This window comes from Cavia porcellus, unplaced genomic scaffold, assembly GCF_034190915.1.
Source record: "Cavia porcellus strain 051 isolate PalLab524CR breed Dunkin Hartley unplaced genomic scaffold, mCavPor4.1 scaffold_18, whole genome shotgun sequence".
In the NCBI taxonomy this organism is placed as follows: Eukaryota; Metazoa; Chordata; class Mammalia; order Rodentia; family Caviidae; genus Cavia; species Cavia porcellus.
In genome coordinates, this window is record NW_026947501.1 from 53,710,357 (window position 1) to 53,761,711 (window position 51,355).

At 54.6% G+C, this 51,355-nt stretch overlaps 3 protein-coding genes across 9 annotated transcripts; all 3 read left to right on the forward strand.

The window, feature by feature from the left end:
* The first annotated feature begins 840 nt into the window (after positions 1-840).
* On the forward strand, positions 841-3,057 carry Dusp2 (dual specificity phosphatase 2). Its single transcript, XM_003471517.5, has 4 exons — positions 841-1,326; positions 1,416-1,537; positions 1,867-2,086; positions 2,195-3,057. The coding sequence occupies exons 1-4, from the start codon at positions 936-938 to the stop codon at positions 2,407-2,409; spliced, it is 948 nt and encodes a 315-aa protein (XP_003471565.1). The 5' UTR covers positions 841-935; the 3' UTR covers positions 2,410-3,057.
* A 1,098-nt stretch (positions 3,058-4,155) lies between these two features.
* On the forward strand, positions 4,156-20,210 carry Astl (astacin like metalloendopeptidase). Of its 2 annotated transcripts, none has more exons than XM_063229951.1 (9): positions 4,156-4,743; positions 7,697-7,822; positions 9,319-9,380; positions 10,388-10,481; positions 10,825-10,942; positions 11,454-11,635; positions 14,298-14,379; positions 14,487-14,632; positions 19,258-20,210. In XM_063229951.1, exons 1-9 carry the CDS (start codon positions 4,632-4,634, stop codon positions 19,689-19,691), a joined length of 1,356 nt encoding a protein of 451 aa, XP_063086021.1. In that variant the 5' UTR covers positions 4,156-4,631; the 3' UTR covers positions 19,692-20,210. The 2 variants fall into 2 exon arrangements, with proteins under 2 accessions (XP_063086021.1, XP_003471753.2); XM_003471705.2 differs by lacking the exon at positions 4,156-4,743 and adding an exon at positions 6,974-7,079.
* Positions 20,211-23,387: 3,177 nt separating this feature from the next.
* On the forward strand, positions 23,388-38,768 carry Adra2b (adrenoceptor alpha 2B). Of its 6 annotated transcripts, none has more exons than XM_063229953.1 (3): positions 23,388-25,876; positions 31,851-31,927; positions 33,076-38,768. In XM_063229953.1, exons 1-2 carry the CDS (start codon positions 24,531-24,533, stop codon positions 31,900-31,902), a joined length of 1,398 nt encoding a protein of 465 aa, XP_063086023.1. In that variant the 5' UTR covers positions 23,388-24,530; the 3' UTR covers positions 31,903-31,927; positions 33,076-38,768. The 6 variants fall into 6 exon arrangements, with proteins under 6 accessions (XP_063086023.1, XP_063086024.1, XP_063086022.1 ...); XM_063229954.1 differs by having other exon boundaries at positions 37,000-38,768; XM_063229952.1 differs by having other exon boundaries at positions 31,851-38,768.
* The last annotated feature ends 12,587 nt before the right edge of the window (positions 38,769-51,355 follow it).

Below are 51,355 nucleotides of genomic sequence, written 5' to 3' on the forward strand. Positions count from 1 at the left end.
TCGCAGTTGGCCTGACAGGGGAAACGCTTCTCCCCAGGCCCCTGGGGGTTTCCCTGGGCCCTGGGAGAAGAAGCTTTGCCGGCTCCTAACTGGAAACTCGTCACAGGCCTCTGCTCCCCACCACCAAAGCCCCCTAGACCGTCCCGGACCCCTCTAGGCCAAAGACCAGGGGCCTGGTTGGGTCCAGGGAACCAGGGTCTGGCTTCACAGAGCCACCAATCTATGGTGAACCCTGATGATGGTTTCAGGGTGGGGTGATTCCTAAGGGTCTGTAAGTAAGAGGAAAGGGACTCTACTTGGGGGCACCCCATCCTTTGGAGAATCATCTGCAGCAGCTGGCATCTGTCAGGTTTTTTTCTTGGTGGGGTGGGGGGTGGGGATGAGACAGGGTCTCCCTCTGTAGCACAGATTAGTTTCGAACTCCCAGCGATCCTTTTGCCTCAGCCTCCAGAGCGCTGGGATTGCGGGAGTGCCCCACCTCACTAGGGATTTCTATTGTCACAAACTTCTAGGAGGAAGACCCTGGTCAAGGAAGGGAATCCGAAAAGGGTGTAGGGAGCCCCACAAGCCCCGAGGTCCGTGGATGGAGCTGCGTGGCTGCGAAGTCCAGTTCCCAAGCACAGACTGGCCAGGAGCGTTCTCGCTGGCTGGGGTGCAAAGATCCGGGAAGGGCGCCCAAGTCTCGCAAGCACCTTCCCCCACAAGCCGCTCCCCGCTTCCCTCCCTGGCCGCCAGGCCCGCGCGCCACGTGAGCGCGGGGGCGGGGCAGCGCCTTCCTGCTGTGCCCTTGTATGGTGCCCCGGAGGCCGGCCTGCGAGTACTTAAGCCCAGGCGCCGCCGACGGCGCCCAGAGACGACAAGTGGCTCGGAACGCGCAAGAGCCCGGCACTAGAGCGAGAGGGAGGCGAGGCGGAGGCTCGGGGAGCGCGATCGCCATGGGACTGGAGACTGCACGCGAGGTGGAGAGCGCGGCGCTGGGCGCGCTGCTGCGGGAGCCGCGGGAGGCCGAGCGCACGCTGCTGCTCGACTGCCGCCCGTTCCTGGCCTTCTGCCGGGGCCACGTGCGGGGCGCGCGGCCGGTGCCCTGGAACGCGCTGCTGCGGCGCCGAGCGCGCGGACCCCCCGCCGCTGCCCTTGCCTGCTTGCTGCCCGACCGCGCGCTCCGGGCGCGTCTGACCCGCGGGGAGCTGGCGCGCGCGGTGGTGCTGGACGAAGGCAGCAGCGCCTCGGTGGCCGAGCTGCGGCCTGACGGCCCGGCGCACGTGCTGCTCGCCGCGCTGCTGCACGAGACCCGCGCGGGACCCACCGCCGTGTGCTTCCTGCGAGGTGAGCGCCCCTGCCCCGTGCGCCGCCCCGCACCGCTGCCCGCCTCCGTGCCGAACCCTCTCCGCTAACTGCTCTTCCCCTTCCCGCAGGAGGCTTCGATGGCTTCCAGGCCTGCTGTCCTGATCTGTGCTCCGAAGGTCCCGCCCCGGTGCTGCCCCCTGCAGGGACCGAGAGCAGTAACACTGACCTCAGGGTTCCCGTTTATGACCAGGTGAGTTGTGATCTGGCCCCCTTGTCACTGTCCCCTACTTATCCCCATGCTAAATAGGCGTATCTAGGGAAAGAGGGAGAAGTCTCTGCACATTCACCTTTGTGTGCGTGAGCGTGCTTGTGTGTGTGTGTGCGTGTGGAGAGGGCCTCAGTGAGTCTGCATCAGCCCCAGTGTGTTTGGGTCACGTGGAGCACGTGGAGCTGAGTGTCCTCCGAGTTGTGCCCTTGCTCAGAGGCCCTGGGCCAGCCGCGATGTGTCCCGGGGATGGTACTCAGTCTGCCAGGCCAGGGCTGAAAAGGTCTCATCATCGCTCTGACCTTCTCCTCTAGGGAGGCCCCGTGGAAATTTTGCCCTTCCTGTACCTGGGCAGCTGCAGCCACTCCTCGGACCTGCAGGGCCTGCGGGCCTGCGGGATCACCGCGGTCCTCAATGTGTCCGCCAGTTGCCCCAACCACTTCGAGGGCCTGCTTCGCTACAAGAGTATCCCGGTGGAGGACAACCAGATGGTGGAGATCAGCGCTTGGTTCCAGGAGGCCATAGGCTTCATCGGTAAGGGGGACTTAAGTCCAGAGCCTGGGAAGGTGGTGCCACCGGAGGGGAGGCTGGGGACACCCATCTCCTGGCTGGTCCCTGACTCCTACCCTGTCTCTCTTAAAGACTCAGTGAAGAACAGCGGAGGCCGGGTGCTTGTCCACTGCCAAGCAGGCATCTCGCGCTCTGCCACCATCTGCCTGGCCTACCTGATCCAGAGCCGCCGGGTGCGTCTAGACGAGGCCTTCGATTTCGTGAAGCAGCGCAGGGGGGTCATCTCCCCCAACTTCAGCTTCATGGGGCAGCTGCTGCAGTTTGAGACGCAGGTGCTGTGTCACTGAGGCAGGGCCATCTTACAGCCCATTGCCACTGCACCCTCCAACAGCACACGTGTGGGGGCCCTGTGACTAAGTGCGTCCCTCACGGTGGTGGGGGGCTGCTGCCTCCTTGAGTCTGAAGAGCCCCCTGGTGGGGCTGCAAGGAATGCAGCAATGCTGACCTCTGTGACCAGGTGCTCTTCTGCTGGGGATTTAAGGGCTGGCCCTGACTCAGGGGACAAGGACCCAGGGCTTGTCTGCTCTCTCCGGCCTGTCCTCCTCAGCAGAAATTAACTGGACTCTACACCCTGGACTCTCTGGTCCCATCGCCACGTTGAAGCCAGGGAGCCCCAGGGAACAAAGCTGTGACAACCAGGAGCCCCGTGGTGGGGAGGGGTCCTGGAGCCAGAACCTGAGCCCTGTGCTCCTGGAGGAGCCGGGAACGCGGAAGTGACGCGTGTGTCACGTAAAGGACCCCTGGCTCGCGTGTTAGTCTGCGCCAGCGTTTCTCGCCTGTGTTGGCGCCGGAAAGTTATTTGTGTCCAACTGACATTTAACACTCCTTCCCCCACTTCCTCCCAGCCTGTGGGCGGGGGCTGGAAACTTAGCACTTTATATTTATACAGAACACGGGGGGGGGGGGTCAATAAAATATTTGTTTTATTTAGAAAACTCCCCAGTGTCTGGTCTTCCCTCCCTGCCCAGGAAGGGTCCCGAGCTGTTTTCTGATTGGGTTGCACCGCCCCTCCCCCGACAAAGGTCTTGGCCCATGATCACAGCGATTGGGGTGCGTGTGGGAGAGTGCGTGTGTCCCCCAGGAGCCTGTGTTCCCCGTGTGTGACTTCCGGTGTGTGTGTGCGTGTGTGAGGCTTTTCCTTCCTCGCAAGAGGGCAGCCCGGGCTGTCACCTCTACCTGAGTCCCAGGCTGGGCCCGAGGCCTCAGCCTGCCTGGCCCTGCTGGGGTGCATGGTGGCCCCTGTTTCTGAGCCTCTCCTTGTCCCCAGGAAGTGTGTGACCCAGCGTCTGGGGAGACGATGCGGCACTAGGGATTAGTGGCTCTCACAGTGGCCCAGCCAGCTTCTTCCTGCTGGACACTGGAGGGGCGCCCTGCCCAGCGCTCACCGGCAACTTGGCCCTTGTGCGGGAGTGGAGGGCAGCACTGTGGCTGGCTGGGGTGGTGTGGGGGAGCTGGCCTGGACGCCTCCGAGTCATCCGGGACTCCTTTTGGTCCTGAAAGTGTGTGCCTGGAGGGTGTTCCGGGTGTCAGATGAGAGAGCCAGGTTGTTTTGTGTTTGTTTCCCCCAACACTGTGGATTGAACCCAAGGCTTTCCCACTTGAACTTTTTAATTTAAATTGAATTGAATTTTTTATAAATTTTATTTAAAAGAGAAAAAAATGACGAAACTCCAAAGTAAGATAATAGGAGAGTAACAATGGTTAATACTTGGCATATTGTTATCTTTAAATTAGTTACTTAGAATCAAGATAAAGGCATTTGGTTGTCCAAACAATATTAGCACAAACTTTTCAATGAACTGAGAGAAATTAGCAGGATAACTATCCTATCTTTTAATATATATTTTCCCTCTTCATTCCCCCATTCCAGTTTCTCTTTCCTTTTGAACAGTTTCTTCTCATTTTACAATGTTGTACATTGTCAATGTTATTTACTCTCCCAGCTTCTCACACCAGGGAGACAGCACGATATTGACACACATGAATCTGATTTCTTTCACTTGAGTATGGTTTCAAGTGGCATCCATTTACCTATGAAAGTCTCCAGTTTATCCTTGGCTAGTTTATCGGCTGCACCAGTCTGCACTTCCACCAGCAGTGGAGAAGTTTCCTTTTTTCCCAAGGACTCTCCAGTACTTGTTACTGTTTAATTTCTTAATTAGTAGCCATTTTTTTTTCCAGGGTGAGGTGGAATCCCAGTGTTGTTTGAATTTGTATCTCTCGAATGACCAGTGCTCATGGACATTTCTTTTGCTGCCCATGTTTTTATTTTTTATTTTGAAATAGGGTCTTGCTAAGTTTCTCAGGCTGGGCTTGAACTTCCAGTCCTGCTTTGGCCTCCCGAGGTGCTTGGGGTACCAGTTTTGCTTACCTTCTCTGTATCGCTTCTTCTGCTGCAAAGTGGTCTCATCGCTGCCCCTGGCTTGTGGGCTGTAGATGTGGCCAAGGTGCCCTGTCAGATGGCTGAGGACCCTGGGGGCCGTCCTGGCTGGTGTTTGTACACGTCCCCATGGACAAGCACTCATTCCCTGAAGCCCAGTGGTCCCCACTGCCCTCTGGAGGAAGGCGGAGCACTCTGGGGAGGACTCAGCTGCCTGCCTGCTCTCCCCCAGCTTCCCTGGGTAAGTGGTCCCACCTGCATCCCACCTGGGCGCCCAGCTCATACACTGCAGGGCTGGCGGCTGGGGCCTTGTGCTGTACCCATTCCCCTCCCCTTCCCGGTGTTTTTGATAGTTTGTCTTCCAAAAAAATGAAACTTCTTCTTCTCTATTTATTTTAAAATGCAGCTAGGCATGGTGGTACATCCCTGTAATCCCAGCATAGGGGAGGCTGAGGCAGGAGGAGTGGTTTCCAGGCCAGCCTGGAATACATAGCGAGACCCTGTTCAAAAAACCAATAAAATAAACTAACAAAATAAAACTTTAACTACCTGTTCTAGTAAAAAAATACACTATACAAAATGGATCACTTTTACTGTTTTAAGGGTTCAGTAGTTTTATGTAGGCCCTCAGGCTGGACAAGCCAGCTGGGGTTTCTGTCTTGCGAAACAGAAACTGCCTGCCCATTTACTCCCACTGTGCTGGCCTCTGTCCGAGCTCCCACACAGGAATGTGACCACACGAGGGACCTCGAGAATTGGGCTCAGACCACATCAGTCATCTTGAGCATCGAGCCCGGCTTTGTTCCCTAGAGGAATCTCTTCAAGACTGACTTTGTGAGTCCCTTTTCTACTCGAGCTCGGTGATAATTATCATCATTTTAATTTCTTTTTTTTTTTTTTCTGTCTTTTTTGAGACGGGATCTGGCTATGCAGTTCAGGCTGGACTTGAGCTCACTTTGTAGCCCAGGCTGGTCTTGAACTCCCAATGATCCTCCCACTTCAGCCTCCCGAGTGCTGGGATTACAGGCGTGAGTCACCACGCTCAGCTCATCATTTTAATTTCTATTTTCAGCACTTCTTTCTCCCTTGGCACTGAGGGTGGAACCAGGGAGCTCCCCCACTTTGCTGTGTCCTTATCCCTTTTTATTTTGAGGCAGAGTCTTGCTAAGTTGTCCAGGCTGGCCTTGAATTTTCGATTTTCTGCCTCCGTCTCCCTGGTAGCTGGGCTTGCAAGTGTGCACTCTATGTGTGGCTTCACTGAGGATGGGCAGCCCGGTGTGTCCTTCTTTATGGGTCCTATTTTGTGTCCCAGCATTGCTGAGGTGTAACCGACAGATGTAGTCATGTATGTTTAAGGTGTACCTCAGGACACCTTAGGTTTGTGTGTTCACAGTGCAATGACCATAGAGCAAGCCAAGTAGCAGGTCCAGGGTGTGCGTGCGACATGCCTCAGCACTCTACCCAGGCCTCAGGGCACCTGCCTTCACCTCTCATCTCCTCGGGCTTCTGATTTCTGTCTCGAGAAGTGCTGGACTCCAGGCCCACAGGGACATGGAGATGGGACAATGGATGCTGTCCTTAGCTGTCCCTTCCTTCCCTGGGCACTGGCGGTGGAGTCGTTGCTTCCAAATTCTGCCAGGTGCCCACAAGCTCACCTCCAGGATATCAATATCACTGGGTCCCTGGGGTGGCCAGGCTGGTGACAGATAGAAAGACGGGTAAGGAGTGACTGTCTGAGTCTGCAGGCTGGGGATGCACACAGGCTGCCCACGCAGGCTGCAGGAGGTGTGACAGGGCTCATGGGTGTGGCGGGGCTGAGTGCCCCATGTTCCATCCTCCCTGCATGGGTGCTGGTGACAAGGGGCATTTGGATGTGAAATATCAGGGAGCCCTGCACTTGTGACCGTGAATAGATCTCTCCCTTTCTTTCTTCCTGGCTTCCTGGCTTTCTCCCATCTCAGGCTCCAGAATGCTGGAATTATAGGTGTGTGCCTCATGTTCTATTTGCGATCCTTTGCTTTTCTATACGGATAGGAAAATAAAAGGTATAGTGACATTTCCTCTGTCCGAATATCCTGGGGGGCCTCGGGGGCTCGAGCAGCTTTTCCCATGTCTCTGTGTGCAATGAGGGCACAGTACCCCCCCCCCCCCCCCCGCAGGATGAGGGAGCCTAGCCCGCAGCCCCTCGAGGCCCAGAGCACCCTCCTACAATGCGGCTCTGCCCTCTGGTGGCCGGAGGGGACCTTAGCCGAGCCACAGGCTCAACAAAGAGGGCCTGGCAGGTGGGATGGTTTGGAAGGCCCCGGCCTGGGCTGGGGGCCACGGGTGGGTGGGGAGGGTGACAGCTGGGGGTGGTTGGGGGCACAGGTGGAGGTGGTCGTCTGGGTGGAGGTGGTTGGGGGCTGCAGGTGGGAGCTAGAGAAGCAGCTATTTAAGGCGGGGGGAGGTGATCAGGATGTGGTGGTGGTGCTGAGCCGGCAATCTGGTTGCCTTATCCTGCTGGGGGCTGGTGGGGGCCCACTATGGGGTGCAAGGGGGGCTTGTGGCTCCGGGTGCTGGGTCTGCTCTCTTTGCCAGGTAAGCAGAGAGGCCAGGAAGGGGAGCAGGGGCTTCTTTGAGGTTCCTGGCTCTTGAGAGACTGGGGCAGCAGAGCGCAGGAGTCTCATCCAGCCTGCCTTCTTTTGGGGCGGGGTTTCCACGCTGGCCCGGCTGGGGTGAGGGGCAAGTCCCCCAGGCTGAGCTCATTTCCCAAAACCCCAGGCTGAGAAAGGGAGTCATGGGGCAGGGTCTGAGCCTGGCCCTTGTTCCCAGGCTTTAAAAATGTTTTTGGTGGCACTGGGGATCGAACCCAGTGTCTTTGTATTCAGTTTTGTCCTTGAGTCCCTTCTAAAATTTGTATTCTGAGACAGGACTTCTCTAAACTTGATAAGTTCCCAAACTTGCCATTCTCCTGCCTCAGCCTCCCCGAGTGCAGGGATTACAGTCCTTACTACCAGCCCAGGGTTAGGCCCTTGAGGGGCCTCCTTCCTTGAAGTTGGCCCCCTGGCACTTGTTGAGCTGAGCTGGGCCAAGCAGGCCACCTCTGGAACCAGCTGGCCATCCTCCCTCAGGGGCCCGGTCTGCACCCACCCCATATCCTGCTGTTGTGTTTCCGCTGGGGGGGGCACCCATGCATCTGCACTGTGTCTGGGCAGAGGTGATCCTCGGAGTGTCCCCGGCTTCTCAGTGTGCAGGAGACTGCAGCGACAGTTTCTCAGAAGAACTCATTCCTGAGGGCACCCAGGCGTCTTGGGACAAGGACATCCCAGCTATTAACCAAGGTGAGGGCACTGTGCCTCCTCGTGGCCTGGAGGGAATGACACTGTCCTGTGGATGTGAAACCTGCACTCGTATTTAGAGGTGCAGGAAAAGCTGGGAGGAAATGGACCAGCAGGAAGAGTCCTACGGGCCAATGCTTAAATCTGTTTTTTTGCAGCTTTTCTGGTGGATTGCTGTCTTTTTTTGGGGGGGGGGAAGGGTTCTAGTAATTTAGGGCCTTCTCAGTGAGCTATATCATCAGCTCTTTTTTGTTTTGAGACACTGTTGATAAGTTACTAGGTAGTGATCCTCCTGCCTCAGCCTCCCAGAGTGTTGGGAGTACAGAGGTGCACCACTTCGCCCAGCTAAGACTGAAGGTCTTAAAGTGACTTGGCAAGAGTATAAGGCACTGGCTCAGCCTGGAAGCAAGCTAAACCATCAGCAGATGTTTGAGGTGTGAGCTACCCTGGGAGGGACCATCTGCAGGTATGACCCAGCCTGCAGCCAGAGGCTTCCCTCTCTGGGGAGGGGGAAGTCTCATCCGAATGGAGCTGGGTGTAGAGATGAGGGCCCCAGTGTGGTAAAGCCAGGGTGACTGTGCCCTCTGATGGACCCTAAGGGAATGCAGTGGCGGTCATGTGATCATGCCCCTTTTTTTCTGGGCTGGGCCTTTAGGGGACCCCAGTCCCCTCTCTGGTCACCGTGGAAGGTCTGAAAAGAGCCTCTCCCGGCACTGACTTTCAGATGCCATGGGGAAATCCCATCCTAGTGACCTCACACTCTCCGGGAGCCCCTGCAGTGACCAACAGCCCCTATACCCTGCCCAGTGGCCCTGCCTGAGAAGCTGGGTGTCCCAGCTGCTTACTGCTAATGGCTCCCAGCTGGGCCGGATCCCAGCACAGGCCCCTGGGAGACCGCCCATTGTTGCCGGTGTGGCCCATGGTGGCTCGGAGGAGTGTGTGCCTGGCTTCGCCCTCGCGGGGGCAGGCATGTACACTCTGAGCCCGTGTCCTCCAGGTCCCTCCTGAGCCAAGGCTTTTTCCTGCGGAAGTCGCTTGCAGGAGCAGCGGAGAAGCCTGGCCGAGCCTTGCCGGCAGGGGGCGCGCGAGAGCCAGACTCACCGCTTCCCCTGGCGGTGCAGGGGTGGCGGTAGCACCTCGAGGGTGCTGGATGTGACCACGAGTAGGGGGTGCTGGGGACCCTGAAGTGGGGAGCGGCCCGGGTTCTGAGGAGCGCAGCTTGGGATGGGGCTTGAGGACCCAATAGGGAGAAGCCATTTCCTAACCACTGGAGCCCCGGGCAGCCAAAGCTGAGTTTGTGCAGCAGAAGGGGCGATCAGATGGGGGGTGGGCGAGGCAGGCTGTGCAGCCACCTGAGGCCACCCAGCCCCAGTACTCAGGGGAGCTCTCGCTCCAAAGTAGAGCGATGCATAGGGAAGCTTCGGACCTCGCACTGAAGCCATGCCGGGCCTGTCCCTGCAGCCCATGGCCTGACACAGGTCCCTGTCTTCTTCCTCCAGGGCTCATCCCGGAGGAAAGCCCAGATGGCAGCTTCCTTGTGGAAGGGGACATCATCCGGCCAGTGAGTGTGCACTCCAGGGCCCTCTGAGCTGACCCAGGAGGGGCCCGTCTCACAGCTGGGTGGACACCCCTTCCTGCCAAGGTCAGGGTAGCTGTTCTAGAGGAAAGGCAGCGTGGGCACTAAGGGAGGGTGGCTGCTGAGGTGGCACCACTTCAGCCCAGGAGGGCTTCCTGGAGGAGGAGGTGGTGGAGGAGGTGGGAGCCTTCATGATCCTGCCTGGGACCCAGCCAAGGGCAGGTGCTCAGGAACAGCAGGATGAACATGGGCTGCAAGGAGTCGCCTGGTGGGTGGGGAGATGTGGGTGGTCGTGATGATGGGGCAAGAAGCGCCAGGAGGAATGTAGGGACCACCTGGGCAGTCAGAGGGAAGAGGCCATGGGACTGGAGTGGCCAGCCGGCGAGGAGGGAGCAGCACTGTCCAGCGTAGTGATGTTAGAAGGAGAGAGAGAGAGAGAGGATGAATGAGAGAGAATTTTAGAAGATAGAGTGGCAGATGCTTCTGACTTAGGCCGGTGGCGGGGACAGCACCTGTCCAGCTGGGTTGGGGGTGCCTCTGTAGGAGGGATGTGAGAGCCAAGGTGAAGCCCGCAGGCTGTGTCCCAGGTTATCCTGTGAGGCCTGGGGAGGAGGACACTGCTGTGAGAGCAGGGTGGAGCCCATCTTGGGCTGCTGGCGAGCCGGGCCACTGAGAGCCGACCCCGGCGTTCTGTTTGGGGCAGTGATGGAGAAAGGCCATTACCCTGGCAGGGCCCCATCCTCATCTTTCCCTCTTTAGGGTGGCCCTGCTTTGCCAAGGTGCTAGGTCCTCTGGCTGAACTCCTCCACCCGAGAGTTCTGTTCTCTTAGACCAGGCCTGTGTCTTGGCCATCAGGATGCCCATGCGGGCTCTTAGCCTCCCACATTCCCGCCCTCCACTTCCTCTCACATCCATAGTGGCCTGGGGCGTGGTGCCCTTGGGGACATGGAGCCTTGGTGTTCTGTGTCCCCTGAGCTGCCCTCTCTCCTCAGAGTCCTTTCCAGCTGTTGTCGGTGACCAACAATAAGTGGCCTAAAAGCGCTGATGGTGTTGTGGAGGTCCCCTTCCTGCTGTCCAGCAAGTATGGTAGGCATGCGTGGTATGGGCCTGCCCACCCCACAGCTCTTTCCTGCCCGGGGTCTTCTCCCCCTTTCCCCGTGTGGCCACTTCTTCTCCCCACCCACAGAGCTCTTCCCTGGGGGCTGAGAAGGGGGACATATGGGGCCTCTCTGGTCCCCTCAAGTCACATTAGATTCTCACAGGGGCGTGACACATCCTACCGTGACCTTTGCACTCGAGGCATGCAGATCTGTGGAAAAATTGTCTTCCACAAAACCCATCTCTGGTTCCAAAACTGCTAGGAACCTCTGGCCTCAAGGGCTGGAGTCCTGTTCGTGGCAGGGGCTCAGCCAGGGGGTGTCATCCACAGATGAGCCCAGCCGCCGGGTCATCCTGGAGGCCTTTGCAGAGTTTGAACGCTTTACGTGCATCCGGTTTGTCACCTACCAGGGCCAGAGAGACTTCATCTCCATCATCCCCATGGCTGGGTGAGCTGGGAGGCACAGGCAGAGCTGGAGGGCGCCAAGCTAGGTCTGGCCCAACTGGGATCCCCACTGCCCCACCCGCCCCTAACGTATGCCCCGTCCCCAGGCCAGGACCCTGGTCCATAGAGCCCTGTCTCCCAGAGGGAGAGGCTCTGGGTGGGGCCTACAAGTCACTTAAGTCTAGGGGAGTTCCCTAGGAACTCCCTTTTCCCTTCTCTCCAGGGTGGGGGGTGGTGGTACCTGGGATGAGGGCCCTGGGGGTATGGGCTGGGGTTATGTTGTGGGCCCACCCAATGAACCGGGTGTCATCCCTGAGAATGTCACTTCCCACCTCCTCTTGGCAAACCAGGCCAGCAACCAGGCTGCACTGGCCCATTTCCCCCAGGGCCAGGCTGTCAAGGCCAGGACCCATCTGGTGCCCACCCATCTCAGGACCTGGCAAGAAGGGACGGGACCCACTTGCTCGGTGCCTTGCCTGGGTGGCACCCAGCTGGCTCCTTCTGGTGTCTTGCAGGTGCTTCTCTGGTGTGGGCCGTAGTGGAGGGATGCAGGTGGTGTCCCTGGCACCCCCCTGTCTCCGCAGAGGCCGGGGTATCGTCCTGCATGAGCTCATGCATGTGCTGGGCTTCTGGCATGAGCATGCACGTGCTGATCGCGACCGATACATCCGTGTCAATTGGCATGAGATCCTGCCGGGTAAGATAGGGATCCAGGCAGGATGGGGTGCCCCTTGCTCCCTGAGTAACTCAAGCTGCAATGATACTAGATGTTCTGCTCAGTGGGGAGTGAGGGCAGAGTCTGCCTGCCAGCCAGGGACACTAAGCCGGAACAAAAGCCTGGCAGGTAACAGGCAAGGGGTGCAGGACAGCTCTGCAGGGCTGGAGTGTGAGAGACAGGCACTGAGGGGTACATGGAACCGAGGCAGCCTGGCAGGCTGAGCCGGCAGGAGGAGGAGCCCCTGCCCAGCAGCCTGTGAGCAGCAGCCGCGTGCAGGGATCAGATCCCGAAGTGCTAGAGGCCTGGTCCAGAGGAAGGGAGAAGACAGACAGATGGCAGCCTGTGCAGGTGGGTGTGGAGGAGGGCTGTGAGTGCTGGGGACAGGGCATGTGGGGAGTCGCAGGGCTTCTGCAAGCATTAGCCCCTAGGGTGGGGCCTTTTCTGATGCTGAGGTGTCAACCCAGGGGAACCCCGAGGGCCAAAGAGCAGTGTTTGTGGATTTCCCAGAGCCTGGGTACTCAGGGCCACACCCAGCTGGAGAAGTGTGCATGGGTATGTGTGATGGGGGATGCAGAGTCTCTCGTGGGCCCCTGCGAGCATTTGCTGTGACAGTGTGACAAACTCGCCACTTTAAAACAGCAGACTGAAGACAGACATTCTGATCAGGAGGTAGAGTTGAATCTGATAACAACCCACCCTGCTAGTCTCCCTCAGAAGTTAAAATGAAAAATAACAAGCCTTTCTTTTAGCTCTGAAGTTCAAGAAACCACACGGGTTCTTTTTTTTTTTTTTTTTTTTTTTTTTGGTGTCAGGAGTCCAACTCAAAAGAGGTGCCTTGCCACGGAGTGAAATCCCCAGCCTGATCACTGGGATTCTTAATGTGAATCATGAGATGCTGCCTTAAAACCTCTGCCTCCCAGCCAAGGCAGCGTGGGGACAATGTGTAGGGATAGAGAGTCGAGGCCGTTCAGATAGAAAACAAATGAACCGAACGCCCCAATTTAAACGAAGAAAAATAAATGAAAGAGGGAGGGGATGATGAGTCGTTTTGACAGGCATTAAGGAAGGTGAGAGGGGTTTCCCTAACAGCACAATAAGCTGAATGCCAGCCTCACTGGGCTGGGGACAGAGCTCAGTGGAGGAGCGCTTGCCTGGCATGGGTGGCGCCTTGGGTGCCATCCCCAGAAACACCAAAACCCACTAGTGACCTACGAGGGGAAAATGTGGCTTCTGCTAATACAGAAAAGTGAGATCACCTTTGGTTTTTAGTTCTTGTGTACAGAGTGAAGGAATTAGCTATGCTGGGGTAGGGAGGGAGGATCTCAGGGCAAGGGGGATGAAGTAGGAACCTTGGACTAAAAATCTTTAATGATTCATTTTTGATTTAATGCATATATTGCCTGTGTTTTTTTGTTTGTTTTGTCTTCTTGAGACAGGGTCTCACCATGCAGTTTAAGCTGGCTTTGAGCTCACTTTGTGGTCCAGGCTGGTCTTGAACTTGCAACAATCCTCCTGCCTCATCCTCCTGAGTGCTAGGATTACAGACATGTGCCTCAAGGCCTGGCTGCAAATATTGCCTATTAAAAATTGTGTTTAAAAATAAAAGGGCCTGGGCGTAGTGGCATAAACCTGTAATTCTAGCTATTCAGCAGGCTGAGGCAGGAGGACCACAAGTTTGAGTCCAGTCTGACCAACTTCTGTTCTTTTGCTTTGAGACCAGGTCTTGTGCACTGTGTGGTGCAGGCTGACCTTGAACTGCTTACATAGCCCAGGCTCTTGAGTGCTGAGATTACAGGATTACCACGCCCAGTCTGAGCAATTTATTGGGCCCCTGTCTCAAAATAGGAAGGGCTGGGAACCGAGTTTAGCACTCCCTGTGTTTCCCCCCAGTACTACAGAAGCTAAGAAGTCTGGGGTGTGCTATTTCAGGCAGGCAGAGGTGCTGGAATGCTGAGCTGCTTAGTGCTAAGGTGGCTGGTGAGGACCCTGGGGAGGAGGAGTGTATGGATGTCACCGAAGCTGGGTCTGGGGTGGGGGAGTGGGCAAGGATGGAGGGCACAGCACCCTTTCAGGAGCTCACTCCGAGGGGGCAGGAGGTAAGCCGGCCCCTCCCAGGCCTGAAGAACCTCACGATAGGGGGATATAGAAGTTGCAAAGCATAAATATGTTTTTTAAATAGAGAAGTGGGCACTGGCCAGCCAAGGTGGCAGCAGGATTGTGGGGCACTTGAGGGCTGAAGCCAGATGGTCAGGTGCTCTGGGATGAGGCAGTGAGACCCAGGCTGGGGTGGGGAGGTGGGGGAAGCAGATCTGTAAGTTGGGTGTCGGGCTGGTGAACTTCCAAGCCGTGCTGCCAGCCGGTGGCATCTGGGAAGCTGGGGGGTCTGTGAACCCAGGCAGAGACTGGAAAGGAAGAGCTGGCTGCAAGGTCCCTGTGCCTCTGTCTCCCCTGGGGCAGGGCTGGATCCCTCCCAGGGCTTGAGGAGAGCAGGGGACAAGGACAGGTGTGCAGGACTCACACTAGGCCGTGGTCCCAGACTTCTCTTGCGAGTTATGAGCCCCCAGCAGTCTCCCCGCTTCCCTTGCCCGCCCGCTTGCGCTCCATTTGTCTCCAAGCTGCTTTTGTTGCTGATTTGTTTAAGGCTTTGAAATCAACTTCGTCAAGTCCCGGAGCAGCAACATGCTGGCGCCCTACGACTACTCCTCCGTGATGCACTATGGGAGGTGAGCTGTTCCGTCCCTCCCCTCCCCTCCCCTCCCCTCCTTCCCCCTTCCCTCCCATCCCCTGCCATTGTCAGTCCTGACACAGGCAGGTCACCCCTGGTTTCCAGGCTTGCCTTCAGCCGGCGCGGGGAGCCCACCATCACCCCGCTCTGGGCCCCCAGCGTCCACATGGGCCAGCGGTGGAACCTGAGCGCCTCGGACATCACCCGGGTCCGCAGGCTATATGACTGCAGCCCTGACTCCCACAGGAGAGGTGAGGGGCCAGGAGGGGCCGGCGAGGGAGGTGGATGAGGCTGCAGAAGGGCTGGTGGGGGGATCACTGGACACTCAGTGGATCCATGATGTAGAAGCATTAGGAGTTCACATTGCCTACGGTTACAGCTTCTTAGCGAATACAAAAAGTCATTTCTTTAGCCTAGAAAGTGGATATTTGCCAAAAACCTAGGGCAAATATTTTTAAGGGGGAAATATTAAAATATTAAGACAAGTTTTCCTATTGTCCACTCAAAACCAGTGGAGATCCTGACCATCCAGGTAAGAAAAGAAAGAGGAAGTGAAGGACAGAGGACAGAGGACAGATGTCACTAGTCAGAGCCAGTGTGCTGAGAGCGGTGGCATCTATAAACAGATTTCTAGAACTGAGATAACTTCAGGCTAAAGGTACAATGTATAAGAATCAAAGCCAGGGCGGTAGCTCAATGGGGTGCTGGCCTTCCATGGGCAAAGCCCAGGACTCAATCCCCATTGCTACACACAGCCCCTAAATGAATGAATCGTATTTCTGTGTAGCCTCAGAGATAAAAATAAAATCCCAAGGAAGAAAAGTGACAGAGCTGTATAAAATTTCTCTATGTAAAAAACATATATTTATGCTTTGCAAATTCTATATCCATCCCTTTTTCCCAAATCAAATTCAAGGGAAAATAAGAACAAAATCCATTTAAAAAATGCTAAATAGGTCTGGGTGTAGTGGTGCATGCCTGTAATGCCCAGCACTTGAGAGGCTGAGGCAGGAGGACTGCCTTGAGTTTGAGGCCAGCCCAGACTACACAGTGAATTCAAGGCCAGTCTGAACTACATAGTGAGTCCTTGTCTCCAAAAAATATTTGAATACATGCATTATAGTCAATGACAGGAAGACAAAGTATTGATAGTTGAAATCTTTCTCTCAATTTGGAGAGATTTTGAGAAATTCCCACTCAAAACTTCAATATGAGCTGGGCGTGGTGGCTCATGCCTGTAATCCCAGTACTCGGGAGGCTGAGGCAGGAGGATCGTTGTGAGCTCAAGGCCAGCCTGAACTGCATAGAAAGACTTTGTCTCAAAACAAAAACAAAAACCCCCAATAATGTTGATGGGAGAGTGTAATTCTATGTTTTTTTTTTTTTTTTTGGTACCTGGAATTAAACTTGGGATCCTATGCTTGCCAGGCAGGCACTTATGCTGCTGAGCTAAATCCCCAGCCCTAAATTAGTATTTTTTTGTATAATTCTAAAATTTATATGAAAACCCAATAATGGCCAAGCACAGGGACTGACCCCAGCACATGTCATCACAGTTTTATAGCAGGTCTTTATGTAAATGTAAGATACACAAACTGTTAGTGTAAAGATGTCCTTAGCATCTGTAGCATCATATGGTATCTGTAGCATGGGTTCACAGATAGGGAGCAGGGTGTCAAGTCTGCAGTGGACTGCACTCCAGAATGGAAGCTCCCTAATAAGAGGGCATTGCTGGTCTCTCAGGAGAGTCTGGGTTAGTGTCCAGAGGGTTCTGAGACAACCCGGTGTCTGCTTAGGGAAGTCAACTCCTAACTTGTCTTATGCATAGATAAATTCCACATGCAGAAATGACTTACATGTGCACGGAAAAACTTTACAACATTTAGACGAAACTGCAGCAAGATGTCTTCGTAGCTTTGGGGTATGGACAGATTTCTTTAATCAGCCAGCCAACCATATGCCTAAAACTAGAAGGATAATCCCTAAATTCAGCAATATTAACCATGATGACCTTTAGGAGGTACCATAGTCAAAAATACAAGTTATACCCTGGGAGTCTTGACAGCCTCTAACTGGTTGTACACAGAATGCGACTTTTTTGGGGGGAGGCCTTTTTTTTTGTTTTTGAGACGGGGTCTCCCTATGCAGTTTAGGCTGGCCTTGAGCTCACTTTGTAGCCCAGGCTGGTCTCGAACTAGCAGTGATCCTCCTGCCTCAGCCTCCTGAGTGATGGGATCACAGGGGTGCGCCACCAGGGCCAGTTTACATAGAAAGAATTTAGTAAGCGAGACAAATCATCAAATGGAAAAGTGGGCAGGATAGTGAGCAGGGCTCTCGGGAGAAAGCCAATGTGCCACAAACCCCTAAGGCTGGCAGCCTCGTTGGTAACTGAGGAAATGGAGTAAAGACCACGTACCACTTCCGGTCCCTGGATTGGCAGAAGCTTAAAATCCTGATAGCACTAAGCACCAGGAAGGGTGTGGAGCAGCAGGCACTGTTCACGGCTCTCACATGGGGGTGTGAGTTGCTGCAACCCTTTGGGAAAATGCTTTGACGCTGTGAGGCTGGGGTGTAGCAGCGTTGCCTAGATTCCTCTTTGTGGGCATTTCACATGTGATGTTCCCTCTCCTTCCTCCTCAGCCTAGGCTAATCACTAATCTTTTCTGTATTTATGGGTCTTTCATACAGTTATGTAATATGTAGCTTTTAATTAGTTTATTCCAAGCTGGCTGTAGTGGTGCTCACCTGTAATCCTGGCACCCAGGAGGCTGAGGCAGGAGGATCGATGTGAGTTAAGGCCAGCCTGGGCTACACAGAAAGACCCTGTCTCTTTTCCCCTGCATACTCACCCTCTTGTCCCTGTGCAGCTTTCATCAGTTGATGTACATTTGGGTGCTTTCTACCTTTTGGCTATTATGAATGCTACTATTATGGACATAAAAGATTCTGGGTCATTCTGCGTCTTTGTGGTAGAAACCTGGGTGCCCTGTTGGGCCCTGTGTAACCCCATCCTCACTGCCTCTCAGTTGCCAAACCTTTGCCGAGGTGGCTGTGCTGTGCTTTTCTTCCCGCCGGCAGGGAGGAGGGCACCCATTTCCTCGAATCTGGTCATGCCTGTAATCTATCCTTTGAGTGTCACTGCCTGCGTGGGTGAGAAAGGGTCTCACTGTCCCGTGATTTGTGTTTTTCTAATAATTAATGACGCTGAGTGGGCTGCTGGCCACCTGTGTGTCTCTGGAGGAGTTTACATACAGACCCTTTCCCTGGTTTTCAGCCGGGTGGTCTTTCCCCTGCTGAGTCATAAGAAGTCTTTACATATTCCTTACCCGTTATGTCCTTTGGAAGTATTTTAATATTCTGTGGATTTTTCTTCCCTTTCGAGATGAACATGGGCACATTTTAATTCTGAAGCCCAGACTTTTTATCACTGTACATTTGGTCTGCACCAAAAAGGTCCTGCCTGCCCAAGGTTGTGAAGCTTTGTGCCTGTGCATCCTCCTGCTAAGGAGGTCTGTGAGCCGCTCAGTGACGTTGGGAATGCTCTGAGTGGTAGGAGTCGGGCGTCTGTCTTTTATTGTTTGCATATAGCTGTGTGGTTGTCTCAGATTCATTTCTTAAAGATTTTTTATTTCTATTTTTTTTAGGAGACCTTGATGCATTTTGTAGTCCAGGCTGGCCTCGAACTCATGGCATCCTTCTAGCTTAGCCTGCTGAATGCTGGGTCACAGGGGTTTCACATGCCCAGCTTTCTTAAAGATGTTTTTTTGCTATATTCACATATCTTACTATATTGGATATCATATATTTTTTTTAAATTAAAGGGCATAGGCTGGGCAGTGTGCTAATCCTAGCACTCGGGAGGCTGAGGCAGGAGGACTGCTTCAAGTTGAGCCAGTCTGGACCACAAAATGAGTTCAAGGTCAGCCTGAATTGTGTAAGGAAAATCTGTCTCAAAAAGACAGAAAGAAAAAATCAAAGGGGATAATGTGAGAACTTTGTAGTCGATTCTAGAGGTGTGGCTATGGTAAGGAGCAGAAAGTTGGGAGGTGGCCGGAGGGGACTCATCAGGGGAAGGTTCTGTGGAGACAGCAGACACCGCTGATATGTTTGAGTGTGGAATGATTGGCTGGGAAAGAGAAGGTGCGGTGGCTACAGGAGCGGGATGGAAGATCATCGGGGTGAGGGTGGGGCTGTCCCTGTGGAGCCCAGGCACTTCCTCCGACCTCACAGGAAGAGGCCGGGCATAGACCTGAGTCTGCAGGTGGACCTGGAGATGCTGATCGCAGCCTCGGTCGGTCCTACAGTGAGTGAGGGGGCTGCTCTGTCCTCTGGGACAGGCTGAGGGGGGCAGCCCAGGGTGTCCCCGAGGATGGGATGTGCGGAGACCCATGATGTGTGGATGGCCCAGGCAGGGAGTGAGGGACGAGCTAGCTGCAGAGGGGTCCACTTGTGGGGTACCAGGCCTGGGGGTGGAGGGTCCACGAGATGGTTCTGGGTGCCGTTTCAGACGAGGGCAAGACTGGGGCATCACGGTGCTGGAGGAAGGTCCTGAAGGTAAAGGCTGAAGACCTGGATTGACATCAGGAGTCCAGGCCATGGAGGGGAGGTCACAGAAAGCCTGAGCCATGGGATCTCAGGTGGTGCCCTCAGGGGCCCCATGTGAGGAATGGGGTGGCTGTGCCGTCTTGCTCCTGGTGGGACTGCAGGAGTCTGGGTCTGAATGGTTCAGGCAGCAGCTTAGGAGGGACCCATTGGTTATCACCTGTGAGCTGGGCTCCGTGACGCCTGGAATAAGCCAAAGCCAGCCTGGGCTCCTTGCAGAGGTGACATGTCTTTTCTTCTGCTTCTGGGACCTCACTCCTGTCTCCTGCTCCAGGGTTCCAGGCCCACAGCCATGGAGGGAGTCCCACATCTGCGTCCAGACCTTACCTGCAGAGACTCCTGGAGGCGCTGCCGGGGGAATCCAGGAGCCCTGAGTCCAGTGATCCTGAAGCTGGCATTCAGCGTGTTGCTGCAGGACCCAGAGAGAGCCCTCAGGGGTGGGAGCCCCCTGCCTGGAGAAAGTTCAGTGCAGAGGCCTTAGGAAGACCACCTCAGACCCTGGATTCCTCCCCAAGGTCAAGGCCTCGAGCACTGGCACCGGGCATGGCTCTGGAGCCGTCCTGGCTGGCCCAAGTGCCCACAGAATCTCCAGCCCTATTTTCAGAAGCCAGAGAGCAGCTGACACCTGTCCAGGCCACTGTGGAGAGCCCAGGTCTTCCAGAAGGCTGGGAACCTGGAAGTCGCTTCAGGCGGATGCCCAGAGCTTGAGTGGGTGGCTTCTGTCTCCAAAGACAGCATGTTCTGTCTGAGCAGCTCAGTCATCTGACCCTTGAGCCCCTTAGGCAGCACCCCTGTCTGTTAGCCCCAGCCAGTGTCTCTCAGTGGCCTGAGCTGTCCCCTGTGGCCCTTCCCCAAGGGCTCCTAGGGACAGAGAGGGGCCCTCTGGGTCTGTCTGGAAGGCTGGTCTGATCTGCTTGCTCTTGTTTTTGCCCAGCCCTTGAGGCTGCAGCAAATGGCAAGAACATAACCCAAATAGAGGACTAGAAGTTCTCTCCACCTCCGGTCCCTGTTTCTAAAAGCTCTGGCCTGAGGGGACATGACAGGGTCACCCCACTTGGCCTTCCCTCCCCAATCCCCTGTATGACCCTGTATGGTTCCAGGAGCAAAGCCACTCTCTGGGTGCACCCCAATCCCCAAGGGTACCATGCTGGGGACCTGCAGATCGAGGGGTGAGAGGGCCTGGGGCCTTGGCTGTGGGGGGAAGCAGAAATAAAGTTGGATGCATGCTGTGTGCGCTATGCTGAGCTGACTCCCACACAGGTGAGCACATGGGTGGCCCCTGGGGTTGCGCCCTCTTCCAGGGGTCAGACAGACTTCGGGAGGTAAGTGGACCTGCTCTAGGAACCACAACTAGGGAGCAGGGTTGGGGACTGAAGTTGGTCTTGAAGTTCCAGCAACAATGTGACCTTTGCTGGCTTCTGCGGGGTCACGTGTCACTGCATCCCTTATCACTGAGAAAAGACAAAGGAAGAGACAGACATAGGTCTGGCCTTGGGGGCCATGGTGACTTCTGGGGGTTATGGAGAGGGTAGAAGCCATCAGTGACAGGGCACAGAAGGGGGCAGCAGTGGTCCCAGGAGTGGGAGGCAGGCACTGGGCAGGAGGGGTTTCTGGGGGAGCGGAGTCCTGGGTGAGGTGGCCAGGGCTGGCCTGCAGGAGGAGGACTTGTCCTTGGAATCCATGCAGTGGGCACAGAGGTGGGGGTAAGGTCAGTAGTACTGCCTGGTGGCTTCCAGAGGACCAGGAAAGTCACAATGGGGAGCTGGAGGGGGCTGGGAGGGAGGAATGCAGAGCTGGGCAGCGAAGGTGAGGGTGCTAGAAATTGGGAGACTTGTAGTGAATTTATTTTGGCACTGGGGATTGAACTCATGACCTCGTGCCTGCCAGGCAGGCGCTTATGCCACTGAGCTAAATCCCCAGCCCCCTTACAGTGAGTCAGTCAGCCGGGCGTGGTGGCTCATTTCTATAATCCCAGCACTTGGGAGGCTGAGGCAGGAGGATCGTGGTGAGTTTTTGAGACCAGCCTGGGCTACAAAGTGAGCTCAAGGCCAGCCTGAACTGCATAGTGAGACCCTGCCTCAAAAAGACCAAAAAAAAAAAAAAAAAAAAAGCTAAGCCAGTCAATGCAGGGAGGCCACAGGACGCCTTTGCCACCACTTACTTTGGGGCCTGGGGAAAGAGGACCCAGGGCTTTTGGCTAAGTTGTCACATTTCCTGTTAGGGCCTCACATCCAGGTTGAGGACCACAGGTCACCTTTCCCCTGTGGCTCCTCTTTCCAGGGACATTTGGGCAATGCCTGACAGGGCTCTGCTGTGTGTCACATACATGAAGGAGCAGAGCCCTGGGCCAGGGGACAGGAGCTGCCCTGCTGTCCTCACCATCCGACAACCTCAGCAGACCTGGGACGGGGCAGGAGTCGCTGGGAAGGAAGGGGACAGCACAGTGAACCCTTCACACCCCACCTAGGCACAGTGTGCCGAGTATGGAAGTGGGGAATGTACTTGGTGTTAGGGTCCTTAGGGAAGAGGACCTTCCTGGGGCTGGGGATTTAGCTCTGGCACAAGCACCTGCCTGGCAAGTGTGAGTTTGATCCCCAGTACAAGAAAAAAGAGGCCCTTGTTTCGCCTGGGACAGGGACAGGTGGTGACCGTAAAGAATAGCTCCCTCCCCCAGACAGAAGGCAGGGTGAAGAGGGTGCCCACTGCATGGATTCCAAGGACAAGTCCTCCTCCTGCAGGCCAGCCCTGGCCACCTCACCCAGGACTCTGCTCCCCCAGAAACCCCTCCTGCCCAGTGTCTGCCTCCCACTCCTGGGACCACCGCTGTCCCTTCTGTGCCCAGGAAAGAGCATGTGCAGGTGACACTAGTTCAGTGGGGCAGGGACAGAGGGATGGGCCCTACCACATGCTCCTACAGGGTGACAGTGGGAAGATCCCAAGCTTCACGCCAAAGTGCAGGTGCCTATGGGGGAGGGGGCGCGAGTACAGCGAAGCGGTCATTTATGCAACTGCACCACGCCAACACCGTGGGGGAGCAGGCAGCACCCAGCACGCACTCACAGAGCGTCTGGGAGGAGGTGGCCTCCGCGGCTGCTGAAGAGACTACAAATCAGGGACGTGTGTGGCTCCCGGTCTGCAGTCCGCAGCCTGCCCCCGGCTGTGTCCACCTGGGCTCTTGGCCGACTGGGCCGGTAGAGGGCGCCCAGCACAGCCTGGTGCTCCGCGGGCCTGGGAAAGCTTCCTGGGGAAGGCCCAGGGGGTCTTCTGGATGGGGAGGGCAGCAGTGGGCAGCCCTGGCTGGGTTTCTGCAGTATGGAAGGGGCTGGGCACTGTAAGAAAGACAGAACAGAGGACAAGCCCGCGGCCACTGGTCACGGTGTCTGGGACAATCCTCCCTGGGCTCAGCCTGAGGGTGGAGATGGGGGCAAGGCTGCCCTTCCTTCCCTTTCCTCTCTAATCTCCAGGGTGCAAGACTCTGCAGGCTCCGGGGCAAAGGGTGACAGCCACATGAAGGAACTTGCCTAAGTGGCCACTTCCCAGGCCCTTCTCAGTCCTTCTGTTCCGGGACTGAGGATTCGAGATCACTGGTCACCATGGATGGGCTCAAGGCCTGCCCACACCAGAGCGTGGGAAGGACACATCCTTAAAACCTGTCTCTGGAGGGGTCTTCTCTGGCCGAGGGCTGGGGAGGGGACACGAGGAAAACTGGCTGGCCTCTGCAAACCTGGTCCGGGCAGCACCCACGCCATCTGGCTGTGACAGTCCGGAAGGAACCGCAAGAGGATGGAGGATGAACACGCTCGGGGACCCTACGTGGCTGGGTGGTGCTCTAGGGCCTGGCCTCTCTGGGCCTGGAGAGGGTAAGACTAGTCTGTGAGCACACAGAGGTTGCGCGCCCTGCTCCCATGGAGGCAGCCAGGCTGGCGCAAGGTGAGAGCCCTGGGTTCAGAGAGGGATGGATGCTTATTTACACAGGGCATGGTCTGCAGCACTGGGGTCTGTGAACACTAGGCTGGCTCTCTGCTGGGCCAGGTCTCCCTGATGGCTGCCCTGGTTGGCACCGGTGACCGTAGGTAGTGGTTAGGGAGGGTCATGGAGCGAGAGTCGCCTTTCAGTAGCTCTCAGAGGGCATAAGGCGGTGGGGGGGGGGGTAGCGGCTCACTGTGACTTTCTTACCCCAGTCCTCTTTCCAAGGCCACTCCAAGAGGGCTTTGGGCGGAGGGCACCGGGGATCACCCCACCACCCTCTTCGGTTCAGACCAGTCAGCGCTCCCGCCAGGCGCAGAACTGTTTGCTGGTCCCCCACCCCCTGCCGCGCCCATGGCCGTCCTCCTTCCATTGGTCAAGAGGCTGGTGCCCGCCACGCCCCCTTTCGGACTTGGGACAGAGTCGCGGGTGCTGATTCCAGTAGAAACCAGTTTCCCCCTTACCTCCGCTTTAGTCTTTCACGGGGGAAGTGAGGCTGCAATAGGAAGGCCGCAGTCACAAGTCCCAGGCCCAAAAGTCGCCGGCGTTGGTGGGACGCGGGGCTCCGGTGGCTGCGGACTGTCCGAGTCCGCGGGCGGCGGCAGAGGGCGCTCGCATCCCGAAGCCGCGCGCCGCCTCGGGCTCCGCAGGTCCCACGGAGTCGAGGCTGGGTCAGTACAGCAGGGGCCAAGGGATCGGGAGCCCCACCCACCTGATGTGTGTGTTCACTGCTGGGGTGCTGCCCGGGTGTGTGGCTTATTATGCTTCAGCGCCCTAATCCTCCGGTCCCCTCTCCTTGGGGCTTCTGAGCAGCAGGAGGGGAGAGCAGCTCTTCCCACCGCCCTGCACCCGGTATTACAGCCCGCTGGAGAGTGGCCCCTTCTCGGTGGACGCGTCGGCTCCGCGACTCTGCCCTCGGCGCGCACCGACCCTTCCTATTCTGTCTGTGTCCTTCCCAGAGCGGCCCCACCCAGGACCCCAGACGCTGGGCTCCTCCGGCCTCGCGGGGTTTGGGGTGGAAGGGAAGGGGTGGGGGCGCAGGGCGCAGGCTGGGGCGCGCAGAGGCTGCACACTGCATCGCCCGCCCGTGCCGCTCCCGGCTCCGCCTCCTCGCGCGCTCCCCGCCCCACTCCCCTGCAGCGCGGGCTGCCTGCAGGCGCGGCTACGGGTGAACGCCGGCGAGGGAGCCGGCGGCTCAGCTCGCGCCTCCTCGGGACCTGCGGCGCCGCACCTTCGAGGGCCCGCCGGCCGGCACCCAGCCGTGCGCGCTGCCGCCGTGTAGTGCGACGCCGCCGGCCGCCGCTTTCCTCGGGTCCCGGGCCGGATCCGGACGGTAGAGGACAACTTGAAAAACTTATCTCGGGCGGACGCCAAGAACGTTGGGTGCCAGTGGAAGAGGATGTAAGAGGGCGGTGGCCGGCCCCAGGTGTCCCCGGACCTCGTAGGCCCCGTTGGGCCAGGCCATGGGGCTCCAGCGCCTGCAGCGCCGCCCCGGGGCGGCACCCTAGAGTAGCCGAGCCGGGTGGTGCGCCGTCCCGCGGTGCGCGCTTGGCGAGCTGTGCGCTCTCTCTGGCCCCCGTCATGGACCACCAGGAGCCCTACTCCGTGCAGGCCACCGCTGCCATCGCGGCGGTCATCACCTTCCTCATCCTCTTCACCATCTTCGGCAACGCGCTGGTCATCCTGGCTGTGCTAACCAGCCGCTCCCTGCGCGCACCGCAGAACCTGTTCCTGGTGTCGCTGGCCGCCGCTGACATCTTGGTGGCCACGCTCATTATCCCCTTCTCGCTAGCCAACGAGCTGCTGGGTTACTGGTACTTCTGGCGCACGTGGTGTGAGGTGTACCTCGCACTCGACGTGCTCTTCTGTACCTCGTCAATCGTGCACCTGTGCGCCATCAGCCTGGATCGCTACTGGGCCGTGAGCCGCGCGCTGGAGTACAACTCCAAGCGCACCCCGCGCCGCATCAAATGCATCATCCTCACCGTGTGGCTCATAGCAGCCGTCATCTCGCTGCCGCCTCTCATCTACAAGGGCGACCAGGGCCCCCAGCCCCGCGGGCTCCCCCAGTGCAAGATCAACCAAGAGGCGTGGTACATCTTGGCCTCCAGCATCGGAAGTTTCTTTGCCCCCTGCCTCATCATGATCCTGGTGTACCTGCGCATTTACCTGATTGCCAAGCGCAGCCACCGCAGGGGTCCCAGGGCCAAAGGCGGCCCAGGGGAGGGGCAGTCAAAGGAGTCTCGTCCTAGCCCCGGAGGGGCTCCAGCCTCTGCCAAGGTGCCACCCCTGGCCTCACCTCTGTCTTCTACTGGAGAGGCCAATGGACACCCCAAGCCTACTGGGGAGAAGGAGGAGGGGGAGACCTCTGAAGACCCTGGGGCCAGGACTCTGCCACCCAGCTGGGCTGCACTGCCCACCTCAGGCCAGGGCCAGAAGAAGGCTGTGGTCCTGGCACCTGCAGAGGAGGAAGCTGAGGAAGAGGAGGAGGAGGAAGGGGATGAGTGTGAGCCTCAGGCAGCGCCAGGCTTGCCTGCCTCTATGTGCAGCCCATCCCTGCAGCAGCCACAGGGGTCCCGGGTGCTCGCCACCCTGCGTGGTCAGGTGCTGCTGGGCAGGGGCGTGGGTGCTGTGGATGGGCAGTGGTGGCGTCGGCGGACCCAGATGACCCGGGAGAAGCGGTTCACCTTCGTGCTGGCTGTGGTCATTGGTGTCTTTGTGCTGTGCTGGTTCCCCTTCTTCTTCACCTACAGCCTGGGTGCCATCTGTCCCCAGCACTGCAAGGTGCCCCATGGCCTCTTCCAGTTCTTCTTCTGGATTGGCTACTGCAACAGCTCCTTGAACCCTGTCATCTATACCATCTTCAACCAGGACTTTCGCCGTGCCTTCCGAAGGATCTTGTGCCGCCAGTGGACCCAGACAGCCTGGTGAGCCCGCCTGCCCACACTGCCTGAGTGGGGTACATTCCAGGCCACCCTGTCTCCTACTCTGCCTTGGGGGGCTGTCTCCCTAGGAGCTTTCTGGTCCCTGCTCAGTTCTTGCAGGCCTCAGCCTGGGAGCTCCTAGGAGGAGTGGGGGCAGAAATGCCATTCCAGGGGTCCGTGGATACCTCCCTTTGCTGGCTCTGTGCTGGGGGGACCTCTTCTGCACCCTCTTCTTGAGCACAGGCAGCTTGGTTTGCGCTGAAAGAACTCAGGCCTTCCCGAATGTTCCGCAGTAGGGCACCCCCTGTCAATCCCCCATGGGGCCCATGGGTGGGCTTCTATTTCTTGAGGACCTTGTGTCCCTTGACAGGTCACTTGCTTGTGGTGTTTTTCTTTCTTTATATCTCCCCGGTCCCCCAAGAGCAGGACGCCAGTGTCCCCACTTCCCAGAAGGGCCTGCTGCTGCTGAGAAGGAGGAAGAATGAAGACCGTCTACCCTGTTGGGCACTGTGGGCCCCTCTGGGCGCCGGGAGGGGCTTACAGGACGGGCCTGGTTCTGGACCTTCTGTCTCCCTTCTGCTCTGGGATCTGAGGCTCCTTTAAAGGACGGAACCATGGATCAGTTTTCTCACCTGGCCCCCTCTGGGAGGCGGGTGGACATGTGGATGCCTCGATAGGAGCTCCCTGATCGCTGGCATTCACCCCCCAAAAAAATCAGGGCGACAATAGCTCGACGCCTACTTGCCACAGGGAGATGAAAGGCTTTGCAGAAAGCTTTGAGCTCCATGGGGGACGCACTGGAGAACCGGCAGATGTGATTATCCGGTGATATAAAAATCCCTTTTTCTGTGTGTTTACCGCCACCCGCCTGCCTGGAGACTCTTGTTCTGCTTCTGGGGTGTGTGAATTCCTGCCCCAGCTTGGAAGTAGGGAATGGCACACAGAATCGCTATTTTGAGTTACAGAAATTCTTCCAGGATGTATTCTTGTGCCCACAAAGGTTTGGGTTATTGTGTTGGGTGACAGCTTCTTGACATGTCACCTGCAATACCAGGAGGGTTTTCGGTGGCTTTGGCTCCCACCTCAATGGGGGATGTATCTTTTTTGAGCAAATTGTTTCCCTGAGACAGCTCAAAATCACGACACCATGGAAGCTGTCTGTATTGAGGGCCCAGGAGGATGGCAGAGTCCCCTGGTGGGGTGCTAGGGCTGCTGCAGGCGAGCCAGGTCCCACAGACTTCCCAACAGCCTCCTGTGCAGTGCCCGGGGAAGGCCTCTAGGCCAGCAGGGTCCTTGTGCAGCATAAGTGGTCCTAACTGGGTGGGTCCCTTGCTTGGGTCCCTCTGCCATGATGCATGCCATCACAAAGGGCCTCACCTTCCTGGTTCTCTCTCTGCCCCCAAACCTCATGCCTGGAACAATCAGGCATCTACAGAGGACATTTCCCAGCTGTCCCCATGGCCAGCGGGCCTCCTGGCATGGAGGACAGGGGTGGGTTGAGTGGCAGAGGCTCTTGGCGCTTTGATGGGCCTGCCGGATTGGGAAGGATGCTGGGTAGAGAGAATGGTGGGGACTAGAGTTGTCCCCTGGGGAAGAAGGTTGTCCTGCCTGTCCTCCTTTGGTTGCAGTTGTAAGCCAGGACATTGCCCTTTGCTGTGGTGGGGAGGCTGGGCCCAAGGGACCAACTGATTGGTGACCATCTGCTGGCTAGTCACGTGTGTCCCATGGGCTCCTTGGTAGTGTGGCTTGTAACATGCAAGTGTTTTTTTAAAAGCTGGAGCTATTTTATCAATAAAGGATATTTTGTAATAAGCAAGCAGTGTCCTCAGTGCCCAGGGCTGCTGGAGTAGGTAGCCCTCAGCTACCTTGCTACATGCAGGGGTGTTGGCCCCAGGGCTGGGGTTCCTTCCAGGGACAGCTGTCCCAAGCCAGTGCTGGTGAAGGAGGCCAGAGAAGCCCAGTACCTGGTGCCTTTTGGGTTGGGTCTCAGGGAGCAGGTGGCATATAGTCTGGGGTGCAGAGCCACCCTGCTATTCCCCCACATTGGCCCAGAACCTATGTTTTTACTATCTTCATGTTTCCTGGGTCCAAATTTCTGTTAGGGACAACCAGCTGAGACCCCAATATGCCCACTACCACGGGGTAGACATGGGGTTTGCTAACAAAAAAAGAGAGTATTTGAAAGCCCACTTTGAATATTATCTCATTTAATTATTGTATCCTTGGATTTTACAAAAGAGGAAACAATCAAGATCACCCAGTTGGGTTCAGAGACTATAAAACTACAATGTAGGTGCCAGAGAAATATGGCTTACTGTCTGAATTAACTCTCATTCAAGATGCTTTCCATCTGGGAGTTCCAAGACTCTATTTGGGTGGATTCAGTAGGCAGCTGTGCTGTGGTTGATTGCTCATGCCTGTCACTGCTAAAGAATATGTAAGTGAGGGAGTGTGTGCTCAGGCTTCCCATTCCTGAATTTTATTGAGGAAAATACTGGGCCCCAGAGGCAGTGGATGTATTGTTTCATGTGGCCTCACACAGATACCCAGCAGCAGAATATCTGGCACCTTCTTAGAGGGCATTTGCTCTGCCTTCAGACCAAGGGGGAACAGGGCCAAGTCTAAGACACATCTGCTGCCACCTGCTGGGTGCCAGACATGGCGTAGGTTTGTCATCTTCCTTCCTCCAGGGCTGGGGACCGTACCCAGGCCTAAGTGCTAGGCAAGCGCTCTACACTGAGCCACACCTGGTCCCATTAGGCTTGCCTTTCCTTCTCTAACTGTTTCATTTCTCAGGTGAGGACGCTGAGGGGCAGAGGACAGAAGTGAGCAGGGGCTGGCAGCTGCCAGGTGGAAGTGTGCAGCCTCTCTGGGAGACCCTGTTCTTGTGACGCCCCTGGCTGCAGGGCGGCCCCAACCCAGAAGGCAGTTAAAGAGGTGGAAGTGGGTGACCCTGCCTGCTGCCACTGCTCTGGGGCAACTGGGGCCTTTGTTTGCTGGGAACATCTTGGGGGGCCTTCAGCACCACCCCTACCTCAGGACAGCTGCTGAGAAATTTGGACCAGTGAGAATTCTGTGGAGCATTGTGCTGACAACACTCCTGATTATCCCTTCAGAAGCTTCTGACTGGGCGCAGCGTGCATGGTGCACTCTGGCGTGCATGGTGCACTCTGGGAGGCTGAGGCAGGAGAATTGCTGCGAGTTCAAGGTCAGCCTGTGCACTACACAGCAAGATTGCCTCACAAAACAAAGCAAAACAAAACACAAAGATTCTATTGGCTTCAGAGCCAGAGATAGGCGGCTTGGGAGTTAATCAGGCCTTTGTCCTCCCATATCCTGTAGCGAATACCATGGTGGTGGGGTGCTGGGAAGAGCATGTGGGACCCACCCCGTGGGCTTGCTGAGTCTGAGAGGAGGAATCCGCCCTGCTGGGTTGGTACCAGCAATCTTTGGCTTCCCTGCTGTGCTGGGCATTCTGTTCACAGGACCAGGAGGCTGTATGTCCACTGATGAAAGTCCCAGGGAGGAGAAGGAGCCCTGGGCTTATGTCCTGCCCTGCCACGTTTCATGGGCCGCCCTGGGCAAGGCAAGGTTCCTCTCTGGGCCTTGTGTCTTTGCCTCCCCGCCTCCATCATGGGGCTCCCTGGGAGGTCTGGACACAGGGCTCCTGGCATTAATCATGCATTCCAGGCTGAGCTCATGGCAGGATGGGGCTGTGTTTTTTTCACCTTTGTCCCTCAGTACTGGACGGGGCATCAAGTGTGGAGTGCCAGACCCACTCGTCTCCTGAGGTGCTGTTGTGCGGTGATGAGAATTAGGTTAGTGCTGAGCTCTTAGGGCCTCACCTGAGATGGGGCCATTATCACCAGTGCTTTACAGAAGGGACACTGAGGCAGAGAGTAGACTTGCTGAGGTCATCCGGAGTCCGGACAGGAGCCCGCCCTTTCCAATCTCAGCGTCCATCCCTCACTGGTCCTGGTTTCAGCCTCCTGGACAGCCCTGCACAGCTCACCTTTTGTGCCAGCCGCAGGATCTTCCCAGCAGGGTCCCCGAGTGGCTCTGGGGTGGGCCCTGCCTGCGGGCACCATTAGAACAGAGCCCAGGCGCAGTGTGGGGAGTGGAGCTGTCACCCTCTTGGCACCGCTCACCCTCAGCAGGGGGGCAGGCGCCACCGTCTAAAATTAGATCCTGGGATTCTTCGCTCTGCATCCGTCTTGTCTTCCGGCCGCAGCACGGGAAGGCTGTGGTCAGGAGGCGGCCTGGGCCGGGGCCTGGATGTCCGGGTTGCACCCTCCCTGTTTGTGGGCTCTGATCTCCTCACACCCGGGCTGGCCCGGGGCCAAAGCCTCTGCCCTTGGCTTGGCCTTGTGGTGTCTATTGATTACCAGTGATTCTAAAGCGGGAGGCCCTGTGTCCCTTGGGGCTCCAGCTCCTCTCCTCTCCATCTCTTTTCCTGGCCCTTCCCACTTCCGGGGCCTGGGTGGCCGCTCCCCCTCCTTGAAGCCTGTGGACCCTCTGGCTTCGGTCCCACCCTGGGGGTGGGGGACACCATCTTGGCTCTTCCTGGGCCCTGCAGGCTCCATGGGTCAGGGGTAGTTTAGAGGGGACTGGAATAGAATGGAGATCAAAAAGGAGCTGAGAAGTCCGGGCTATTTCTGTCCCTGCTGGGGCCACTGGGGCCCCTGGCTCTCAGGCTGGGCAGTTGGGGAGGCGCTGGCCACACCAGGTATGAGGGTCCCGACTCCCCCCCCATGTGGGGGAATGGGCCCTGAGTCTGGGAAGTCTCCAATCGCAGGCAGCCCGGGCTCCCATGGAATGATCTCTGGTCATTTCCTGGTTCCCATGGGGACCCGGGCCACTTCAAGAGAGAAAGGACTGGGTCATGGTGGACGGGGACCCAGGTGTCCCTGAGTCCCTTTCCCACCCTGCCCAGCTGCAGCTGTGAGGGAGGGAGCGTGAGAGGCAGCAGGCCTGGCCTGCAGCTTGGATTCCCTGGGCGCTGAGGGGGAGGGGAGGCAAGGGTTAACCTCCTAGGGCCGGAGGTGAGGAGGAGCCACTGAGTCTCTGCACTGTCTTCTCAGGTGCCTCCTGGAGGCAGCTGTGCTGAGCAGACTGTGGCCCTCCTTCTCAGCTGGCCTGACCCCCGGAGACAAGGAGTACCCAGCCTGCAGCTTGGGGAGGAGGATTCCTCAGCTTTCAGGAGGGCTGGGATTCTAGCAGGGCCCTCAAACTGCTGGGTGACCTGGAACCAATTCCTTTCCCTCTCTGGGCTTCAGCTTTCTTGCTGATGAAGGAATGGGACCGGAACAGGTGTGCCTGATGTCCTGGACCACCAGGCAGGCTGAGAGAGGAGGGGAAACTGAGGTCTCTGGCCCCGCACTTCCTGTCATTTTCTGCTCTTTGGTTTTTCTGGGAGCGGCGCACCCTCCTGGCCCATCAGGCCTCTGCCCTCCTGCCTGCACCCACCCAGACTGTACCCCATCCCACACCAGACTCAGTGACACCTACCTGCCCCATCACCTCGCCAGGGCTGGTAGAACGAGGGTGGGGGTATGGCACCTGCCTGGGCTCCACATTGTATCCGAAGTGTGACTGGGAAGGAGGGAGAGACCATCTAGGTTGGCACACAGGGGCTTTGGCCTCTAGGCAAACTGTGGTTTCCACAGAGTCACAGCTTGGGGTGACACGGAGGAAGATGTCACTTCAAACAGTAGACCAGCACCCTGCAGCCTGGTGCCGGAGGGAACCCAGCAGGGCCTCTGCTGTGAGGACGACCCAAGAGCAGGGGCTCGGTCACCTCTCCCCCATGGCAGGGCCTGGCACACAGCAGGTGCCCAGGCCATAGTCCTGGACCCATGAGTTTTCCAGCAAACTAGGACCATCTTGGCACTTGTCATCTGAGGCTGGTGACCCTGGGCTCTGGGGACATCTCCGATTCAGGGTTTTCATTTTCTGTTTTGTTTTGTTTTCTCTATAGTTTCCCGGGGAAATTCTGCTGGGAGAGTCTGTTCTGCTTTTGGCTGAGCTAGAAGTAGGGGGACTGTTCCCACAGAGGTAGGTGAAGCCACCAGGGCACCGCAGGGGTGGTGGCAGGGACTGTTCCCGGAGTGTGGAGATGTAAATGGGGCTGGAAGGAAGGATGAGGGATGGAGAGGGCAGAACCCTGGCTCTGGAGTCAGACCTGGCTCTGTTGCTTACTCGCTGTGTGGCCTGAGGCAAACTGCTGAACCTCTCTGAGCCTCAATTTCCTTGCCTTTACAAAGGGATAACGTTGGTTGCTTTAAACTTGGAGAGGTGTGGAGAGGTAAGATTCCTTACAGTGTCAGGATATAGATTACGATGTAGCCACCGTGGTACTCTGCCATTCAGGTCCTCTCCAAGATGAGCTGGTAGAACCTCATGCCCTGGGTTCCTTGACCCATGGCTCGGGGACACCTGGGAAGGAGGGTGGACTCTGTACCCTGAAGTTAGCTGTGTCCTGCACCCATGCTGCTATACCTTCCCTCCCTCTCCCTCACCTCATGCTTCTGTGGGCTCCCAAGTCTCTGCCACAGAGAGCTCCAGCAGTTTCTCTCAGTGTCCAGCTGGGATGAGGAAGTTCTCAGGCGACTATGTCAAATACACCACATCTGTGCCTATACTCTTAATGCTGTGCCCATGACAGACATCAGCAAGAGATCCCAGAAGTCCAGGAACACAGACAGGGACTCAGGGAGCCCCAGGCAGGCTTTGGTAAATGATTACCGATGTGAAAAGTCTGGAGAATCCCAGCCCTGTCCTCGGCAGGTGTAGGGGAAACAGCTGCTCATCCTGTGTGAGCAAAGCCACCGGGGTAGGGAGTCCCTAAGGAGTGCCTGGGAACCTTGAGAACACAGTGTCTGGAAGGAGCTGCTCAGAGATTGGAGTGGTCAGCCCATTGGCGCAGGACTGGGGGCTTCTGGGGCTGGCACCCTGGACTTGGCCAGAGTGGGCAGGAAGGAGGGACAACTCGGGAGCCCACTATCTCAGGAGTGTGGAAGGCGAGGATGCTTCCAGAGTGTCCTGTACCGTGTTGAAAGGTCCCTGATTGCTCTTGGGCTGTTCCCAGACAGATGCCACCACTCCCTGGGTTCCCAGAGTGGTATGTGAGTCCCAGAGGTGCCAAAATATCCCTGGAAGTGTGACAAGGTGGAGAAAACCATATTTATGAGCGTTTCTCCTAGGAGGGAAGAGTTGGGGCCTCCAGGACAGACTCAAGCAGGGACAGATGGCGCACGTGTGCTGAGCCATTCTGCAAGGAGGGTGAGCAGCTGAGTGAGGCTGGGGGAGCAGGGCCTCCTGGGACCCTGGAATAGGTGCCCTGCTGGCTGCAGCCACAGCTAGGGGGCTGGTCCACAAGAAGCCATGCGAAAGGCCTTGTGTGGACCCTCCCAGGACCCCTGGGTCCTTCCTGCCCCATCTTCAGTGCACAGAAGAGAAGCCACAGCACCTGCCGCCCTGGCGATGAGGGGAGCGGCAGGTAGGGGAGAGGCCACCGCTCCTCGGTTACAGAGAGGCCCTAGTGGATGCACCTGGGGGAAGAAAGAAGGCCTGGGGATGGGGGACTTGCCGTCTGGGGCTTGCTGAGTTCCAAGTGGACTCCAGGCCCCAGGTTGTCCCTTGGGGAAGGGGACAGTGTGGAATGAGGCCCAGCACCCACAGCCCAGCTACCAGAGGCGGCTGACTAAAAATAAGCTGGGATGTCAGGATCTCTCCTCTCCAGGAAGCAAGGAAGAAGCTGTGTGCTGGGAGCGCCTGCCTGCCGCAGATGCAGGGGGAGGGGAGGGGACAGAGCCACTGCTCCAGGCTGAAGGCGGCCAGCAGGCTTGTTTGTGTACTTCTGCTCTCTGGCTGCTGCTCCCTGGGTCTGGCGGAAGCACTTGGCCTCCTGGGTGGGCAGCATCCTCAGGGCCTCCCTCCAGGCCCAGTTCAGGGGTCTCCTTAAAATCTGGTCACTGGGGAGCAGGAGATGGAAACTCTGTGTGTTAAGGTGACAAGAACCAGGCTTTAAAGACCCCTTTGGAGGACAAAAATATCTGCTGAATCTGACGTCATTTGAGGCCCTTCTGTTGCTGCTGAAGCAGGACCAGGTCCCAGGTCCACAGCTGGAGCCCACCAGAGCCAGGGTCTCACACACCAGCATAGCCCACGACCCAGGGCCTCAGCCCAGATTCTCCAGGCTTCCTGCCTGCCCAGGCTAAACAGGTGACCCACTCTGCCTCTGAGTCCCTTGCCAGGTGGATGGGTGAGGAGCTGGCCCTGGTTCCAAAGCAGAGCATGGCGGACGATGGGACATGGCCTCTCCTCTCCTGACCCTGCCTAGGGCCCCCATAAAAATGCCTGCTGCTCTCTCTGCCCTGGGTTACCAGCTCCCCGGGCCCAGCAAATCCACCTCTGACCCATGTCTCCTTGCCCCTCCACCCTCCTTCCTGTCATCTCTCAGTTCTGGTTGTCATGGCCCACTGGCTGCCCTGGGGCCTTGGCAAAACCACCAGAGCTGCTCTGTTCCCTGGGACGCCCTATGACCCGTGACTCTGATGGCAGCCAGCCTGGGACAGCTCATGCATGAGCACCCTGGGGTGGGCCAGGCCTTCCACGCCCCCACAGATACAAGACAGGTGGTGTCCAGGGGATACACGAGGGAGGCCAGGGCTGGTGGCAGCTTGTGAGTAGGGGCAGGGAGCAGCCTGTGACCACCCTGCATGTACAAGCCCTGACTTCTGTTTCTCCTCTTCTTTTCCTGCTTTGCTTTGGTTTTCTTGTTTGTTGACTGGGTCTTATCCTGTAGTCTTTGAATTTCCAGTGATCCTCCCGCCTCAGCCTCCTGAGTGCTGAGATGACAAGCATGTGCCACGTGCCTGGCAGAAATGTGTTTTGTTGCAGTGCTGGGGTTGAAGCCAGGGCCTCACGCATGGTAGGCAAGTGCTCTACCACTGAGCTACATCCCCAGCCCCCTCATCCTGTTTATAATCTTTTTTTTTTTTTACTTTTTTTTTTTTGTCTTTTTCATTTTTATCAGTACCAGGGATCGAACTCACGACTGCCTGCTTGCAAGGCAGGCACTTATGCCGCTGAGCTAAATCCCCAGCCCCTGTTTATAATCTTTTGCTGGGGAATGTTCTAGAACGCTAACAGTCCTGCCTCACAAACTACAGCTCTTCGTACCACCCAAGCTCCGACACTCTTCTCCCCGCCCAGCTGGCCTCTCCAGGTCCTGGGGTTATTCAGGGAGCTGCAGGTCTGGGGCCTCCCTTGAAGAAGCTCCCTGGAATGTGGCTGAGGGTGTCACCCTGAGGCCAGCCAGGCAGCGCTTGGAGCCTTTGGCTTGTGAAAGGCCAGCACCCCAGTCTCCCAGAGCCAGACTCATTAACAAACATGGCCAAGCAGGCCCTGGCTGTCCCCACCCTGCCCTGTCCAGCCGGCCACTCCTCCCTGCCCTCGTGCTCTCTGGAGCCGGGATGTCCCCCACCGCCTGCCTGGCTGCCCCGTGGCTGGGGTCCCTCCAGGAGCCGTGCAGGGTGAGGTCGATGGCCCACAGGCTAGGGGCAGAAAGGACATCTGTGGTCACCACAGGCCCGGGGCTGGGGCTCCTCCAGGCTGCAGGAGCTTGGACTTCTGAGGTCCCCAGCCCCAGGAGACCCCGACAAAAGAGCCCAGGCCCCATGTTTATGCTGCAGACAAGCTGCCCGATTCCCTGCATCCAGGTTCCCCAAGTCCCAAGCATAGCCAGGGACTTGCGGGGGAATAATAATCTTGAGGGAGGAAATGTCTGCAGAGACGGGGTGCTAGAACATTTTCCGTCTCCCTTTTCTTCTTACCCACCCATGCTGGCCCTTCCTGGCAGGTACAGGAGGGCGACAGGGCGTGTCCTGTCTCAGGAGCAGCCTGGACCCAGGGAACCACAGAGCCACCTTCAGAGCCTGGCTGGTTTGGCTGTATGACCAGAGAGGTCACTTAACTTCTGACTCCTCTTTCAAAAGAGGTTGCTGCTGTGTGTCACTCAGGGGGTCACGGGGTGGGGGGGCGCTAAGCCGCAAGACTCGTCACAGGGACCGTGAGTTTGCCGTCAGCACTAGGCAGGATGGGCAGAGGGCCAGAGTCTGTGGACGCATTCGTGGTCCAAAGGGTCAGCCCGCGAGTGGACACTTGGGCTGTAACATCCTGGCCAGGCTGAGGCTGGGCCTGGCACCTCCTCCGGGACCCTTCCCCAGGCTGCAGCCACGATCAGGGCTCCCTCTTCCCTGCTCCTCACCATCAATTACCCTGACTCTGCATCTGTTGCCATGACGACCTGTTACCCATCCTCCGAGAGGAGCCCTGTTTGTGTGGGGAGCAGGCTGTCTCCAGTCCTGGGGACCTGTTGCTGTCCCTGACACTCCTGCCTGGATCCCCAGCTGGCTTCCTACCTGCTTCCACAGTCCCATGCTTTCACAGAAGTCACTCCTGTTTCCTTCTCCTAGGAATGTTCTATTTCTTCCATCTTCTCTGGCTCGCTCTGCATCCTTGGTCTCTCCTTCCTTCTCCCTGTGTCCGGGCCGCCTCTCTCTCGGTTTCCCCAGTCTCCTTCTGTCTCACTTTTTCTCTTTCTTCCCCAACCCACGGCACAGTTGGATAGCAGGAGTGGGGACTGCATGTGATCCATGGGGGTCTGTGGTGTGTGTGTGACCAAGGAGGCATCAATGGCTCCGCAACCCCCCACCTGGGCTCGGTTCTAATTCTCATGTGCCAGGGCCCTCAGGGTGCCCACCAGGGAGCCTGGCCACAGCTGCAGGAGGTAAGCAGCACTGGTCCATCTCCCAGGCCAGGAAATCAGGGATTGGGGGAGGTCAAGCAACTTGCTCAAGGCCACACAGCTGACCAACAGAGGGAGCAGGACTGGAAATTCCTTGCCTTCACCAATGCTCATAACCATGGTGCTAAAAGAATATTAAGAAGAGTAAATATAATAAGAATACTATTTATTGAGCATTCTGTGTCAGATGCTGTGTTTAGGAACATTTGCAGCTCATTTGCCTGCATGGGCGACCCTGTAAATTTAACTCCAAGCAGCTATTTTATCAACAAGGAAGTCAGGGCCCAGAGAGGTTAAGCAATTTTCTTCTGTACAGGAATTTGAACCCAGATCTTTGAACTCTGAGTGCCGAGGCCACATTTTTCCTTTCCCATGTGGAAGAGATGACAGCAGACAGGGGGCTGCACGTGTACGCCCTGTCTCTCCTTCTCCTTCCTGGTCCCCTGAAAGGCTCCTGTGGTCCTGCCCAGGTAAGGTTTTGGGGACCAGAAGAGGAAGACCCGTGGCACCAGGCAGGCACAGAGCTTTCTTCCTTGTTGAAATCCAGGTCACAAGGAGAGACTCATGGGTCCTAGGATGACACGTGACCCCCAGGAACCCCATCCTGGGGACAGGAGGACTAAGGTGTGGCCAGGAGACCTGTACTGGGTGTGGTCATGCTGTCTCGGCCCAGCTCTGTCAGGAGCATCCGTGGCCCCTCTTGCTCCATTGCCTGGTCCCCAGAGAGCAGCCGGGCCTTGGAACAGGCTGTCCTAGCAGGCGGCTGTTGGGATGATGAAGAGGCCAGTTATTTTTAACAGCTGAGACTCATGGACAGAAGCCTCTTGCAGGCCGGGGGAAGGGACAGCAGGCAGGGTGGGGACCTCAGGCTCCAGGCCCTGCCTCTCTCCTCTGAGCCCTGCAACCTTGGTGATAGTCCACCGGGTGCAGGAGGCCGGCTGCTCCCTGGCTCTCAGTCCCACGGGAGGCTGTTGGAGGTGGGGTCTCATGAGTGACCACCACCCCTCTTCAGACCAGGCCTGGGTGCTGACCAGGATCTGAGACCACCAGGACAGCAGGGGACTCAGACCCAGGCCTGGCCTGCCCTGTCCAGCCTCCACCGGCCTGGCTACCTCTGTGCCGGGCCTTTCTAGTCACTCAGAGGAAGTGACTCACTGCCTCAATGCCGGGGGCCTTCTCAGTCAGGCCGGAGCCCCGATGTCCTGGGTATGGTGTCCCCAGCTTTGATGGACACCTCAGCACCTACTGTCCTCCTGCTGCCCCCACCTACCGTATCCTGGGATGAGCTGTGCCGAGCACCTGACGAGCTTCCCCCATCTCTTGTGAGGCAGGGCGGAAATGCCTTACCCCACCCTGTACCCTCTTCCACCCTCCTTTCTTCTTTGTTGTTTTTTTTTGGGAGAGGCATGTATCTTGTTCCCCTGTGCAGCTCAGCCTGGCCTTACACTCACTTTGCAGCCCAGTCTCTACATGCCATGTTCCCCTAGGACCGGGAAGGATGCAGTGTCACCTGTCATCCGAGCTGCAGGCTGCTTCTGCCTGCATCCGCCCCAGGCGCCATGAGAGGCTTCTTCCTCTCTGGGTCTGGAAGCTCTCTGTGGTCTGCACCAGGGGAGGGGATGTTCCCCCGGGGCCCTGTCACCTGAGGCCCTCGCAGGGTCCACTCCTGGCACTCAGGCTGGGCAGCCTGGTCTCAGGTGGGGGCATTTGGGGGATGAAAGCGCCGGTTTCTGCACAGTCACTGCTGGCTGGGCCCCAGGGGCCTTCTCCACCCTACATGCAGGGGCCCCTGCCCTGTGCTCAGGTCTGACAGGGAGGTGCACAGCCCTGGTCACCACTCAGTGACTGCGTATGTGACCACTGCAGAGAGCCAGGAATAGGACACTGCCCTCCTCCCGGAAGCTGTTGTCCTCCTCCTCAAGAATACCCCGCAAGAGAGTGACGTCCTGACGCCTCCTACCATAGGTTAGTTTTGCCTGTTGTAGAAGCTACATGTGAAAGTAAACAGGACGGGGTAGAGGGCATATGGGAGGCTCAAGCCTGAAACATTAAAAAATGAGTGAATGAATAAATAAATGAAACTGTTTTCTGTGTCTGGCTTCTTTGGCTCAATATGGTGTCCAGGAGAGTCATCCCTCTGTTCGGTATTAGATTGTCCTTTTCATGGCTGAATAGTATTCTCTTCTACAGAGGGATGATAGTTTGTTTATTTTTTTCCTGCTGATGGACATTTGGAGTGTTTCCAGTTTGGGGAAATTATGAATAAAGTCAATATTTATATTCATAGATAAGTTTTGGGGGATACACATGCTTATTTCTTTTGGGTAACTGCCCAGATGTGAAATTGCTAGATCATAAGATCAGCAAATATTTGGCTTTAGTGGATACTGGCCGTTTTCCAGAAGGAATCTACCAGTCTCTGCAGCACTGCTGGGGAGGGTCTAATCGCTCCACGTCCTCCGCAGGGGTTGCTGTTGGTCCTTTTCCTTTCACTGACTCTGAGTAGTAGACAATCTATCCTTATGGGTTTTTTTGTAGAATTTTCCCCAATTTTCTTAATTGTGTCTACAATGTACATAACACATTATACTGTTGTAACTACTTTTTGTTTTCATTTACTTATCTCTTCTTTTTATTTTATTTTACTTTGTTTGGCACGGGGCATTGAACCCACGACCTCGAGCTTGCTGGGCAGGTGCTGTGCTGCGAACCTCTATCCCCAGTCTTTTGTTTTTGTTTCTATGAGCACGCGTTTGCAGTGCACAGCGACTGTCCTGCCCTGTGGCCTTCATGCATGGACACCCCGTGCCTGATGCTTCTTCACGATACCTACTGCTCCCTGCATCTCTTGGCCCTCTTCCCATTTGAGGAATCTCTCTCTGCTTCATGTGTCACTGTAACACGATGACTTTAACTCTTTTGGGAAGAAACCTAAAAGGAGAATGGCTGGGTCAAGTGGAATTTCTAGTTTTGGTTTTGGGGAACTCACACTGATCCCCATAGTGGCTGACTAGTTTACCTTCTTACCAGCAGTGTGGAAGGGCCCCTTCCCCCTGCGGCCTCACCAGCATTTGTTAGAATTTGGTTTCTGGATGGCGGCCATTCTCTCTGGGGTTAGATGGAATCTCAGTGTTGTTTTAATTTGCATTTCTAGAATGGCTGGCAATGTTGGACATTTCTCCACTTATTTATTGGTCCTCTGTTCTTCTGAGAAGTCTGTGTTCATTTCATTTGCCCATTTTTGATTGGGCTTTTTATTTTGGAGGGGGTCTAATATTTTGTGTTCTTTCTATAGTTTTCGTAGTAGTCCTTTGAGGAATCGCTGGAAGAAGTTTTTCCATCTGTAGCCTGTCTCTTTACTCTGTTGGTTATTTCTATTGTGTTGTGCAGAAGTTTTAAATTTGATATGATCCTGTTTGTTGATTCTCCATATTATTTTCTGTGCGACCAAGATTGGGAAAGTCCCGCCTACACCTATGACTTCAAGAGGTTTACACGTTTTGTTTTCTAGCATAGTAAGTGTTTCTGTTTTAACATTTAGATCTTTAACCCATTTTGATTTTAGCTTAGTATGTGGTGAGAGATACGGCTCCAAAGTCCATCTTCTGCATGTGGATAACTAGTTTTCTCAGCATCATTTATTAGAGGCTGTCTTTCTTCTAGTGTATCTCTTTGTTAATGATCATATATCTGGACGTGCTCAGGGTTGTGTTTGCATTCTTTCTTTCTTTCTATGACTCACATATCTGTTTTTGTTCCAATACAATTCAGTTTTTATCATTGTAGTTTTGTAATATAACTTCAAATCTGGGATTAGGAAACCTGCTTTGCTCTTGTTACCAAGATTGCTTTTGCTATTCTGTCTTTTTTGGCTCTATATGAATTTTAGGATTTTTTTTGAGACAAGATATCACTATGAATTTCAGGCAGGCCTTACGCTTACGATGTAGCCCCAACTGGTTTCAAACTTGTGATGATTCTCCTGCCTCAGCCTCCCAAATGCTGAGATTACCAGCATGCAGCACCATTCCTAGATGAATTTTAGGATTATTTTCCCTAGTTCTGTGAAGAATGCTGTTTGTATTTTGACTGAGATTATGTTAAGTCTGTATATCAATTGTGGAAGTATTGATAATTTAGACTATTTTAGTTCTGCCTGTCAGGGGATATCTGTTGTTTTGATTTTGTTTTTGTCTTTTAGCTCTTGCTATGTAGTCCAGGCTGGCCTTGAACTCACAGTGATCCCTCTGCCTCAGCCTCCCAAGCCTGGCATCTTCAGTGACTTTGTTTGTTTTGTTTTAATCATGAAAGGATATTGGAGTTTGTTCAAGACTTTTTTCTTCATCTCTTGGGATGATCATGTGATTTTTGTCCTCACTTCTGTTAATGTGATGTTTACATTTATTGATTTGCAAGTACACGGAACCATCCTTGCATCCCTGGGATGAAGTCTACTTGATCTGTTGCTGATTTTCTTTCTTTCTCTCTTTCTTTCTTTCTTTCTTTCTTTCTTTCTTTCTTTCTTTCTTTCTTTCTTTCTTTCTTTCTTTCTTTCTTTCCTTTCTTTCATTTAACTGCTCACCCTCCCTGGAATATTAGTTCTATTAGAGCTCTTGTCATGGTTAGCTTGAGCTCCTGTAGGATATCCTAGAGAATTTTTTGGAGTTCTGCTTTCGTGGTCACGAGTTTCTTTAGGTGCTCTCTATCACAGAGATAGCGTAGCTCTCCATCGATTCTGAAATACAGTTTTTCAGAATATATCAGTCTGTGTTGGAAGTGTTTTTTGTTTGCTTGCTTGAAACACTTCACCCCAAGCTCTCCTGGCTTTAAGGCCTGTTGAGCAGTCTGCTGTAATTCTAATGGGCTCACCTTTATTATTGGTTCATTGATTTTCTCTCACAGCTTTTAAGATCCTGTTTTTGTGTTGGACTTGTATGATTTTGACTGACGTTTTCTGACTATGGCTGGTTGGAATGCTCCGTGCCTTACTTCTATGTTAAATTCTTTCCCAATATTTGGAAACTTTGCTGCTATTATTTCAGTAAAGGAGTTTTTCGTCGTTGTTGTTCTTTGTGTTGTCTTCTCATTTGCAGTCTAACTAAGATTATTCTTCTTTTCACCATCTAGCAGCTGTGTGGGATCCATTTTCCACATGCTGCTGCTGTTGTTTTTAAGGTCTCTCTCACCAACTGGTCATCAGCACAAGCCCTATCTTTTGACACTCTGTGGTCTTATTTTGGTCACTACCGCCACCCATATTTTTTGATAGAATTTTTAATCTCCTGAATTTCTGTGTGATATCCTTTTGTGGACTCTGATTCTTTTCTACGGTTTTCACTCATGCTTTGTTCCATTTTGTTTAGTTCAGCTAGTTTTTCTTTTATGTCTCCAGTAGACTTCCTGACCTCTGTGTTTATGGGGTCTGTTATCTGGTTACATCTTCTTTGAGCTTGGCAAGAAGCTTACTGATCTTTTCTTTATCTTCTACATTGTATTTTCACTTAATTTTTTTTCTTTTTTTGAGACAGGGTCTCACTATGCAGCTCAGGCTGGCTTTGAGCTCACTTTGTAACCCAGGCTGGTCTCAAACTCACAATGATCTTCCTGCCTCAGCCTCTGGAGCGCTGGGATTACTGGCTTGCACCACCATGCCTGGCTTCTTCCTTTCAAATAATTTGACAGCAATTTTTTATTTCCTGCTCCTCTAATATTTCATGGATCAGTTTTGGGGGAATTGGAAGTTTTTGGAGGCAATTTTGTGTATCTTCTCACATTTCTGTTTTTGTTTCTCGTGTTGAGGGTTGTAGGCTGAGCCCGGTGGAAACCTTTGTTTCTAGTAGGCAGCCTTCTTTAGTTAATGTCTGTTTTGCAGCAGTGCCTGTGGGCAGGGATAACTCTTCACTTTTGCCTCTGACCCAGCAACCAACCACTTCCACTTATTTGGGAAGGGAGGGTGCAGAATATTTGGTTTGATAACCAGTTCTCTGAAAATGGGCTACAGTAGTGTTGCTGATACAAAGACAATACAGGTATTGGCATCCAGTGAAAACCAATTAATAGCAATAACTATGTGACCTTGGATATAGCAATAAAATTAGCAGTAATAATAGCATCAAAGACAAACAGGATATTGACATAACCTATGAACCTGTCATATACCACACTAGCCATTGAAAATAGGCCTATAAATTATGGTATAAACACTAAGGCAAACCAACTATTGACCTACAGTAAATCTACTAAATGGAACACCTTTACCTCCACTAACAACAGAACAGGGGCTGAAGATATGGCTCAGGGACACAGTGCCTGTCTAGCAAGCGTGAGGTCCTGAGTTGGAGTCCCACTACCCCTGCCAAAAACAATAGAACAGTATTTAACAGCAATAGCATATAGTTGACTGGTTTTCTGAAGACTCACAGGATTTAATAGTTATACTAGTAAAGGCAGAGGGTGTAGGGAATCAGGGAATGAAAAAAAGTAAAATTTAAAAACTAATCAATGGAAGATGAAAAGGAGGAGAGAAAAGTATGGTAGGGGACCCCATTGAGGAGTAAAAGGAAATTAATGCTGTTAGAAAACAGCCACAGAAAACAAACAAGAAAAAGAAGAAAAAAACAACTGAATACAGAAAATAAGAAAGATGAAAAAATTAAAAGGAGAAAAGCAAAAAGAGGGAAAAAGAGGAAGAACCCCCCAAAAATAAAGGAAAAAAGAAATAATAATTCAAAAACCCTTAAAACGCTGAGTGAAAACCATTCCTCCGTGTCTGAGAATGTGCGGTTTATCTCTAGGGTCTACAGTCCTGGCTCCATCGAGCCGTGATTTGCTGCACGCAGCTTCAGGGCCTGTGGTTTTGTGAGGTGCCCTCCAGCCCCAGAGGCCACTCCGTCTGCTCACCTGGACTGTGGGAACCATCCAAGCTGACCACGTTCTTTCCCACAGTGGTCGATGGGGAACCGGTCAGCTCCCTGTCTGTCCTGATGCCTGCTGCAGGGGCGGTGTGTGTTCACGCAGATTCTGGGATTTCACACCAACACTTGCCAGGCCTGGTTTCTCACTGTGGAGGGCAGGGCCGTGTCCTTGGTGGCCTGAGTGGAATTTCCTAGGGGGTTATGTCTGACCTGCACCCCTCTGTGATGGTCTCTCATGGTTGTCTCTCATCCTGTCACTTTGGAGATGCTGTCCAGGGCTGTACTCTCCCTGGGTCTCCAGTCCCCAGGTTTACCTACTCTCCCTGGGTGCCGGCCTCATCCAAGATCAAGTCCGCTGGTTGGGAACCAGTACTGCTGCTCCAGGCCAAGGGGAAGCCAACTGTAGAGCTGGCTCTAGCAGGCGGGAGGTGGTGCCTGGGCTGTGCTGTCACCCAGGTGGCAGCTTGCTGCGTCTCTTCCTCCGTCCCTGAGTGCTGGCCTTGTGCAGGCTCAGCTTAGTCGGTTGTTTCTGCCCCTGCTGCCTGGTGGGAGGAGATACAAAACACAGAACTGGCCCAGAGGCAGTGGTGGTCACAGCCAGGACAAAATCCACAGGTGTGGCGTTGGTCAGGGACCAGTGACGTGGCTCTGTCCAAGTCTGCAGGGGGCTCGGAACCACCAAGTTCTGAGTATTAAATATACTCGTCATGTTGTGTAACTAGTACCACCATCCTTACCCACAACTCTCTGCATTTTGTGAAATGGGAACTTTACTTTGTGCCCATTAAACTGTAACGCCCGTCCCCGCCTCCCAACCCCTGGTGACCACCGCTCTACTTTATATGTCTGAAATCTGACGCTGCTCTCTGCCCCGAGTGGGTGGAATCATGTACTATGTGCCTTTTGGGTTATTTTCCTTAGCACAATGTCCTTAGGTTTCACTCAGTGGGACCTTGCATGACAATTTCCTTCTTTTAAAAGACCAAGTACTAGTCCATTGGCTATTCCCACCGCATTTTGTTTATTAATTCACCTACCCGAGGACCCGTGAGTTGCTTTTATCTCTTGGCAGTTGTGGATGCTGCTTGCTATGGACATGGTTACATTTTTTTGAGACTTTGCTTTTTATTCTTTTGGGTATATATCCAGGAGTAGGATTGCTGGGTTATATAGTAATCGTATTTTAAATAATTTGGGGACCCACTGTGCTGTTTCCACAGCAGGGATACCATTTCACATTGTCACCAACGTGGGCAGATTCCAGTTGCAAAGTATTCTTGTCAGCATTTGCTACTTTCTATTTTTAAAAAATATTGATGTATTTTTAAATTTTGTGATAGTAGGGATTGCCAGGACCTTCGTCCTGAGCTACAGTGCCTGCTCACTTTGTTCTGAGATAATTTCTCACTAAACGGCTCAATTGTCCAAATGGGGCTTGAACTCGCGGTCCTCTTGCCTGAGTCTCCTGGAGTTCTGGCTTACAGTTGTGTGCTCCCCATCCATCCTGGGTTCTAATTGTTGTTTTGCTCCTCCCCCACTTTTTTCCCCTTCTTTTTTAAAGTAATAGCCACCCTAATAGGTTCAATCTGCATTTTCCTGGTGACTAATGATGTTGAATAGCTTTTCGTGGGCTTACTGCTATTTGGATTTTGCTTTCTGTGAGGTTCTTCTTGTTCAAGTCTTTTACCCACTTAAAAATTTGGGTTGTGCTGGGGATTTAGCTCAGCTGTGAAGCGCTCGCCTGGCCAGCTCGGTCGTGAGTTTGATCCCTGGTACTAAAAAAAAGAATTTGGGTTGTTTGTCTTTTTCTTATTGATTTATAGGAGTTCTTTATGCTTCCCGAGCATGGGCAGTTTGTCAAAAACGTATATTTTAATTGGGGCAAAATTAATGAACATGAAATTAAAGCATTTAATTCAGTGGCATTCAGTGTACTCACAATGCTGTGTGACCATCACTTCTGTCTTGCTCCAAAACATTTTCAGCAGCACGGAGGAAAACTCCAGGGCCACTGAGCAATTTCCTCCCATTTCCATTTCCTCCAGGGCCTGACAGCCACCAATCCACTTCCTGTCTTGGGGGTTTGCCTGGCCTGGATATTTCACATAAATGGAAGCATATAATATGTGGTCTTTTGCACCTTGGCTTCTTTCACTTGGCATAATTTTTCTCCAGGCTCCTGCATGTCGTAGCTGGTATGAATGCCCTGATTCTTTCCGTGATGAATTGTTCTATGATTGCTAGGTGGATGGGCTACATTTCAGCAGGTGATGGACAGTGGGTTGTTCCCGCTTTTCGGCTGTGGTGAATGACGCTGCTAGCAATCAATGTGGACCTGTTTTGAATTTTTGCACACGTAGCTGGGTGTGGAAAGTCTGGGTGAAACGGTAGCCTGGTACTTACTTTTTGGACGTTTTGTGTTAGGTGCTGAAAACGGAACCCAGAGTCTTTCGCATGCTAAGAATATATTCTACCACATTCTCAGCGCTTCATTTTATTTTTTTTTCTTGTTTTGTCTTTTTGAGACAAGGTCTCGCTATGCAGTTCAGGTTGTCCTTGAATTCACTTTGTAGCCCAGTTTGGCCTAGAACTCACAGCAATCCTCCTACCTCAGCCTCTCAACTGCTGGGATTGCAGAAATGTGCCACTACACCTGGCTTCCAACAACAGTCTTTATGATTTGTTTTTGAAAACTCTGGACAGTGTAGGGAGTGTGAAGTGTGATCATTATTATCATTTTGATTCGCATTTGCCTAATGACTGGTGAGGCTGAATATCTTTGCATGTGCATGCTGGCCATTCACTTATTTTCTTTGAAGAAATGTCTATTTGGAACTTTTGTTTAGGTTTTGATTTGGGCTCTCTTTTCATTATTGAGTTCTAAGAATTCTTTACATATTCTGGTACTAGATTCTTATCATACCTACAAAGATTTCACTTGCAAAATCATCTCTCTCATTCTGCAGTTTGTCTTTTTTCCCTTCTCGATGGTATCCCTTGATGAACAAACCTACTTTTGATGAATTCCTGTTTTTTTGTTGCTTTTGCTTTTATTGTCGTATCTAAAAATCCATCACCAAATCTGAGGTTATAAAGATTTTCTCCATTTTCTTCCTAAGGGTTTTATGGTGTAAGTTGCACACTTAACCAAGGGAAGGGACCAGCTTTTATGCGGCTGGTGGCGTGGGCAAGGGTCTGGCTGGTCTCAGGACTAGGGACTTCTGGGTGCCATTTCATGGGTCTGGAGCAGGAGGTTGGAACAGCTGACACTGACCCTACAGATCTCCTACTTAAAGTCCGTGGCCTTTTTGCTTTCCTTTCTTTTCTTTGTTTTTTGAGATAGGGTCTTGTACGTAGCTCAGGCTGGCCTTGAGTTTACTATGTCCCCCAGGCTGGCTTCAAACTCAGTGATCTCCCGCCTCGGCCTCCCGAGTGCTGGGATTTCAGGTGTGTGCCAGCTCTTGCTTGGTTCTGAAAGGGGATGAAATAGGTCAGGTAAATTTAGGACTAATAGACCTCGCATTACCCATTTAGACAGACACTCCCGCAATGACTGACCTGCCTACAGTAGAGCTGAGCAGCGATCTGACCCAAAATTTTAGGACGATAAAGGAGACTGACACAAAATGAAGACACAGATGTCAGCTTTGTCCTGCTTTCAGTTACCCGCTGGACATACGCAGGCCCAGGAAAGTCTTTTTTTTTTTTTTTTTTAAGAAAAAACAGCTTTCAAGTCCCTGGCTGCCTCGGGGGAATAAAAACATGATTTTAATGCGTACTGGGATAAGGACCTGGAGTTTTCCTCTGTCCCTCTGTGGTGGTCCCCAGCAGCAGCTTTATTCCCTTACCTAGTTTATTCCTAGAGAGGCCAGGCTGAAGGCCTGCTGGCTTTGAGGATGTACCTGGGTTTGCTATGGACAGGGCTGCTGAGGAGGAGAGGAGGTGGGAGGGGATGTCCACCTCAGCGGGGCCAGTGCTGTGTTGTTTCTGCTGGAGAAACTCCCTGGACCTCCATCTTCCTGACAGAGGGAGAGGTAAGGCAAAACCCAGACATCGAGAGGCGGGGAGCTACGCAGTGGGCAGAAGTTGTGACGGAATTAGTGTCTATAATAACTGGCTTGGACTAAGTGGCTTAAGTGAGTAAAGACCCTAAATGAGGAGCCCCAGGGCCTCTTGACCTCTCCTCCTACTTCCCAGCCCTGTTTTAAGTCCCTCTGTGCTTGGCCCCCCAACTCCTTCAGTGGCCATCTCCCGCTGTTGGCGGCCTCTCTGGCAGCTTCTGCCAGTGAAGGTGGGTATCTTGTTTCCCACAGTTTCTGCCAGTGAAGGTGGACATCTTGTTTCCCACAGTTTCTGCCAGTGAAGGCGGACATCTTGTTTCCCACAGCTCCCCAGTGTACTAGGGAGGATGTGTGTTGGGGGTGTTAGGGCCTCAGCACCAGGGACCACAGGATGACCCTAGGTGGGTACATGCTCTGCTGAAGTTACTCCAGCGCCTCTTTCCTCCCATCCCCTGGCATGGAACTGAGGGCAGTGGACACACACTGCTGTCCTCCAAGGAGCCCAACCATGATGAAGTTTGTGACAGCTTCGAGGGCCTGAGGCCGCTGCTTGGGAGGGCAAAAGAGGAGAATCATGGGAAGAAGGGAAGGGGCCGGAGGGGGAAGCAGTTCCTGGATGACATACCTGCTGTGTGACCTCAGTCAGGTTCCTGCCTTCTCTGAGCAGCAGTCCCTGAACTGTGGACTGAGAAGACAGCAGTATCATAAGGCCTACGAAGATGGGGTGAGGGGGTGCAAATCAAGCCTGACGCCAGGCCTGTGGGCCAGGCCAGCACTGGGCAAAGGAGTGGCTGCTCTGGGGGCTGCTGGGTTACCCGGGTTACGTGTGCGGGGCAGTGAGGACGGGGACGTGAAGAGCCAGAAGCCCCCACGGGCAGGTGGCAGGGTGGCCGCCCATCTCCCCTGGCAGAGCCTGGACAGGCTCAGAGGGGACAAGGCTGGGATGGTCACCTGTGGCAGTGATGGTGGGAAGGATGAGGCGGTTCCAGGAGCCAGCATGCGCCCGGGTGTCACTGTCATGCCCAGGGAGTGACCCCACCTGTCCACCCACTTTCCCAGGGAGGAGCCCCTCACCAGCCCTCTCGGTCCCTAGTGTCACCATGCTGCTGGGCACGGCTCTCAGGAGCACCCCCGTCCCCTGCTGGTCCTGCCCTGTGGGGGCTGCTGGGAGCTGTTTCCCCACAGGGCACACCCGGCCTGGCTAGGGGCTGCCTCGGGCCCTGAGTGATTCCGTGGGCGCCTGCACTGAGCAAATGTGCTTATCGCTCTCTCCGCTGCCGCTTCCAGACGCCAGCAATAGAATTACAGCTCCATGTCTGTCCCCGCCCTCCATGCCACCTCCCAGGGTTGGGGTGGCTGCCCCTCAGCAGGCTCTGGGATGGGGTCCTGCTGGGTACCCCGCTGCCTGGGTGGGCGCTGGGATGGTGGAGCAGAGCATTGGGCCTATGGAGAGACGCAGCTCTGCGCGCAGGGCCTGGCCTGGTCCCCGGCCTCCCCTCACCCCGTGGCCTTATCTCTGTGGCGCACACTTGCCCCTGGCACTTCCTCATTAAGGCCGGCAGTGGCTCCTTGCTGCCACAGGACAAAGCCCAGACCCTGGCAGTCACTCGCAGGGCCTGTAAGCTGCCCGAATCCTCCTGGTGTGTGGCAGGCAGCAGCCTCAGACTGGGGACACAGGCTCAGGGGCAAGGTTTCCAGTGGCCAGTGATGTCCCCGGGTCCCCCTGATCCAGGGGTGGGTCGGCTGGTAGAAAGGGTTCAGGGGAGACCCATGCTATCCCACCTGCCCCGTAGGAGTCTCCCAAGCACGGTCCTGTCCTGGTTCCCTTCTGTGGCCACCTCTAAGGACACAGGCTGGAGATGAACGAGAGGATGAAGGGAGCCATGATTCCCGTATCACTGTGAGGCTCAGCCTGCACTGTTATGTGAGTGAAAAATCAACTCCAGTGCTGTGCCGCAGAGTTCTGGGGCCCGTGACAGTGATCGGTCCACTGTGACTCACAAACATCTTAGGCTTGGGCACAGTGGTGCACACCTGAACCCCAGCACTCTGGGAGGCTGAGACAGGAGGATCACGAGTTCAAGCCCAGCCTAGACAACTTAGCAACTCAGTGATATCCTGTCTCAAATAAAAGAAATGACTAAGGCCAGGTGTGATGGCAGATTCCATAGTTTGAGGCCCATAGGGGTCTCGTAAATTCAAGGCCAGTCTGAACTACACAGTGAGACTCTGTCTCAAAGAAAAAATCTTGAGACAGTAGAACACACCTCCTAAAATTAAAAGATGGAACAAGGGAATACCGGGCCCCAGCACAGTAAGCCCACCAGGCTCAGTGTTAGTTACATGGCGTGTAGGCCTCTGCCTGGCCTTTTCCCCACCGTCTCCATCCTAGGAGGGACCCTCAGCCTCTGGGATCCTGTTTCTGGGCTGTGCAGCCTGGGGACATGCTCTGCGAGGTACCCTCCTCCCTCCCGCCTGCCTGCCTGCCTGCCTGCCTGTCTGTCTGTCTGTCTGTCTGCTGCTCCCACACCACCAGCAGTCGATGCAGCACTGGCACCCACAGGACCCACAAACAGTCCTTTCATCTGTAAAGCAGGCTCAGGGCTGCAGGCGTGAGGCAGGCGGAGCCACTGGGGAAGATGGTGAAGGCGCCGAGCCTCGGGGTTCAGGTCCTCAAGGACATTCCCGGGAGTCCCTTGGCCGCCTTGTCCCTCTCTGTCTCTGAGGCCAGTGGACAGCAGTTGCCAGGGTAAACAGCAGCCAGCAGGACTCAAGAGAGGCCTGCAATCTGGACAGATGATGCATAAAGCCCAAGTTCTGGCCTTTGTGATGTGAGGACCTCCCTGGAGCCCCAGCTGGGGGTGGCTGAGGAGAGCCAAGGGTGATGGGGAGGCCTCACTCTCCTCCCTTTGCTCCCCCCACGATGTGGGCTTAGGTGGGGTTTTAAAAAATAAACATCTTGACTGAAATGTAGTTTGCATGGCATATGGCTTGTCCATGTAAAGCATACACTTCAAGGTGGGCACAGTGGCACACACCTGTACCCAGCATTTTGGGAGGCTGAGGCAGGACTGCAAGTTCAAGTTCTACCTGGGCAATTGATGGAGACCCTGTCCCAAAATAAGAATACAGTAAATATGTGTAGTGCAGTGCAAAGACCCTGGGTTCAATCTCCTGTACTGCAAAATGTTAAAAAAATATGTATATATACATACATATATATATTTTGGTGGCTGAATATTTAATAATTGTTACAAACACTATCAAAACATTTTCATTAACCTTTCTTCAAACCTCGCTCATCACCTCCTAGCCTTTCACTCCACTCTCTTTGGAACCAGGATGTGGGTATTAGTGCTCCTCCATTTTTATTGCTGAATAATATTCCATTCATAGACATACCACATTTTATTTACCTATTCATTAGTTAATGAACATTTGAAGCTGTTTCTGCCTTTGAGCTATGAAGAATAATGCTGCTGTTAACACTTGTGTATGTTGGGGTCTGTGCCTCAATCCACAATCCTCCAAACCCGGTGCACAGCGAAGGCTCAAAGAATGAGACAGTGGCATGGTCTTTAGGGCTCCAGGAGGACTAAAATCCTCTGCAGAGTTTATAACTCTGCTGGCTGGCGGCCAACTGACCCTGAGCAGCCTGTATTTAATAGAACAAGCAAGGAGTTGAGTGGAAAATGCA

Coding starts and splice junctions, on each gene's coding strand:
- Dusp2 (XM_003471517.5), top strand. CDS start 936: ATGGGACTGGAGACTGCACGCGAGGTGGAGAGCGCGGCGCTGGGCGCG. Junction 1,538..1,866: donor GGGTTCCCGTTTATGACCAG/GTGAGTTGTGAT, acceptor CTTCTCCTCTAG/GGAGGCCCCGTGGAAATTTT. Junction 2,087..2,194: donor GGAGGCCATAGGCTTCATCG/GTAAGGGGGACT, acceptor TCTCTCTTAAAG/ACTCAGTGAAGAACAGCGGA.
- Adra2b (XM_063229952.1), top strand. CDS start 24,531: ATGGACCACCAGGAGCCCTACTCCGTGCAGGCCACCGCTGCCATCGCG. Junction 25,877..31,850: donor CAGTGGACCCAGACAGCCTG/GTGAGCCCGCCT, acceptor TTTTCTCTATAG/TTTCCCGGGGAAATTCTGCT.
- Astl (XM_063229951.1), top strand. CDS start 4,632: ATGGACAAGCACTCATTCCCTGAAGCCCAGTGGTCCCCACTGCCCTCT. Junction 10,482..10,824: donor CCTGCTGTCCAGCAAGTATG/GTAGGCATGCGT, acceptor TGTCATCCACAG/ATGAGCCCAGCCGCCGGGTC. Junction 11,636..14,297: donor TTGGCATGAGATCCTGCCGG/GTAAGATAGGGA, acceptor GATTTGTTTAAG/GCTTTGAAATCAACTTCGTC.